The sequence below is a fragment of the Puma concolor genome, chromosome A1, assembly GCF_028749965.1.
Source record: "Puma concolor isolate L17-30 chromosome A1, mPumCon1.1.hap2, whole genome shotgun sequence".
NCBI lineage: Eukaryota > Metazoa > Chordata > Mammalia > Carnivora > Felidae > Puma > Puma concolor.
This window is the reverse complement of record NC_141667.1, coordinates 205100407-205172495: the sequence shown is the minus strand read 5'-3', so window position 1 is coordinate 205172495 and position 72089 is coordinate 205100407.

Below are 72089 nucleotides of genomic sequence, written 5' to 3'. Positions count from 1 at the left end.
GATGGACACATCTCTATAAACTGAGTACGTGCATGCAAGAACTGCAACTGTAAAGAGACGATACTCCTGAATTCCAGATGATTTTTGGAGAGCTTAGTATAGATGATCTTGAGGCTTGTTTTGGGGTATATTAAGAAAACTTGCATTAAGGAGATAAATAATAGAGTTGTGAATTAAAGGGACTGAGAATAATAACAGGAACTCAGCACATAAATCAACACATATTGTTAAATTAACGAATGATATATATCTGATTGCAAACAGTGGAGATCACAAAATTCACATACATGCACTTAAGTAAGAGTGGGACAATTTGGGGAAAGTATAAATTATGAGTAAATGATGATTGAAAAATAAGCTGGATTTCTTTCATGGGAAAGGATCGTATCAAGAGCATTTAGATAAAATGGCTTTTGTTATTGGTTTATTTGTGCTTGGAAAAGAGTCTGGAAACATAGAGTGTAGTTAGATTGGGGGCATCATGAATTTGGACAGATGTTGGTCCAAATCCCAGCTAAGCCATGTACTAGCTAAAGGTGATTTTAGGGGAGAAGGGTGAACAACAACTTCCATGTGTTTCAGTGTCTTATTCCGAAGGTGGAGGATAATGTCTACTTTTCAGGATGAGATTCGAAACTTAATATGTATTAGATGCTCAGTGAATAGTTGCTATTTTATGACTGAAAGCAGCTCATGATTTTGGAAATGATAGAAAGGTAAAGATTTGAGAAAGATAAGGACAACAAAAGAAGTGGTTGAAAAAAAAAAGATACAACACTAGTATTATCCCATGTAAAAGGAGGGACTCTAACAGAAAGCATGCCAGGCAAGTTGGAAGAGGTGGTTTGATGATAAAACAGTGTTTTAAGTTCTATAGACTATGACCTGCATAGTCCAGGAAATATGAGACTAGATATATATAGATTTAGAAACCATGTAATTGAAAGTAAGACTGAAACATAGTTATTCCTGGAGGGTCTCTGAAGGAAGGAGTGTATGTAGTAGAATCATTGACAGATTGGGAATGAATAAATCTATCATCTTCAGACATTTCGACATTTCCAAATCTCTTTCAGGTGTTCAAACTATCTCTATATAAGTTTTTATATTATTTTTTTAAATGTTGTATTTATTTGATATTTAAGATGTATTAGATCTGTGAGTTATGGATGGTTTGTATAATTAACCTGGATTTTATTTTCTGCACTCCTGACTATCAGATATTTACTGAATTCTCTTGCCAAAATGAATTTGTGATTAGGCTCTTTGTGTGTTGTGCTCTTTGTTGTTTTTGCTGAGTCAGTGGGTTGCCTTACCTCTTTTGCTTAGACTAAAAATCACTACCCAGAGATACCATCATTCAACTGTTGTGATGCTTTTTCTAAAAAATATTTTTTAAGTTTATTTATTTTGAGAGAGAGAGAGCACACACAAGCAGGGGGAGGGCAGAGATAGAGGGAGAGAGAGATTCCCAAGCAGGCTCTGCGCTGTCAGCAAAGAGCCTAATGTGGGGCTCAAACTCACAAACCATGAGATTATGACCTAAGCCGAAGTCAAGGGTCCAATGCTTAACTGACTGAACTACCCAGGCACCCCTCAACTGTTGTGATACTCTTAAATAAAGCCCAGACTCAGGAAATTCTTAGTGAATGAAAGTGACTAATAGGATTAAATATCTACTTCACCACCACTAATGGATACTTAATTTCTACTCTGGTGGAAATAATAAAAATGGTTATGGCATACACCCACATTATGGAATTTTAAAATTTAAAACATAGTAGGGGGGCCTGGGTGACTCAATCAGTCGTTGAATCCAGCCCCAAGTTGGGCTCTGAGCTGAGAGTCCGCTTAAGACTCTTTCCCTCTCTCTCTGCCTTTCCCCTGCTTGTGCACTCTCTCATTCGCTCTCAAAAATTAAGATTAAAATAAAATAAAATAAAATAAATTTAAAATATAGTAAAAGACATAATTACTTAAAAATTTTAAACCTTATTTACAAAAATATACAAGAAAAATAGCCAAAAGTTTTTCTGAAGGACAAATAAAGGGAATTTATGTTACTTTGTATTAAAATAAATAATTTAAAAGAGAAAATAAATATAGCAATGCAGTGTTGGCATGAGAATGAATATATTTATGAAACATAATAAAAAAATTAGAAAGACATTCCAACAAGTAAATATTTATAATGAGCATATTTGCACATGCAATTGGATATTTAAATTTTCTGTGCATTGCTTATATTTCATTAGATTGTTTTCATCCTCCTGATTTCCTTGTCCCCTTGTCTCTCTATCTCTCCCTCTCTTTCTTTTCTTGTTTCAATAGGTTTAAAAATTGTAACAGGAATGAATGATTGAGGTAGGGAGAGAGTAAATTTATACTGTAATATTTCTCTGTCATAGACTCAATGGACAGACATTGGTCATAGTTAAATTGTATGAACTGAATAGACTTTTCATTACTGACATTTACAGGAAGTCGATATTTTACCACTTTTTTGACGATCATGGTCAGTAGGATAGTTTCTGACAAATAAGATTAGTCTTTCAGATATTATATGTAGCATATGGTCATCTAAGTAGATACAGAAAAAATAGATTTGATAAAATCCAAGTCCTATTCCTGATAAAAACCTCTGAGAAAATTAGGAGTGAAAGGGACTTTCTAATGTGATAAGTGTCTGTGAAAAACATACAGCTAACATCATAGGTAATGATAAAAGCCTGCTTTTTGAAACTACAAAACATTGCCAAGACAAATTAAAGTAGATCTAAACTAATATAGTGACATCCCTTGTGGCTGACTAGGGAGAAGGAATTTTGCAGGGAGGAGCAGGAGGAATCTTCTGGGGATGATATATTTATTCACTATTTGATTATGGTTATGGTATCATAGATGTATATATATGTCAAAACATCAAATTGTCTTTTTCAATATGTGTAGTTTATCTTATGCCTATTATACTTTAATAAGATTGTTATATTATTAGTATTAGTATTAGTATTATTTTCTATTCTGTAATAGATATCTTTACTGAAAGACTTGCCTTTAATCACAAGAAACCAGAGTTCAAAACCCTGTAATTTACCTGTATTTACCCTGTAAATATCCTCCCTTCACTGCCAGTTTCTGATACTACCAAGACTCTCTCAAGGAAGTATTTTCCTTTGGTGCTATAATTAGTAAACTCAGCTTTGTGTGGTTGACAGCTTTTTTTAGTGGTCAGTTGAAATAGAAATCTTTTGTCTGTCAGGTACGTTACAAATATTTTCTCCTAGATGAAGGATTGGCAACATTTTAGGGGTTGTGGGCTGTATGAGCCTGGTGGCAATACTCAAGTCTGCTCTTGTAGTAGGACAGCAGCCATAGATAATATGTAAATGAGTCGGTGCTGCCGCCTTCCAGTAAAGCTGTATTTACACAAATCAGCAGCCATTTCATGGGCTATAGTTTGCCAAACGGTCCTTGAATAGTATTTGTCTTTTAACTTTATTTATGGTACATTTTAACATATAGTTGTTTAAAATTTTATCAAATCTCATTTTTTTTTTGTTATTCCTAGGCTTTGTATCTTTCCTTTTATAAGATTGTACAAATATTTTTCTATAGCTTTTCCAGTATTTTATACATGTTTTACATTGAAATTTTTGGTATGCTATAATTTACTTGAGTGCATGATGTGAAGTAGAGCTCTCTACTTTCTTTTTTTCCCAAATGATCCAATACTGTTTATTAATTACATGGCCTCACTTTGATTTGAAATTTCATCTTTTTATAGAATATATTCTCCTAATATGTAGATTTGTTTCCGAAATCACTATTTTATTTCATTATCTATTTTTTCCATTCCCAGCTAATAAAATACTCTTTTATTTACTTGAGTTTCATGAAAAATTTTACTTCTAGCAGAAAAGACTATTACTGTTTTCACTCATCTTGAAGGATTATTTTTCATTATTTGTGGGTTTTCTTTGCTTTTGTGGGTTTTTTTCCTTCTCATTTATATATTCTGTTGTCGGTTTATTCTTTTGTGTATAGGAAACTATTAAACTTTTCCTGTCAAATTTTTGTCTTACTAACATACTAAACAATGTTACTAGTTATAATAGTTTTCCAGATGATTCTTGTGGATTTTATAGCAGAACAATCATAACATAGACAAATAGTGACACAAGTTAATCTTTATTTCCAGTGTTTATTTCTCATTTTTGTTCTTCCTGCATTGGCTAGGAGTGACAATAGAGTGTTGGGTAGTAGTAATATTAGCAGGCATTTTTTTTCTTGTTCATGTTTAAAATTAGTTTTTTTCATTTGAAATACAGAAGCCAAACAACACTTTTCTGTCTCAAAAATATCCTGGTCACTCTTCTATATATACCACGTAAGTTTTAGTTTTTGTTAAATGGCTCTTAAATTTTCTCTAAATTATTTTGATGAGAATTATGGTCTTAAAATATTCTATGCTTCTATTCAGGAATAGTATTTCCCTATTCTTTTTTATGTTTCTGATTAATTTTTTTTTGTTAAAGTTACTGCAAATCGTTTTATATGTTATTATGGTGTTATTATTTTGTGACTGATTTTTAAAATGTGTTCTAGTGGACTATTTGAGGTCTATGAAAGATGTACTGATTCCTATATTTAAAAAAAAGTAAACATAGTAAACTCTCATATGTTTTATCAGTTATTTAATGATTTTGTGGGATTTTTTTTTAAGTTAACAATAGTATCATGTACAAATAATGAGAGTTTTGTCTTCTTTTTGGATAATTACAACTTCTATCACATTTCCCCCTTTTTTATATATTGCTTTGGCTAGAGTATTTTTAGTCTTAGTGGTGGTGATAGCAACCTTGCTCTGTTCCATTTGTTATAACTACTTTAATATTTATTTGTTAAGACTACAGTTGGATTTTGCCAGATATGTATGCATCATAATTTTAAAGATTTTTTCCCTTTTTTAATCCTCTTAAGGATTTAAAAAATAACCAGGATCGATATTAAAGCTTAACACTTTATTGAAATATGTATTTGTTTAATAACATTTATTGAGATAATTATATATTTTTAAACTTTTGAAATATCGATAATGTGTTCTCTGAATTGATTTCCTAATTTTGAGGCACATATCTATATTTTTAAATCTCTTCTATTGGATTATGGTGTGCTATCTACTTAGTACATTTTCAGATTAGAGTTGTATGATATTTTGTAAGGCATTCATGTCTGTATTTTTTAATGAAATTACTCCACTATCTTCTTTCTTGTGCTATATTTGTAAAGTTTGGGTATCAAAGCTGTGTTAATTTTATTTGGGAAGTTTCCCATCTTTTATTGAGCAAAATGACTTTAGTATGTTATTTGTAGATTCTGTCTCTGAGTAACATGTATATATTCAGAGGCAGCTTGTTTAGTTTGTACTTTTTCCCCTGAGGCTAAATATCAGTTTTTTAGGTACTGAAATTTAAAATCCATTTGGTTTGGAGAATTCCCAAAAGATTAACATTTTGCCTAGAATTTAAAAAAAAATAATTTTAGGCCTTGAGAAAGAACTGCCATATCTCCTTAGAGTGTAATTTCAGTGTTTAGGAGTCAGGTGAAACATGGCATATTCACTGAAATATCTTTCATAAGCCAGTGGGAATTCTCAGTTTACATGAATGCTTACACAGGTGTTAAGTTTGGTTCTGTCATTTAACTTAAGCCACTTTAAAACATCGATATTTAGATTCAGTTCAGAGATACAGGGCTTGTGTCCTATTTGGAATTGTCATTCCCTATTTTCTTAGAAGATCTGAATGTACCCATACAAGTATTATGTGAATGTGTTTGGATCCATCTACCCTTGTGGTTAAATTATGTTTTGGGAGGTACATTTCAAACCTGCAAACCTAGGTTACCTCATGAGAAAAAAAATCAAATTATTAACTGTTAGATAATATTGTGTGATATGTTATAGATAAGAGAATTAGATTTATAACATTAAAGTTTCACTATACATGTATAAAATTATTAAAGAAATATTAGAAGAAAATAATATTAAAGAACCTAACCAATTTTTCCCTATTACAAATTCTATGTATGTAAGAAATAATGAGAACTTCCTTACTAAAGGACAATGTTTGGATACCACCAGACTTACAAAAGAAACTTTATTTGCAATTTTAAAGGTTCACCTGTCAGTATTTGAAAAACAACTACAATATTGTTGGGGCTCCTGGGTGGCGTAGTGGGTTAAGCGTTCGACTTCAGCCAGGTCACAATATCGCGGTCCGGGAGTTCCAGCCCCGCGTCAGGCTCTGGGCTGATGGCTCAGAGCCTGGAGCCTGTTTCCGATTCTGTGTCTCCCTCTCTCTCTGCCCCTCCCCCGTTCATGCTCTGTCTCTCTCTGTCCCAAAAATAAATAAACGTTGCAATGCAAAATGCTTTGAAAAGTAAGTATCTCAGTATAGTTCTGTGGCTTCTTTTATTTTGTTGTGGTTCCTGAAAAGAAACCAGCAGGAGTTCATCCTGGTCTTAGATTGTTAGATATGAAATTTTGTCACAGAATTGTTGATCTCCAGTATGTATTGTTGGATATGTGCTAGTCATTGAAAATGATTTCAGAATAAAATAGACTTTTCCTTGAAGGCGTTAGGAGTCTCTGTTTCAGTGCCAATTCCCATTCTTCCCTAGAATGATTGCCAAAGTATAAATAGCTGAAAAAAAAAAAAAAAAAGAATTGGGTGCTAAGTACTTCACTACACAATAACTCTATCATCACTTTACAGTAACAACTGACAAATGATCCATTACTGTCAGAGGGAAGGTTTTTAAGTCATTTCTTGACTATATCTATTGAGGATTTTGAAGGCAATCAGTAGAGATACATTTTTTCTAGTGTGTTTATTCCTTAATCTATAGTCTTTAAGGATGTGCCAATTATAATTTATCCACTACCTATTATGAAACCCGGATAACAAGGTAATGCAAGTAATTAACAAGGTTTGTACACGACATAAAGGTACTGTGTTGCCTGACATGTTTAAGCTACTAGAGTGAAGTTACACTGATAACATTCTATTTCTGTTTCATCCCTGAGGACAATAACTATTCCTTCCTAATCCTATTTAGATAAGGGTGAAATCCATGGGTTAGTTCTCCAAAGATCAAGAGTTTAGGTTTTCACGTAGCAAAGAGCTTTGTGAGGAGAACATCTCCATTTGTCTGCCAAATCTTTTTCTTATTTCCCCAACCCCCCTTTTTTCCCCAGTACAATTGCCTTGTATTTCCATTCATCAATCCAACCAGAGTAGAATTAATAACATTTGCTTTCTATTATTCAGTGTTTGAAATAAAACAAGATAGACTTTGTACCTTATAGACCTTGTAGGACCATAAATGAATGCTTCCATGTTCTCTCTTTGATGAATCTGAATCTGGAATAGATATTCATTTAATTTAAGGAACAACTAGTTTTTTTTTTTTTAATTTTTTTAACGTTTATTTTTGAGACATAGAGAGACAGAGCACGAACGGGGGAGGGTCAGAGAGAGGGAGACACAGAATCTGAAACAGGCTCCAGGCTCTGAGCTGTCAGCACAGAGCCTGACGCGGGGCTCAAACTCAACGGACGTGAGATCATGACCTGAGCCGGTTGGCCGCTTAACCGACTGAGCCACCCAGGCGCCCCAGGAGCAACTAGTTTTTAAAGATGAAGAGAAGAAATACAAAATTTCCTTTGAATAAACAGAATTTAGGCTGTCACATAGTCTTTAAGATAACTCTACGCTTCAGTGTAACTAGAACGAGGAGCAATATTCAGAGTAAGTTGGGGTGTGAAGTGAACTTGAGTGTGTTGTAGCCAGTGAGTAGGAGCAATGGTTCCCCTTGGTGTAGGTTTAATGTCCTTTTCCTGTGAGCCTAATATAACATCAATTGTGGATTTATTTTGTCTTCTTTTTCACACTACTTGAATAAAAACACAAAACCATGAAAGACAGCTTGCTAATGAGTTCTTCATCCTCTTAGCTTCTCTTAGATTCTGATTATTGAAAATGAATGGTGCCCCACAGTACACTTCTTCTCTCACCAGTGTGTCCTCAAATAGGGAGGGGAAAAATGATATATTTTTTTACATTAGAAAATAAAATAACCTTCAGCACTTAAAATGAAAGTAATTTACATCTTTACCACTTTAGAATTACTGTATATATTCAATTTCAGCATTTATTTCACTAAGCCTTCTTCCTTTTTAATTTTTATGGAGGTTTTGACTTTGCTTTACTAGATTTTGTACTTAAATAATGTAGGCTTCCCTCCATTCATAGATTTAATACAGGCTTATGAGGTCAATATTTTAACCTTGGTAACATTGCTTCATTCTTCATGACTGTTTTAAAGTCAACATACTTCCTTTTTCCTTTCCAGGTAAATAAAATTAGTAATGTTTAGGCTTTCTGACAATACATCACTTGAATGAACTCAACATGTGCTTTTAAGAAAAAAGTCACCTTGTGAAAACTTGTTTATAAATAGAATTAATGTTAGTTTCTAGGATTTTCAAAAGTTTCTTTATTCATATTCAAAGCTGGCTCAATCCTCAGTTGCTGTTTGCTTATGAACTTGATGCAGTGGTTTCAATATGATTTGACAAAAATCAAGAAAGATTTGGTTGAGTTTTACAAAAGCATGCAGCATGAATTTTGTTCTGTTTATTACTGCTTATTTAAAAGAGCTGATACATATGAACAAAGATACTAGTTTTCTTGATTTGAAGATCAGAAAGAAACAATTTCTCAGAATCAGAGCCAAGATTTATCTGTTGAGTAAACTCAAACCTACTTTACAAATCTTGGTCCATGAAATAAGGAGTCTTTCGTTACTTGATATAATAAATGTTAACAATATATCAATAGCATAAACTGTTAAAAAATTACTACTGTTCATTTCTGTTTACAAATATTTGCTCTTTCCAAAGATAAATTATTATACATAAATGCCTATACACAACCATGAAACACAGGTATATTATATTATTACTTTCATATTAGTATTGTAAGTCCGTGATCTTACATTTCAGTTCATTGCTATGCATGGGAACTCCTCTGTGCAGGAGGACTCTGAAATCAACATTTGAATGGAACTAAAATTGTCAAATTCCAATGGGATAAGGCGCGTTGAGGTAGAGAATAAAATGAGGATGACACAGAGGATCTGATAGGGCCAGGATTTTCATTCCTGTGTAGTCAGTTAAAGGGGGTAGATAGGTGGTTCAGGGATGAGAGTAGCAACTGACCAAAAATATCTTACCATTCCCCTCAGCTTGGCTGAACTTTGACAGACCGCTGACCTCCTCTTTCTTAGAACACTTACTTTAGAAAATTTGTGATGGTAAATTCTTTCTCTGGCCATTTTATATGCAAATATTCTTGAAAGACACACACTAGTTTTACAACCCAGGAATGTCTTTCTCGGGGACCTGGGAGCCATCTCTTTGCAGTGTAATCATCAAGGTAGTTAGTGCCCCTCTCTCTCAGTCTGACTTCATTGGGAGCCAGTTAGAAAACCCTGATGGCCAAAACACAGAGAAAACCATTTGCAAACTGATGAATAACTCAATGTGCTCAACACATCTCATTGATGAACTCCCCCTACCCCACCCGACCCCCAGCATTCTTCAGTACTTTTCCACTAGCTACTCCAGCACTTAAGATCCTTCTCACCTTTTGTGTTAATGGAGTTAAGCATAGTCTGAGTTCTGGTCTCTTCTCTATGGACTATAGCCTTGTGTCTTACTGAGCTCATGCCACTGTAACAAAATGCCATAGACTGGGTGGCTTACACAGTAGGAGTTTATTTTTCATGGTTTTGGAGACCAGGGTGTTAACATGGTCCAGTTTGCATGAGGGATCTTGTACTGGCTTGCAGATGGTTACCTTCTCACTGTGTCCTTCATGACCAGGGGCAGGGGTGGGGAGGTGGGAGGGGAGAGGTCAAGAAGGCTCTCTGATGTTTCTTTTTTTGAAGGGCACTGGTCTCATCATTAGGGCCCCACTCTCATGACCTCATCTAAACTTAATTACTTCCCAAAGAACCCATCTCTAAATACCATCATATTGGGGATTAGAGCTTCAACATAGAAATTTGGGGGAAGACTTTTGTCAGTGCAATTTTTGCTTTGATACAACCCACTGGCAGCAGAGAATGATTTCATAGATGAAAATAGCCTTTTATTCCCTGTTCTTGGTGTCACATTGGGTTGGGGATAGGCAAAGGAAAGGATGTACTATGCTTTTCTCAGGCATTTCATATTTCCCATAGCTAATGCAAATTTTAAGTAAAATTATGAAAAGGAAATTTTTCTTTGGTGCCTATCCATCTCTCCTCTTTCATTCTACCCATCTCTTGTATTTGGTGTAGGGGGAGGGACGAGAAAAGTCAGGGAAGGTGTCCTGGAAATAATGACATTTGAATATAATAATAGTGGGAGAACAAGATACATTATGTGGGCAGCAGTTAGGAGAAAAGCAACAGCTAATATAAGGAAGACGGGTGAGCTAATAATGATAACAGCAATAACAAAGTTAGTTATAACATTTATTTAATTTCTGCTATGTGCCAGGCTCCGTTCTAAACACTTAATGTGCATTAATTCATTTAATCGTTATAGCAACCCCATGAGGTACATACTATAATTATTCCCATTTTGGACATAAAGAAATTGAAATGAAGGGAGTTAACAAATTTGCTCAAGGCCATAAAGCTAACAAATGATAGAGCTGGGATTTAAATCCAGGCATTATTGTCCCAGTACCCATGCATTTAACCTCAAAACAGCACTATCACTGACTATATGTTATTACTCTAGAGATAAGTGTACTTTAATCAGGTAAATGGCCTCTGATGGTGGCATTTTGACCATGAGTTCAAGCTAATGAGGAAAAGGTATTGTTAAAGGGGCAGTGGGGTTGGATCAGTCTTTCAAAAACACTTCTTAAATTGAAGGGGTACGTGGGTGGCTGAGTCGGTTAAGAATCTGATTTCTGATTTTGGCTCAGGTCATGATCTCACAACTCATGAGTTCCAGTCCTGCGGTGGGCTCTGTGCTGATAGCACGAAGCCTGCGTGGGATTCTCTCTCTTCCTCTCTGCTCCTCCCTAACTCGTGATCTGTCTCTCAAAATAAACTTTAAAAAGAGGTGGGGGGAAGCTTCTTAAATTGTAGAATATTATAACTACCTGTTAGTTTTGAAGGAAACATCAGTGCTGAAAACAAAGTTAATAATAAAATATATACTATATGTATGTGTGTGTGTGTGTGTGTATATATATATATATATATATATATATATATATATATATAGTGTTGTATAGCTTACAAAATGCTTTAACCTGTGTATTTTCCTTAAAATTTTATCAATAACTGTAAAGTAAGATTGAAGAAGTTACTATAACTTTTGAGGAAGTAGTACAGCTTTTCAAAGATGACAGCTGATTAGGGGGCAAGATTCAATATTCAAATATAGACTGCCTGATGCCTGATTCCTTAAACTTTTCACTAAGTTCAACAAAGACTGGGTATAAAAGTGATTTCAAAACTGAGATTTGAAAGTTGGAAAAAAAGCAGTTAAAGATACACAAGTATATTACACCTGATATCTTTGAAAACAATTATTACTATTGAGTGTAAGACCTGTAATTGGGAGTCATTGAAGTATTTTTGGAGAAAACTCTAGTCAACAAATTACTTTTAGACAATTGAGAAAAAAACACAAGTGTAATTGCTAATCAAAGGATACTCTGGGGAAAGACCCAGCCACTTACAATTTAATTAGGGACAGTCAGCATGAAATCAGAGAAAAGAGATCATAGCCAACTTTTGAAGAAAACACATTTAAGAGGTAAGAAAGTAGTCATGAACTGGCTCCTATAATTTCAAAGCTCCCTGGAGACTGCTGGCTGAACTGATATCCTTTGATACTGATGAATTCTTTTCTAGTTAAAATTCTGTTTCTTTCTTTGAAAATTTAGAGATTAGAAATATCTAAATTGAAACATTCAATTATAGGAAGCAAATTATAATGGGTGGCCTTTACGATTGCTGTACTAGAAATATGAGACTAGAAGGCAGAATTAAATATTTAGCTAAGGTGAGAGAACTCCATAGCTGAGAAATGTGATGCAGAAAAAACACTTTTTTCTCCACTTTGCATATTAAAGACCTGAAGGAAAGAATGTGCTATTTATTGATAAAGTGTTTGGGGCAAAGTAGTTAAACTCACAACAGGTAACCTAAAGTACTTTTGAAAAGGTCATGGCTGAGAACATTTTGGATTTTGAAAAGGTATGCAAGTTGACAAAATGCAGATTAGTGACAGGAAAAGAAGGATTTGTAAACTTTATGAGATCACATTTGAGGAAAATTGTATAAATATTTAAGAAAAAGCAAACGCAACATTTTCACAGCTTGTGGAATCTTTTAGTATTCTGATTCTTATCCAGTTAAACCATAGAGTGTGAAAATAATAAAATACACAGAAATATACACAGCAAGACAGTGATGATCTGTCTCTTTCCCTTTATTTTTCTGTCTCATAGTCTCCCTTGCTTCCCCACTTGATTTTCCCAAGTCTGTCAGAATGAAGACAACCTCAGGTAATCTTTCTTAGAACAGAAATAAAAGGGGCTTTGGTGTGTTCACTGCCAGAGAGGGATAAGGGGCTTTGAGAAAATTATGTAAGTCAGTGTGTGTGTGTGTGCGTGTGTGTGTGTGTGTGTGTGTGTGTGTGTGTGTGTGTGTACGCACGGTGTGGGAGAGAGAGAGAGAGAGAGATTTTATCTTATACACATACTCATCCTCCCTCTCTCTCCTTTACAGTAAAGCAGTGGTCCTCAACTGTGGCTTCACGAAAATGAGCAGGGGAACTTAAAAAATTCCCAGTCTGTGCTCTAGGCCAATTGCATCAGGAGCTGTAGAGGTAGAAATCAAGCATCCCATCATTCCAGTGAGCAGCTAACTTTGAGATACATCCTACAAAGTAGCCAAATGTGGTGATTGTCTGTCCCTCCCTGCTTTAAGAAAATTCTGGGAATTTTAAGAAAATTCTGGGAAAACATTGGGGGTGTGGTTAACCCACTTCACATCTTTATAATCTTTATCCTTTTGATAAGTAGCAGTAAAGAAAACCCTTGCATTTATTCTTCTGTGTGGCTATTGTAAACCTATTGTCTCCCCTCTAGGAAAATCTCCAGTGGTAAAATAACAACTGTATATTGACTTAAATACTAATTACACCAGTTGTCTGCTTTTAAAAAGTCTTTTGCTTATATAATTGAATACACGAAGCTTATCACATTGCACTTCTGTAGCTTTCTTTATCAGCAAAATTGTTTCTAGTCCCATGTTTTTGCTTTAAGGTTTCATTTATAATCCAACCTTCATCTCTCCCCATTAAAGCCCAGAATTCTTTTTTTTTTTTTTAATTTTTTTAACGTTTATTTATTTTTGAGACAGAGAGAGACAGAGCATGAACGGGGGAGGGTCAGAGAGAGGGAGACACAGAATCTGAAACAGGCTCCAGGCTCTGAGCTGTCAGCACAGAGCCCGACGCGGGGCTCGAACTCACGGACCGCGAGATCATGACCTGAGCCGAAGTCGGCCGCTTAACCCACTGAGCCACCCAGGCGCCCCAAAGCCCAGAATTCTTATCTTTCTCCTTAATGTTTGGCTGAGTATATGTTTTGTGCGTCATTACTTTAGCCAGTGATCACAGAAGAATGTAATGAGTAGGTAAACACAATGCTTTTTTTTTAAATAAATGTTGACAAAACTAATAGATAGTTGTTATAACATTTGTATACATTTTTAAATTTTCATTAGCCGTTTTAAAACCATGGTATATCTATATCCTGTCATCTTACATGTGTGCTATCTCTTTTAATGTTAATATGGAGCATAAAGGCATTTATAAGTAAAATGTATGCTTCTCAGTTGTTTATTTCGTTGAAGAATTTAATGTGTTTTGAGTATTTACTTATCTAGCAAAAGTTTGATAACATGAAGTATAAAAATTGCTGAATCAGGTATAAGAATTGGGAGAATCAGTGAAGAACATTCAAGTAAATTGAGAGGAAAGAGGAAATAGATTTTAACACCATGATTGAACACAGGACAAGATAGTCAAAGGATCCTAGAAAGGAGAAAAATGGTTAGAAATGGAAAAAAGAATGAAATATCTGAGTACTAATCAAATAGCAGTATAGTAAATGAACAGTCAACCAGCTACAATGAATTTGGAAATGCATGACCTAAGAAATATACTTTACAATTGCTAGCACTCTAACGAAAATAATGTATTAATAGAAACTATTAATATTTGCTAGAATAAAAGGTATCTCATCAGGTAGAGCTTACTTTGTATGAATTCATTCCTCTGTACTTATCTTTTCTACAAGAGTTACTGAGTTTGTGATGTGAGGTTGTTGCTATTATTTCTGTTCTGAAACAGACACCATCTTGCTTTTTAATTCTTTATTATAGCTATTTTCTATCCTCCTTGCTTCTGCTAGTCACTTGTTGCTTATCCCTTGTGGTCTTTTTCCTTCTCTTTGGGCAAAGCTTAAACATGTTACATTTTGTTTCAAATTGTGGCATTCCAAATTCTTGAATGGTTTCTGGTGGGAAGTGTCCAACTAGAGAGTTCGCCTCTTTTTATATGAAAACCTCTGCTGTTCCAGATATTCCCCTGTTGGTTACAGGATGATATTGACTTTGAGAAAAAATCAAATTAACAGTCACTGGGTATTCATTATATGCTACGCAGAGGTACTGCTATATATGGGGGTAAGGGAGAAGGTTATAGGTAGAGGGAGCTACACATGCGGTTGTAGCTAGTTTTAGCCTACCACCAAATCATAGAGCATTCAGTACTGTTCGCACATTTTCCCCACAATTAATTATTTTGTTTTGCTTTGTTTTATAGCTTTGGTTTTATTTAAGCTTACATTTGTGTCAGCTGTATAGTTGTATAAGAACTATACACATAGGGGTCTTATATCTACTTATAAGTCTGCATGTATTCAAGTAACATTTTGAGGTGCCTGGTGGCTCACTTGGTTAAGCATCCAGCTCTTGGCTTTGGCTTAGGTCAGGATCTTATGGTTTGTGAGATTGAGCCCAGTGTGGGGCTCCGTGCTGGCAGTGAGGAGCCTACTTGGGATTCTCTCTCTCTCTCTCTCTCTCTCTCTCTCTCTCTCTCTCTCTCTCAACCCCCCCTTCTCAAATAAGTAAGTTTTTTTTAATGTTTATTTATTTTTGAGAGAGCACAAGCAAACATGCAAGTGGGAAGGGGCAAACATGCAAGTGGGAAGGGGCGCCCCAACATTTAAAACATGATTTAAAAAATTCAAGCCAACACTGGAATCTGTGGGACTTTCTTCCTTCAAGTGGCATATGCCCCTCTCTCCCTCACTGCCAAGGCTTCTGGAAGGCTGGCTTGAGCTCTGCAGGAAGTCCCCAGGGGGTTCCACTATTAATCTTTGAAATTTTAGTGTCATGTGGAGGAATTAGAAGGAAATCTCTTATTATTTTTAAAAACAGTGACTACATTAGTATTTACTGCCTGCTCCAGGGTGAAATGAAAGTATCTTAGGGAAAATATACACTACCTTAATTGTTAAGAATAGGATGATATATATATAAACATAAGATTTAGAAAAGATAGGTATTTATAGATTGAAGTCATAATTATTTTTTACAAGTATGAGTGCATTTGAAATTATCAAAGGCAACAGCATTGAACATGTAACTGGAGCAACTGTCGTGTATCCTGGTCTGACCCCTGTCTTTCCTGAGGGTTTTGATTTTCCTAAGAAGTCTCCTTTTTGGCCAGCTCATGCATTTTTCTAGTCAAGCTCATACATGCATTAAGTCTAAGGAGGCAAAGATCAGTCTCAAACTGAAAACTACTATTTTAATATGCACAAATGTAAAAGAGGCTGTTATGTTTTATTTCCTCCGTTTAAAAATGTTCTTGTCCTTCATTTGTGTTCCTGGTCAATAATCGACACTAAGTTAAGAGGAGGGAAGAGGTCAGACAATGTGACAGAAGGAATACTTGCAATAAAACACAGACAGAAAATTGTGCTAATAGGTTAACTCCCTACTAATGTGAATAAATCCCTCTGTGGCCCTTTTCTGTGATTGCTTATGTGAAGTAATTATTGTCTGGCCTAAAACCTTATAGTTAAACTAAAACTGGCAAATTTTTATTGAGTGCTCTGATAACGTCATGTTTCCAGTCACAGTAGCGTGATGTTTTATGGTTGCAAGGCATTTGTTCGTTCACCCCTTCATTGTTTTGACAGCATATGTTGTATGCTCGTTATGTTCCAGTCAGATATATGTATACATAATTGCACTACAGTGGGGTTAGATTCGCAGTTTGGACCAGGACCAAAGGGAGTAAAAAGCGAGTGTCATCAATTCTGCTTGGTTGTGTAAGAAAAGGCTTTAACAGAGGAGAACACATATGAGATTTGGTCTCCCAGGATGAAAGTCTTAGAGTCTATCAGGGGAACAATAAGAGGGAACATTACAGGCAGAATGGAAGTTTGTGCAAGGGATGAAATAATGGGGCTTGTTCAGGGAACTGTAAATAGTTCCACATACTTGGAGAGTCCCAGAAGCCACTGACTTTGGTGCCAGAAAAGCTGGACTTGAACTTAGCTCTGTCTGACATTTATTGTCTATATAAGTTGGATCAAGTCTCTTGACCTTCCAACACCTGAGCTTTACTCATTAAAAATGAGAATAATAGTATTCACCTCAGACTTTTTTTTTTCCTTCATAAGGTTTGGATGAAATATGGCCTTTTATAGAATCTTGTCAGTTTCTGGCCCCTGGAAAGTACCCTCTAATTGCAAGTCGTTGTTGTGGTCCACATGGTCATCAAGATCATTGTTGCTTTTCCGATAGGAGAAGAAGGAGATAAAGTTGAAGAGGTGAGGAAGGATCAAGCCATAGAGGACTGTGGTGTTCTGCTAAGAAATCTCATCAGCGTACTTCTAAGCATTAATTTCACTGACAATAACCTCTTGCAAAATTGTATGAAATCCATCCTTAAAGCTTACTGTCCTTTATCTGCAGAGTTTAACCTTCTAATTGTGTTTCTTTATCAATCTCCCCCTTACTGTTCCCTTCTTTTCACACATTCTTTCACCTGTCATTTTTCTTCTATGTTTAGTCATGTAATATTAAGTGTTTTCAAAAGATGCGCAAATTAATTTTCATTTGCATCTTCACTTGTAGTCATTTCTGTGAATAAGGAATCAAACTTTAACTTGACAATTTTATCATAAAACCTCTTCTTCAATCTTAATTTTTTCATTTATTTTACTTGCTTAAGTGATTAGTAGTTAAGAAAAGGGAAAAATACTCTTGGTTTATTGGAGCTACAGGACTGACGTATCTATATTAATTATGGGATATAAATAGAATTTTCATTATATGTTGTCAAAAACTTGTTTTCTTATTTAAAAAATACCCTGCAATTTAAAAATGAAGACAAATCAGTTGGTTCAGATTTGCTGGTCTGAACAAAAAAAGGAGCTGTGTATGGAAGCTATCAGGAAGATATTTATGCATGAAAATGAATTTGATTCTGAATAGCATCGTGAGAAAGTGTATGGTTTTTGCTATATTTCAAGGTACTTATTTCCATAACTCTCACCAATGATATATTTGCATTGCCAAATCCCTCCTAGTAAACTAGCAAAAACTGAAAAATTCATCCGATGTAAAGATGTTTGAAGAAAAATATATAATCTGGACTTGTTACACTTTGCAAACTGAATATACAAGAATATTGCCTTTAAATTTTTCTCATAACAGAATAGTTTTTAAAAATTGTTTGAAAGATAGTCTTTTTTTAGGCTTATGAGGAATGGACATGTAAATATGAAGGAATTTATAAAGTAGGAACATTTTTAACATTGCTATTTAGATATGTTGTAAAATTCACCCATTTAAAGTATACAATTCAATAGTTTTAGTATATTGAGTTGTGCAACCACTATCAAAATCTAAATTTGGAACATTTTCATCACCCCATTACCCTGTGCCCATTACAGTCACTCCCCATACCTGCCCTAGCCCTAATCTCTAATGCATTATATATGCTTTCCATCTCTTTGAATTTGCCTAATCTGGATAGTTATATAAATGGAATCATACAATATGTGATTTTTTTTTGTAGTTGGCATCATTTGCTTAGCATAATATTTTGAAGGTTCATCTGTTACATAACATGTATCAGTAATTGATTCCTTTTATTGCTGAAAAATGTTCCTTTGTATGGATATAACACAGTTTGTTTATCCATTTATCAAATGATAGACATTTGGATTGTTTCCATATCTTGCTTATTATTGATAATGTTCTAATACTCAAAGATAAATTTTGTGTGGATATATGTTTTTATTTAACTTGGCATATATATAAGAGAGGAATTGCCATGTCATATGATTAAGTATATACTTAACCTTTTGAAAAACTGCTGAAACTGTTTTCTAAACCTAATGTACATTTTACACTCTCCCCACCAATGTGTGAGGATTCAATTTCTTCACCTACTTGTTGTGGTCTTTTAGATTATAGCTATCCCAGTGGGTGTGATGTATTATCTTATTGGTGGCTTTAATTTGCATTTCTCTAATGCCTGATATTGATGAGCATCTTGTCATGTGCTTATTGACCCTTGGTATATCCTCTGTGGAGAAATGTCTATACAGGGCCCTAGCCTGTTTTTAAAAATTGGACTCATTGTTTAGTTGTAAAAGCTCTTTATTCTGAACACCAGTTTCTTCTCAGATGTATGATCTGCAGATATTTTCTCTTATCCTGTGTGTTGTCTGTTTATTTTCTTAATGGTATACTTTGCATCACAAACGTTTTTAATTTTGATGCCGTCCAATTTTTGTATTTTCCTCTTTGTTGCTTGTACTTTAAGGTGTCATTTCTAAGAAACCATTGTCTAATCCAAAATCACAAAGACTGACTCCTATATTTTTTTCTAAGAGTTTGACAGTTTAGCTCTCATATTAGGCCTATTATAGATTTTGAGTTTTTGTTTTATTTGTTGGTATGGTATAAGGAAGAGGTCCAACTTCATTTTTTGTAAGCAGATATACAGTTATCTCAGCCCCATTTGTTGAAAAGACTTCATTCTTCATTGGATTGTCTTGGAAATCTTGGCAAAAATCAATTTATCATAAATGTAAAGGTTAATTTCTGGACTCTCAATTCTATGTCATTGATTTATTTGTCTTAATCCATTACTAGATGACTGTCTCAATTGCTGTGGCTTTGCAGTAGGTCTTGAAACCAGGAATTGTGAACTTTCCAACTTTGTTCTTTTTTTTTTTTTCAAGGTTATTCAGGCTATTCTGGATCTCTTGAATATTCATATGAATTTTAGGATCAGCTTGTCATTTCTGAAAAAAAAAGTACCTAGGATTTTGATAGATGTGGTATTGAATCTCTAGATCAATTTGGAAGTATTGCCATCTTAACAATATTAAGTTTTCTGATCCACGAACGTGGGATATAAGTTTATTTGGAACTTTTGATTTTTTCAGCAATGTAGGTTTTAGCATTCAAGCCTTGTGCTTTATTAAATTTATTCCTAAATATTTTATTACTTTTATTTTGTAAATAAAATTATATTTTAATTTCATTTTCAGATTGCTCATTGCTAGTGTATAGAAATACATTTTTTTGATATCCATCTTATATCCTGTAACATTGCAAAGCTTGTTTATTGTTCAACACGTTTTAGTGATTTTTAAATGATTTTCTGTATATAAGATTGTATTATCTATGAGTACAAATAACTTTAGTTCTTCTTTTACCAACTGGATATCTTTTATTTGTGTTACTTATCTAATTGCCTTGGCAGGATCCTTCAGTATAATGTTTAATAAAAGTGGCTAAAGAGAACATCCTGTCTTTTTTTTTTATTGTTTATTTATGTATTTTAAGACAGAGAGAGAGAAAGAGAACTTGAGCAGGGGGTGGGAGAGCAGAAAGAGGGAGACAGAGGATCCAGTGTGTGCTCTGCACTGACATCAAGAGCCTGATGTGGGGCTTGAACTCATGAACCATGAGATCATGACCTGAGCTAAAGTCAGATGCTTAACTAACTGAACCACCAAGGTGCCCCACATCCCTCTCTTTTACCTGATCTCAGGAAGAAAACATTCAGTCTTTCACCATTAAGTATGATATTAGCTGTGGGTTTTTTTTAGATACTTATTTATCACATTGAGGAAATTTCCTACCACGTCTAGTTCATTATTTTTTTTTTCATAGAAGGATATTGGATTTTGTCAAATTATTATATTGTATGCATTGAGATGGTTGTATTTTTTTCTATTAATATGTTGTATTACACTGACAGATGTTAAAAAATTCTTATATTACTAGTACAAATCTCACTTGTTCATACTGTATTATTATTTATATGTTACTGGATTAGGTCTGCTAGTATTTTGTTTAATGTTTCTGTGTCTATATTCATAACGGATATTGGTTCGGGGTTTCCTATTCTTGCAATGACTTTGCCTGGTTTTGGTGTCAGGGTGATACTGAGCTCATAAAATGAGTTAGGAAAGTTATCCTAATCTAATTCTTGAGTTTCAGTAATTTGTGTTTTTCTACAAATACATCCATTTTATCTAAGTTATCTAATATGTTGGCATATAGTAATAATACTCATAATATCCCCTTATAAAGTATTTTATTTCTGTAAGGCTAATGGTGATGTCCCTTCTTTTATTCCTGATTTTGGTCATTGAAGTCTTCTCTTTTATTTTCTTATTCAGTTCAGCCAGAAGTTTGTCAATAATGTTGAACTTTCAAGGAACCAACTTGATTTTGTTGCTTTTTTCCATTATTTTTATATTCTCTATTTCACCTTAAAAGTGTCTCACTAAAATACTCTGATTAGCATTTGAAGTATATAACAGACATTTAGTGAGAGCCCAGTGATGTAGTAACATAAAGGTGAGAGGAGAGAGAAGTGAGGGAGAGGGACTGAGAAAAAGAGATGTGAGATGTGTTTTCTTTCCTCTCTCTTTGGTAGAGAGCAAAACAGATTTTTGTTTTCTTTGTTTACAATTTTGTGTTCTGTTTTTGTTTTTTGACATTTTTAGAGGTCCTGACACAATCACACTGTGTTGGAGTAGCTAGGTATTATCATAAGAAGACAGCATACTTTCAGTGGAGAAGGTAACAACAGCCTTAATGGACGTTAGTGGACATGGTGGACCTTAAGGTCTGAATGGAATTCAAGATTTCATCATTAGTGGGAGCTAAAACCAGTAGGAATACATGAAAGTTCAGGCTTCATTTTCAGGTGTTAACTAATTTCCTTATGGATCTTTGAAGATGGTAGACAATAATAAAGAAAGTTCAAGCCAAAAAGGGGAAAATGATGTGCTTTTACTATCCCTTTTTAGGGAGTGCCTCTTAAGATGAAGCCTTAAAAAAATAGGATGCCATATGGAAACAGACTAGATTTGTTTATGTGGATTTGTTTTTGCCACAAGCAATTGTAGTGGGGATGAGGAGATGGAAGCCATAATTCAAGTGATTTAGTTGTTTTGACTAGCAGCAGATAACTACTGATGATACCATTAATTGTGGTAAATGAATGTGGGGCTGAAGAAATACCATTTACACATTGCTCTATCCATATTCTGCATTTACTGTTTATTATTTGTTTTCAGAAAGAGATCATATGTCTAGTAATTTTAGCGTAATCTGTAAAATCAAAAGGCCACAGATAGATTTACTGACATCAACATCACCATCATCATCATCGTCAATCTTTGCCATGGTTAATATCTATTTTACATTTATTAATTGTGTCGGCTTTTTTTGGTAGGAATTTTATCTCAGCTGCCCTTTCCTCCACCTTTCCTCCTTCCATACTATTCCTTTTATGCAATATAAAAAAGTAAAATATTAAGAGGTAGGCACTTACTTCACCTCAACATTTTATTCCACTGACTGAGTTCTACTTTGGTGATACATTAAGCTCCAACAGAAACATTATTGTGTCTTTAGGCCTTAGGATCCTAAGTCTGATGAATTTATTATTTACTTGAGTTTAATGAAATAAGTCAAGTTATTAATGTAAATTAGAGGAAAGAATCCCCTTAAAATATGTTCTTCTTCTCTTTTTAGGCAGTAGTAAATCACAGGTAAAAGAAAAATAGATGGCATATCACATTCTTAAGGGTTATGTTGAAGATCAAGTGCTTTCAAGTTACTAAAGCCCAGTGATTTGCTCAGTATTCATTCTGACTTGAAAGCATCTCAAATTAGTAATCTTGGATTATCTGCTCTTTCAAAGGCACTCTCAAAAAGGAATGGTAATGTGAGGTGGGTAGGCATTTCTGTAAAACACTTAATATTGAATTTCAGTATTAGAAGCCGGGTTTGACTAATACCTGAAAATGCTAGTGACAGTAACCCCTTGAGACCACAAGGATAGAAATCATGTGAATTATTTTTTTTATTGTTTTTGGATTAGGTATCTCTGTCTTTACAGCTCATATTCTTCATCATCTTCCTATGTCAAATTTTGTATGTTTTAAAAATTAGTTCAGAAGCATTGTTGACTAAAAGGTAGACTGAAAAGATAAAAAAGCACAATATTTCTTTATTTCATTTATATGTTTTATTGTGTTCTCTATTCTCTTTTAAAAAAAACAGAAATCTACTTTTCCCAGCTGGTTTCATATACATTCCAGATGATTTGGTAACTCTTCAAAAAACACAAGCTCAAACTTTGAGAAAAGTTAAATGTATTGTACAAATAACATTTCCCTAAGCTATCTGAAAGTTGTTGACATTGTTCTCTATCATTCTGAATATATTAGAGTGTATTTCCTAAAAACAAGGACATTTTCCTACATAGCCCCAGTATAACTAACAAATCAGGAAGTTTAACAATGATGTATGTTACTACCACCTGATACCCAGATCTTATTCAGTGTTCACCAATTCTATCAATAATACCCTTTATAGCAAAAAAAAAAAAAAAAAAAAAAAAAAAAAAAAAAAAAAAAAAAAAAAAAAAAAAGTGTTCTAGTTCACATGTTCTGTTTAGTGGTAATGTCTTCTTTTTTTTTAACTTTACTTTTTATTTTTTAAAATTTACATCCAAATTAGCATATAGTGAAGCAATGATTTCAGAAGTAGATTCCTTCATGCCCCCTCCCACAACCCTTCCAGCAACCCTGTTTGTTCTCCATATTTATGAGTCTCTTCTGTTTTGTCCCCCTCCCTGTTTTTATATTATTTTTGTTTCCCTTCCCTTATGTTCATCTGTTTTGTCTCTTAAAGTCCTCATATGAGTGAAGTCATATGATTTTTGTCTTTCTCTGACTAACTTCACTTAGCATAATACCCTCCAGTTCCATCCATGTAGTTGCAAATGGCAAGATTTCATTCTTTTTGATTGCCGAGTAATACTCCATTATATGTATATACCACTTCTTCTTTATCCACTCATCCATCGATGAACATTTGGGCTCTTTCCATTCTTTGGCTATTGCCGATAGTGCTGCTATAAACATGGGGTGCATGTGTCCCTTCAGAACAGCACACCTGTATTCCTTAGAAAAATGCCTAGTAGTGCAATTGCTGGGTCGTAGGGTAGTTCTATTTTTAGTTTTTGAGGAACCTCCATACTCTTTTCCAGAGTGGCTGCACCAGCTTGCATTCCCACCATCAATGCAAACGAGATCCTCTCTCTTTCTCTACATGCTTGCCAACATCTGTTGTTGCCTGAGTTGTTACTGTTAGCCATTCTGACAGGTGTAAGGTGGTATCTCAATGTGGTTTTGATTTGGATTTTCCTGATGATGAGTGATGTTGAGCATTTTTTCATGTGTCGGTTGGCCATCTGGATGTCTTCTTTGGAGAAGTGTCTATTCATGTCTTTTGCCCATTTCTTTGCTGGATTATTATTATTTTTTTGGGTGTTCAGTTTGGTAAATTCTTTGTAGATTTTGGATACTAACCCTTTATCTGATATGTCATTTGCAAATATCTTCTCCCATTCTGTCAGTTGCCTTTTAGTTTTGCTGATTGTTTCCTTCACTGTGCATAAGCTTTTTATTTTGATGAGGTCCCAATAGTTCATTTTGGCTTTTGTTTCCCTTGCCTCTGGAGACATGTTGAGTAAGAAGTTGCTGCTGGCAAGATCAAAGAGATTTTTGCCTGATTTCTCCTTGAGGATTTTGATGGCTTCCTGTCTTACATTGAGGTCTTTCATCCATTTTGAGTTTGTTTTTGTGTATGGTATAAGAAAGTCATCCAGGTTCATTCTATTGCACGTCGCTGTCCAGTTTTCCCAGCACCACTTTCTGAAGAGACTGTCTTTATTCCTTCGGACATTCTTTCCTGCTTTGTCAAAGATTAGTTGGCCATACGTTTGTGGGTCCATTTCTGGGTCCTCTATTCTATTCCATTGATCTGAGTGTCTATTCTTCTGCCAGTACCATACTGTCTTGATGATTACAGCTTTGTAGTATAGCTTGAAGTCTGGGATTGTGATGCCTCCTGCTTTGGTTTTCTTTTTCAAGATTGCTTTGGCTATTCGGGGTCTTTTCTGGTTCCATACAAATTTGAGGATTGTTTGTTCTTGCTCTGTGAAGAATGCTGGTGTTACTTTGATAGGGATTGCATTGAATATGTAGATTGCTTTGGGTAGTATCGACATTTTAACAATATTTGTTCTTCCTATCCAGGAGCATGGAATCTTTTTCCATTTCTTTATGTCTTCTTTAATTTCTTTCATAAGCTTTCTATAGTTTTCAATGTATAGATTTTCACCTCTTTGGTTAGATTTACTTCTAGTTATTTTATGGTTTTTGGTGCAAGTGTAAATGGGATCGGTTCCTTGATTTCTCTTTCTGTCGCTTCATTGTTGGTGTATAGGAATGCAACCAATATCTGTGCGTTGATTTTATATCCTGCAACTTTGATGAGTTCATGAATCAGTTTTAGCAGTTTTTTGGTGGAATCTTTTGGGTTTTCCATATAGAGTATCATGTCATCTGCAAAGAGTGAAAGTTTGACTTCCTCCTGACCGATTTGGATGCCTTTTATTTCTTTGTGTTGTCTTCTTGCAGAGGCTAAGACTTCCAATACTACGTTGAATAACAGTGGTGAGAGTGGACATCCCTGTCTTGTTCCTGACGTTAGGGGGAAAGCTCCCAGTTTTTCCCCATTGAGGATGATATTAGCGTTGGGTCGTTCATATATGGCTTTTATGATCTCGAGGTATGATCCTTCTATCCGTACTTTTTTGAGGGTTTTTATCAAGAAAGGTTGCTGTATTTTGTCAAATGCTTTCTCTGAATCTATTGAGATGATATGGTTCTTGTCCTTTCTTTTATTGATGTGATGAATCACGTTAATTTTTTTGCAGATATTGAACCAGCCCTGCATCCCAGGTATAAATCCTACTTGTTGTGGTGAATAATTTTTTTCATGTATTGTTGGATCCAGTTGGCTAATATCTTGTTGAGGATTTTTGCATTCATGTTCATCAGGGAAATTGGTCTATAGTTCTCCTTTTTAGTGGGGTCTCTGTCTGGTTTTGGAATCAAGGTAATGCTGACTTCATAGAAAGAGTTTGGAAGTTTTCCTTCCATTTCTATTTTTTGGAACAGTTTCAAAAGAATAGGTGTTAACTCTTCCTTAAATGTTTGGTAGAATTCCCCTGAAAGCCATCTGGTCCTGGACTCTTGTGTTTTGGCATATTTTCGATTACTGATTTGATTTCCTTACTGGTTATGGGTCTGTTCAAATTTTCTACTTCTTCCTGTTTCAGATTTGGTAGTGTATATGTTTCTAGGAATTTGTCCATTTCTTCCAGATTGCCCATTTTATTGGCATATAAAATTGCTCATAATATTCTGTTATTATTGTTTTATTTCTTTTGTGTTGGTTGTGATCTCTCCTGTTTCATTCTTGATTTTATTTATTTGGGCCCTTTCCTTTTTCTTTTTGATCAAATTGGCTAGGGGTTTATCAATTTTGTTAATTCTTTCAAAGAACCAGCTTCTGGTTTCATTGATCTCTTCTACTGTTTTTTTGGTTTTGATAGCATCAATTTCTGTTCTAATCTTTATTAATTCCTGTGTTCTGCTGGTTTTGGGTTTTATTTGCTGTTCTTTTTGCAGGTCTTTAAGGTGTAAGGTTAGGTTGTGTATCTGAGATCTTTCTTCCTTCTTTAGGAAGGCCTGGATTGCTATATACTTTCCTCTTATGACTGCCTTTGCTGAATCCCAGAGGTTTTGGGTTGTGGTGTTATCATTTTCATTGGCTTCCATATACTTTTTAATTTCCTCTTTAACTGCTTGGTTAGCCCATTCATTCTTTAGTAGGATATTCTTCAGTCTCCAAGTATTTGTTGCCTTTCCGAATTTTTTCTTGTGGTCGATTTTGAGTTTCATAGTGTTGTGGTCTGAAAATATGCACAGTATGATCTCAATCTTTTTGTACTTGCTGAGGGCTGATTTGTGTCCCAGCATGTGGTCTATTCTGGAGAATGTTCCATGTGCACTGGAGAAGAATGTATATTCAGTTGCTTTAGGATGAAATGTTCTGAATATATCTGTGAAGTCCATCTGGTCCAGTGTGTCATTCAAAGCCATTGTTTCCTTGTTGATTTTTTGATTAGATGATCTGTCCATTGCTGTGAGTAGGTGTTGAAGTCTTCTACTGTTATGGTATTACTATTGATGAGTTTCTTTATGTTTGTGATTAATTGATTTATGTGTTTGGGGGCTCTCACATTTGGCACATAAATGTTTACAATTGTTAGGTCTTCTTGGTGGTAGACCCCTTGATTATGATATAATGCCCTTCTGCATCTCTTGATACAGTCTTTATTTTAAAGTCTAAATTGTCTGATATAAGTATGGCTACTCCAGCTTTCTTTTGTTGACCATTAGCATGACAGATGGTTCTCCATCCCCTTATTTTCAATCTGATGGTGTCTTTAGGTCTAAAGTGGGTCTCTTGTAAACAGCAGATAGATGGATCTTGTTTTCTTATCCATTCTGTTACTCTATGTCTTTTGATTGGAGCATTGAGTCCATTGATGTTTAGAGTGAGTACTGGAAGATATGAATTTATTGTCATTATTATGATTGTAGAGTTGGAGTTTCTGGTGATGTTCTCTGGTCCTTTCTAATCTTTTGTTGCTTTTGGTATATATATATATATATATATATATATATATATATATATATATATATATATATTTTCATCTTTTGTCCCCTCAGAGAGTCCCCCTTAAAATTTCTTACAGGGTTGGTTTAGTAGTCACAAATGCCTTAGTTTTTGTTTGTTTGGGAAACTTTTTGTCTCTCCTTCTATTTTGAATGACAGAATTGCTGGATAAAGAATTCTTGGTTGTGTATTTTTCTGATTCAGCACACTGAATATATCCTGCCACTCCTTTCTGGCCTGCCAAGTTTCTGTGGCTAGGTCTACTGCAAACTTGATCTGTCTTCCCTTGTAAGTTAGGGACTTTTTTTTCCCTTGCTGCTTTCTTGATTCTCTCCTTGCCTGAGTATTTTGTGAATTTGACTATGATATGCCTTGTTGATGGTCGCTTTTTGTTGAATCTAATGGGAGTCCTCTGTGCTTCCTGCATTTTGATGTCTGTGTCTTTCCTGAGGTTAGGAAAGTTTTCTGCTATGATTTGCTCACATAACCCTTCTACCCCTATTTCTCTCTCTTCCTCCTCTGGGACCCCTATGATTCTGATTTGTTCCTGTTTAATGAGTCACTGATTTCTCTAATTCTTAAATCGTGCTGTTTTGCCTTAATCTCCCTTTTTTTTCTGCTTCATTACTCTCTATAAGTTTGTCCTCTATATCGCTGATTCTCTGCTCCATGACAACAGGGATAATGGTTATTTATTATTATTACTTTATTTACCGTTGTGTTTGGCATCTAGCAAGCCTTCAATATATATTTGTTAAAATTGAATGACTAATTCACAGGTACTTTGCTCTTGGGAGTCTGGGAGATTTTTTTTCTCCTTCCTTTCTACAGGTCTCTTCCCCTGAAGTTTTCTGTTCATTATGCTACTGCTTTATTGCTTGTCATTCCTGGACTTCTTGAGGCTAGATGCCTTTTGTAGTATTTTTCAAAGATTAAAGTACATTGTCTCTGTTCTCTTCAACTTGTAAAATTTGCCAAAGATAAAAAGAATTTCATGGCAAAAATAATAAAGATAAATGGTATAATGTTTATAAATATTGTTACTTACCATCAGCCTATCTTCAGTATTTTAGTTGTAAAATGATTTGCAATAGGCAGACTATAAAATCAGTATAACAGTATGCAGCCAGCACTTTTCATTCAGCACAGGGAGAGAAAAGATGGTAAAATAATTGTTAAGAGAAAGCTTTCTTGTATTTTCATTTGGGAAGGATGTCCAAGAGGCAGATAATTCCTGTAACCTCCCAGTATGATCTGCTTCTCTTATAGCAGTGAATAATTGAATGAGGACTATGATTAGCATAGTAAGACCTCAGGATAAAATTTGTGGATGTCACAGTTTGACAGTTAGTAACAAAGTGACTCTTTTTGTCTGTGGGGATGTTTGTTTTTCCTGACAAGTCTATTATCTCAATATTCCCTGGGAGATATTCCCTGAGAGATAGTATGGGTGTGATGTGTCTTGGGGCCTGGGCTGGGCTGGGGCTTATCTTACTTTGCATTTTGTATGGGTAGTTGCCATTTTACTTTAGAAAGAACTGTACATATCTGGCAGGATATTTCTGCTTATTTGATAAGTTATTCATTCTCTGTAATCTCTAAATGCAAAAGGTATAATCTCAATTTATCAGGAGAATCTCTGAGTGCAAAGGAGTTCTTAAATCAGGGAGAATCAAGGGATTTTGTCTTGAGATAAGAATAACCATGTCTCAATATGTTTCCTTGGCTTTGTTTCTATTATAAGAAAAACACATAGTGCCACATTTTGTTATAAAATATTAGAGGAAAATATAATTGATAGGATGCTATATTTTACACATAAACTATTTTTTGGCCAGTGTAGCTGGATGTTATACAAGGAACATGTCACACTCTGAGACTTCTAGCACTTATATGAAAAATTAGCATTTTTGTATTTGCACCATTTTAACAAATTTATTTTTCATATTATATTATTGTTGACACTTCCTTCAAAAATAGCATTTGCTCCATAAATATCTGTTAGACTCCCAATACTTTCTAGGCATTGTTATAATCCCTAGAATATAGGAACACATGAGATATAATATTTGACCTCAATGACTTCACAGTTCTTAGAATATGATAACATTTTGCATTTCAAATTCTGATTCAGCTCTTTACTAGCTAGGGAAAATTATTTAATTTTTCTGAACTCTAATTATCTACAAAATGGAAAGACTAATAATATCTACTTTATAGGGCTCTTGTGAGAATTAAAAGGGATAATTTGTGTTAAGTATTTTTTATGCCATTTGAAATATAGTAAGTACTCAGTAGATACCAGCCTCATTGTGGCTGTCATTATTTTTTCACCTATAATTTGAGAAATGTCCTAAGGAGTACAACTATAAAGGTCCATTTCATGAGAAGGTTTCTTAACACTGCCTTTTGTTTATAGAGTTGTTTTAAAAAGTGAGTTGAAGGAACTCTAGCATCATACCACAAAATGGGTATGACTTTAGGGATTCTAGAAAGGCCAGTTTTCCAAAACCTCACCTAAAAGGAGGCATATTGAAATATGATTTAACTGTAAATACTTATGGGAAAAATAATAACTTCTTAATTATTCAATAAATGTTGGCTGTTATCTTTTATCAGTTTGCTATTGACACCATATGGTTACCAAAAAAAAAAAAAAATCTCAGTGGCATGGAACTATAGGCATTTATTTAGCTCAATTGGTTGGAGGTGCACATGTAGGCTGGGCTTGGGTGAATAGCTCTGCTGCTCTCAGATGGGTCTCCTCAAGCATTGTGGATTGATTCTGCTCTGTGTGTTTCTTATTTTCCTTCAGGAATCAGAAGGTCTGCCTGGATTTGGTGTTCTCATGGGGATGGCAGAAGTATAAGAGGGCTAGCCCAGCTGCTTGAATGATTCTCAACATTTTGGTGCCATTACCCTTGCTAATATTCCATTGATTAAGGTAAGTCATATGGGTGAAACAAAAATCGACAGTGGTCAAATACACTCCACCACTTTAGTGGAGGAGGAACTGAAAAGCTACCTGGCAAAAGGCACAGATACAGAGAATGTTAAAGGATTGGGGTGATCAGGACACATGTGTCTCCAATGGCAATAATACAAACCACTCTGGTGCTGTGTGCTCCCATAGCTTCACTCCTACTCCACCCAGCCGGCCCTCCTCCTATATCTACTGCCTGTAAAGGCCTCCATAACCTCTTCCATTGTACCGTATTGACCATTTCATCATATTCACAGTGCTTAACAGCTTTCAACCAGTTCCTCTTACCTGATTCCCTTTAACTGAAACTTGGCTTTCTCCTAATATTGCAAATTCCTTTCCAACTGTTTCATGGTCTTCCTTTGAAATCGTTTGGTGGCAAGTTCATGCAGAATATTCTTTATATTGTTCATACCTCTTTTCAGGTAATTGTTCTTTTGCTATGGCTCAATAGCTTTTTTATGAGCTGACATTTTCCACTGCTGTTTATCTCTTTTCAACCTAGCATCTCAAATTCACCTTGTTCTCTGCCAACTTCAGAGTTCAAATCCACTCCCTTTCATTATGTCACTTTTGCCTTTACAATTTTTTTAGAACTCTTTCTAGGCTTCCATAATTGGGCATTATTCTATTTCCCACTTCATAGGTTCTTCCTTTGCCTCACATGCTGGAAATTTTCTCCCTCTCACCCCATAAATAGAGGAATTCTTTAAAGATTTGTCCTTAACTTTCAACTCATTATTTTTCCCTTGGGAATCTAATTTTTCCCACAGGTTAAATTATCATCTCTAGTGGATGAGTCTTGACTTTGTTTTTACATTGGCTTCCTTCCCAAGAAGTGAACTTTCAGCAGCTTGCCATACTTCTTTACTGTCCACAGACAATCTGTATCTGTTTTCATGACCCCTATTTTCTTTATTACTACCTCAGTCCTTCCAGGACATCAGATCAAAATTTCATATATTCAATTTATTTTAATGTATTTAGTTCTTTCTATTCTAATCTAATTAAACCTTTCCACACTCTTGTGTATCATAGAGACCTCAAATCATTGTAACAAGCATCTGTTATCTGACTCTTTCCCCGCCCCCCCCCAATCTTGCAAGGCCCTGGAGATAAAAATATGACCAAGATATGGCCCCAGACTTTAAAGAATTCTATTGGAAGAGGCATAAAATAAATATTTGGCCATAAAAAGACAAGTAAGGGCCATTCTGGTGGCATAAACGAATGCTATGGGAACACTAAGAAGCAAGAAATTAATTCTATTATGGAGATCTGTCAGAGTAGCCTGCACAGAGGAGGTAACATTTGAGCTGTCTTTAAAAGATGAGTCAGAAATGTAGCATTCTTGACATTTAAACGTTTACAGTCTGCAAAATGTGTGACCCGTATCAGTGTCCATAACAGATGCTTGCCTGCCCTTGGGAACATCAGCAACACTCTATAAAAGGTTTCTCTCCAGTGCACCAATGTCTCAGGAAATCTTGCCTGGTTCTGCCTTCTGAGTTTACCTCTTTTTTGTTCTTAGTCTTGATATAAACCTCCAGATGTGGTTCTTTGGACCTTTCCTTACTTCTTGTGCCCACTCTTACTAAATCAATTTCAATTCCCTTTTGCTTAGTTTTCTAAAGCTTCTGATAAGAACTTGCTCAGGAAATCCAGTCACTTTTAGAATATGAAACTCCTTCTTAATTGGGTAGGTATGCAGATAATTTGGGGAGTTAGATAAGTAGCTAAATAACTATAAGTCAAAACAAAAGGTAGATGCCATTGAAGAGTTCCAATGTTATGCAGATTTAAAAGGAGAGTTCCCCACAAGTATTTAAACTTCTCCTCTGATAACTCTGGACCATCCCATCATGACTGAAAATTACTTTTTTCCCCATAAATATTGCTTTCTTGCCTCCATCTTTTGGTATCCTAGAAGAGATTTGTGTGAGTATATAAAAGAGAATGTCTGAATGTTTATCTCTGAAAATTTGCAAGCGTATCCTTACTGTAGTCTGTCTGTCTTTTGAACAAGATATGTGGCCAGAGATAACAGTGGCTTACCTCAGATTTCCTGGGCACTGGAGCACTGAGCATGAGTCACTCCTAATATTGGCTGGAGCACTGTGCAACACCTGTGTGTGTCAGCTGTTCCATGGGATCTGAGTGCATGGATGGTATTCACACTTCTGTTACTGGGTTGGGGTAATCTGAATCAGGACTTGCTTCTGTCTGTAAGTAGATCTGGTCAGATGCTAAAAGAAGGAGAATAACAAATACCTCAGATCCTAGGATCCTGTAATGGAAAATAAAATTGAACCAGGTCCGGTGGTAACAAATAGTGCACGTTGGTGAAATGGTTGGGTAGGACGGCCTAGAGAAGTTTTGAGTTCACAAGTTAATGGATTACGTAATAGAATTCCTCATTGTTCAGGAGCAACAGCAGCAGAGTTAGGCTGGGGTTGAAATGGATTATTTTTTTTTCTCTTTGTTACAGGTTTTCTTATAGATTCAGTATTAAAACAAGTAATTAGGTTTTTTGGTGAGATCTCAAAAGAGTTGCTTTCACTTGAATTTGCTAATGTGTTTGTTTTCTGTAAATGCATTTCCATTTCTATTTTGTAGTAAGACTACACTAAATAGTCTATGAGTATGTATTTTATCTAGAAATTGCAATGTTAAGTGCCTGGTCAAAATATATATTCAAAACTTACAGGTCTAAATATAGTTTGCAAATGTAAAAAGAATTGGGTTAACTTGCTATGACCACAGGTATATAAATAAGAAGGATAAAAGAAAAACACAAATATTGTCACATCAATCACAAATATGAAAAATTTATGACACATAAACTACAGCTCTCCCAAAATATAATACATAAGGAATTAGAATTACTAGAGCCAAGTCTGTTATTTTTGCTGAAAGTAGTCCTTACGTAATTGTCAAAGCTTTAAACGTACATCTCAATCTCCATATTTTTGTCAATTTAAAAGAGCAGCAGGATCACAAGGTGCCATGCTACAAGGACAATTTCCTCTTTTTAATTTTTTAAATAATTATGAGCTATTTAGTGAGAGAAGCATTTTTGGAATATAATTAGTAGGGCAGAATTGACAAGGAGGATGTGGTGAAAACACAAACAAATTCACATCTGCCAAAATGTGTAAGAAAGTGTAGTTTTTCTTTTTTCTTTAACGTTTATTTATTTTTGGGACAGAGAGAGACAGAGCATGAACGGGGGAGGGTCAGAGAGAGGGAGACACAGAATCTGAAACAGGCTCCAGGCTCTGAGCTGTCAGCACAGAGCCCGACGCGGGGCTCGAACTCACGGACCGCGAGATCATGACCTGAGCCGAAGTCGGCCGCTTAACCCACTGAGCCACCCAGGCGCCCCTAGTTTTTCTTAATGAAGCGATTTAATACGGCAATGGAATTATATAACAAAAGAAATTTTAATTGCATGCACCACCATAATTCTGCACATTTATTAGAGAAATCAAAATATTAAAGCTCTGTTTAACAAATAAAATTAATATTTTCTTTCATCCTTCAGTGTGTTTTAAGAATCTGAGAGGGTAGTTGTTAAAAACTTTAAAGTCAATGTACATGATAAAAGTGTTTGCAGAAATGGAGGTATTACCTTCTGATATCCATATGTATTCAGCACTAGACATGCTTTTCTAAGAATACAGCCTTAACTTTGAACTTCTGGGAGGCAATAGATTGTAATTGAACATGAGGAGCTTTGGAATTGAACATAACTCGGTTTGAGCTGTGAGCCTTTGGCAAATTATAAAACCTGCTCGAGTGTCCGTTTCTTCACTTACAACATGGGGAAACTAATATCTAATTCTTAGTGATAAGGTATTCCATGTGATATCAAGTATAGTGTGTCCTGTACTCAGGTGCTCAATAAATCTTTTGTTCCTACTCTTTCTCCTGTAAATAAAGGAAAAATATAATTGAGTAGTGGCATTACTACTATGTTTAATACTACTATTAGCAATAATTTCTGTTTATTGAACGTCTGTTATATAATGTGTATTGGGACAGTGGCTTTACATAAACTTAATTGAGTATCTACTATGTACTGGCTATTGAGCTGGCTACGTTATAGTATATTCTCTACATAAAATTGTAAAAATCAACTTTGTAAGGAAGAAACTTGGAATACAGTTATGTAGATGAGAAATTCGTGTTTGGCTGGAATAGTACTGATTTCTAAACTGAAATACTAAAAGTGTTCTAGACCTTTAGAAGCTTTATCATTTTCACTACCTCATTTGAAACTCTATCTATGTGTAGTAACTAATAGAGATTTCAGTAGCCCCAAGTAACAGCTGAGACAACAAAGGTTTAATTAAGTTGTGACTTCCATTTTCTCTTAGTTACTTTTGGAGCTGTGACTTAAATTCAGCTTTTTAAGCTCATTTCCAGCTTTCTTTGCCATATGCCATTCTTTCTCAGTGTGTTTATGATAACTTAGTTACATTTATTACTGTAGAAATATAGTTTAAGGATAATGTTGAATGGTTTTTCTCTGGTTCTCTGGAGGTCAGGACAAGAGGGAATGCTTATAAAGTAGTAGAGAAGGATTTTAGAGTTTGGGGTAAAAAATTTGCTTTTTACCAGCTCCGAAACGCTGTAATGGGACCACTGAAGGTGATTTTCTGAAGATTTGAAAGTATGGAAAAGATATAACTACGTTTGGAAGAAGATGTGATGAGAATGGGCTAAATGATTTATCTAAGATATTTTCCTGGCTTAAGATGATAAGATTTTTCACCATATATATTTGTACTTTCCTATAAACTTCTCCCCATACTCATGAAAACAGATTTTATTCGCCCCCCGTACACCACCCAGACTCAAGCCCCTGCACACTACACCACACACACACACACACACACACACACACACACACACACACACACACACACAGAACCTTGTTTTAGTGAATAATGGTAAGCCATAGTGCCCCTTGACTTTCGGTCCTGGGTTAGTTCTGTTTGCCCACTACTCAGAACAATATTCTCTGATGGAAAGATGCAAAACAAATCCACAAAGTGGACAGAAACAAATTTGACTCCTTAGGTACTTAGAGAATGAATTTAACAAGCCTAATACTTTTGCTGTGATTCTACATGCTATACTAGCGGCTGAAGCAGGAGTTTCCCAGTTTGTTTTTCTCTTCAATACAATGAGGTAGAGATTTTAACTTCTTGGCAAACATATAATAGGTAATTGAACCCCTTGAGATTGTCCCAGGTGAAATGGAATGGAAGCATCCATCAATGTCATCCGTAGGTTGTCCTTTTCTCTACATCTTGTGGACCGAAGCCAATAATTTTCTAAAAGAATTGCGAGTATAGTTACTTTTCTCTTAATAACTTGTCTTGGCTCTGGAATCAGTTACTAACTTACCTGCCTTAAGTGTGATTGTTAAATATTACTATACCAATCAGTTTATTTGGAAGATAACTGTTTGGGAGTTTGAAAAGGGCTGTGGGCATTTTTTCTGTAAATAAACTCTACTCCCGATGTGGGATTTGAACTCACAACTCCAAGATCAAGGGTTGCATGCTCTATCAACTGAGCCCCCCCCAGGTACCCCCATGGCTGGGGGCATTTTATTTTTAAAAAAAATTTTTTTTTCAACGTTTTTATTTATTTTTGGGACAGAGAGAGACAGAGCATGAATGGGGGAGGGGCAGAGAGAGAGGGAGACACAGAATCGGAAACAGGCTCCAGGCTCTGAGCCATCAGCCCAGAGCCCGACGCGGGGCTCGAACTCCCGGACCGCGAGATCGTGACCTGGTTGAAGTCGGACGCTCAACCGACTGCGCCACCCAGGCGCCCCTGGGGGCATTTTAAAGTTGTTGTTTGATTACCTAGAAAGAATTTCCATGTATTGGCATAATAGTGTATTTATAATAACAAATGGAAACTATAAAATGTAAAGAGTGAATTATTTTGGCAATATTTTATGTTAAATACTATTTTCTGTTCAGATGGCCATTGGTGATAATCTGGGGTTGTGGTATTTCCAGTGCCTATAGGATCTGCTCAGAGTCTCTACTGAGTAGAAACTTATGGCATTTAACTATTACATTCCAAAAGAGAGCTTTTGCAAAAATAAAAACTGAACATCTTGTGTTTCATAGATGTGTCTGTTCTTGAGCTGTGACTTTTCACAGGAGGGATTGTTCACATTACCTTTAGTTATCTCTATCTTTGAAATTTACTTAGAATTCGGGGCATAATGCCTGGCAATGATTATGGCCAGAGTTTCCTGGAGCTTAATATGATTTTAAAAATGCTCCCTCCTACTCTTAATCTGAAGTATTTAACTGATTACTCATCCCTCCTTGTCAAACCTTATACAAGTCCTATCTGATAGAGAACAATCTGCATAATAATGATCTCAATAGACTTTAAAGAATACAAATATCTTTCTGGTTATTTTTTCCCTGGCAGTGTCTGCTCTGTACATTATAACTTAAATATGACAATTAGTTTGTTTATTACTATTACGTTTTGTTGAGCTAAATGTATACATATGCCCTTTAGATGTTCTTTTAGCCTTTGTTTTCAGTTGCTTTTTGTTTATTGAACATTTAATGCAGTGCAGGTCAACATGATTTGTTTCCTTTCTGAAATTTTGGTCCTGATGAGATCTGTACTTATATAAGGGAACACAATCTATGAAAAGGTTTGAGAGATTCTAACTTACTCAGAGAAGACCTTAGATGTTAACCACAAGGCTCTCAGCTACCATAAATGACTTCAACTCAAGTCAACCTTAATTCACTCACTTAATTCACTTAAAGTAATTCAAGACATCGTTCAATTCTATTGGTTCCCATAGAAGAAGTCTATAATATCTTAATTTTTAAGAAGGAATAACTGTCTTTAGATTAGATACCATTTTTAATGAATTATAGTGCATTTCCAAAGAGCTCCATCATTCAGAAATTATTCACCCTGTGGTGTCTTACCAAAATCATATGTCTGTGTCATAGGGGTAACTTGGCATTAAAATGACAGCACTGCAGTTACCGCTGTGTAGATGTACGCAGAATGAGCATAACCAGGAAATATGCACTCTAAGTGATGTTCTCAAATGCAGAACTAACAAATAGTGTCCTGTAACCTTGTCAGCAGTGGTCAAGATGGAGTCTCATTTTTCTGATTTATAATGCTGATCTACAGCTTCCATTGGAGTTGACAGTATATATTTAAGAGAGTAAAACATACAACAGTAAGCTCTTTCTCTTTACAGAAACAATTTTACCCTGACTTTTTAGGTGGTATTAAGTACTGAAAAGTCAGATTTCTGAGCAGGACCAGGACAAAGGTACAAATAGTCAAACTGTGAAGAATCTAGGATTCTTAGCCTGCCATAGTTTCATGGATACTGACAGAAGACACAAGAGTCCTCAGCCAGAGACAAAGGACTTCATTACTCACAGTAATAACAGTAGTCAGTGTCAGCTTTTTTTGTTTTTTTGTTTTTTGTTTTTTGTTTTTGTGCCAGTCTGCTGAGACCCAGTTTGCACAAGGAGATATGAAGTGGGGCAGGTGACACCTGTACAGGTAGTGTGTCGTATAGTAGGAGGAGATAAACCTCAAACTTAGGAAGCCCAAATATAATGGTCAATAAGCATGCCTTTTGCTGTGCAAAGAGATAGTTTTTCTATTTTCCCAGACTCATATACACACATCCTTGAAAAAGTCTGAAACATGGGGCAGTCAGTGCCTCTGCTTTTAAGGCATGTAGAGGGGCACTTGGGTGACTCAGTTGGTTAAGCGTCCAACTCTTAGTTTTGGCTCAGGTCATGATCCCGTGGTTCGTGAGATTGAGCCCCACATTTGGCTCTGGGCTGGCAGCTCAGAGCCTGCTTGAGATTATCTGTCTCCCTCTCTCTATGCCCCTCCCCTCTCAAAATAGATAAACAAACATTAAAAAAAAAGACATGTAGAAATGCTGGAGCACCTGTCTGGCTCAGAGCATGTGACTCTTGATTTTGGGGTTGTGAGTTCAAGTCCCATCTTGGGCATAGAGATTACTTAAAACTAAAATCTTAAAAAAATACATGTAGAAATGCAAGAGACCCAGGGTGCCTGAGTGGTCCAGTCGGTTAAATGTCTGACTCTTGATTTCAGCTCAGGTCATGATCTCTTTGTTCATGAGTTCGAGGCCCCCATCAGGCTCTGTGCTGACAGTGTCCAGCCTGCTTGAGATTCTCTCTCTCCTTCTCTCTATCCCCCCTCCTTTATGCTCTCTCTCTCTCAAAATAAATAAATAAACTTAAAAAAAAAAAAGAAATGCAAGAGACCCATGACACCTAAGATAAGACCATGAGTTCTTGTCCCGAAGAGTATCCAATTCTTGCCTACGTTTGTTTATCAGTTCCATTATCTTATCTGAGAAATATGTATTTTCTTCTAAACAGCTTTCAGTAAAAGAACCCAGTCTCATTTCCCCCTCTCCAGCTTACTCCTTAACCTATTTCTAAACTAATTTCACTTACACCAAAATTACCTCCTTGAGGATGGACATACTCAGTCTCATCTTTCTTGGTCTCTCAGTACCAATTGATAATAAAAATTACTTCTTTCTTTTTGAAATGAAGTCTTTGGGGCGCCTGGGTGGCTCAGTCGGTTGAGCTTCCGACTTCGGCTCAAGTCACGATCTCACGGTCCGTGAGTTCGAGCCCCGCATCGGGCTCTGTGCTGACAGCTCAGAGCCTGGAACCTGTTTTGGATTCTGTGTCTCCCTCTCTCTCTGACCCTCCCCCGTTCATGCTTTGTCTCTCTCTGTCTCAAAAATAAATAAATGTTGAAATGAAGTCTTTTTTTGGCTTTTGTAAAACTATACCTACCCTTCCACTGCCACTTCTCAATTGTGCTGTGGCTGTTTCTTCCCTTAAAAAATTGATATCCTCTGAAGTTCTGTTCTTTTGTTTACAGTCTCCTTATGTGATATCACAAACTCAATAGTGTTGGTTGCTCTCAGATTTATGTCCTAAACTTAGACCTTTTCTGACCTCCAGACCCACATCGCCAGCTGCTTTTTGGATATCTCTATTTTGATGTCTTACTGGCATCTTCTTTCACTGAGTTTAAAACACAACCTATCATTTTTCCTGGTCCTCTAAAAGTACATCTCCTCTTGTGCTACTGTCTCCTCAGTTGGTCCCACCATTTTCCCAGTTTCCCAATTCAGGTGGGTGCTGCTTTTGACTCTGCTTTTTCTGTGTCTTCCGTGTGTGTATTTGTTTATGTCCCGCTGATCTTGCCACCCAGTTAACTCCATATATATTTTTTATCATCCTCACCCTAACTATAGTAGTTCAAGCCACCCTCATTTACTGATGCTAATTGAATATGTTAAGATTCTTCACACCTGGTCTTTTTGGTTCCAGAGTCACCTTATTTAATCTTTAGCCAGAAGGAAAAAATACCAATTTGATCTTGTCAGGACCCTGATTAGAACACTCTTTTGAGGGGCGCCTGGGTGGCGCAGTCGGTTAAGCGTCCGACTTCAGCCAGGTCACGATCTCGCGCTCCGTGAGTTCGAGCCCCGCGTCAGGCTCTGGGCTGATGGCTCGGAGCCTGGAGCCTGTTTCCGATTCTGAGTCTCCCTCTCTCTCTGCCCCTCCCCCGTTCATGCTCTGTCTCTCTCTGTCCCAAAAATAAATTAAAAAAAAAAAAAAAAAGAACACTCTTTTGAGTCCATTAGCCCTTGAGAGAAAAGTGGAACCTCCTATCATGGGATAAAAGAATTTCACATTTGACCTCCTGATCTAGTCTGCCTTGTTTCTGGCCATGTTTTAGTCTAGCCATATCTACATTTTCTCTCTGTTCCTAGAAGCCGCTTCCTGTTTTACCTTCAGACTTTCACAATTCTGGTCCCTTTTGCTAGAAACTGTCCCACTTGCCTGTTCAACCAGATATCAGGTCCCTGGGGAAATATTTTCAAATTCATCTTTATTTTGACCAAGCTGTTCCCACGGCACTCCCTCTACTGCTCCCTCTACTCCCTCTCTCCTAGCACTCATCCCCATGAATAGCAGTTGCTGATTTAATACTGACTGTCCCTTTGTACTCTTCTATGAAAGCAGGGAATGTTTTTCATCTTGTATATTGTGTTCTCTAGGACTTCAAGCACCTCTGTGCTGATCAAAGGTTTTCAATAACTATTTTTGAATATATGAACAAATGAAAGTAAGATCTAGGTCTCTTCATGGTGAATTATATCTGTATCTTACAGGCACAGATATCTCTATTTTTAATATAATGAAATAATGTTACCATTTATATAACAGGAATAACGCACATATAATAATGGATGGAAATTTTTTGTTTCCAAGTTTTATATGTTTGTAAGTGTCAGGGTTTTATTTTTTTTAAATTTTTTTTTTCAACGTTTTTTATTTATTTTTCGGACAGAGACAGAGCATGAACGGGGGAGGGGCAGAGAGAGAGGGAGACACAGAATCGGAAACAGGCTCCAGGCTCTGAGCCATCAGCCCAGAGCCCGACGCGGGGCTCGAACTCACGGACCGCGAGATCGTGACCTGGCTGAAGTCGGACGCTCAACCGACTGCGCCACCCAGGCGCCCCAGTGTCAGGGTTTTAGAGCTGAACAAGAACAGTAATATATTCTGGCACATGGAAGTTTCTCAATACATGTAGTTTTTAATGAATGAATGAAAATGGGAACTAGGTCCTATCACAGTGAATTTTGTCTGTTTTTAAATGACAAAGCCAAGGGGCGCCTAGGTGGCTTAGTTGGTTAAGCGTCCCACTTAGGCTCAGGTCATAATCTCATGGTTTGTGAGTTTGAGTCCGGGTCAGGCTCTCTGCTGACAGCTCGGAGCCTGGATCCTGCTTCAGATTCTGTGACTTCCTCTGTCTCTGTTCCTGACCTGCTCGCACTCTGTCTCTCTCACTTTATCTCTCAAAAAAAAAAAAAAAAAAAAAAAAAGATTAAAAAGAATTTTTGTTTAAATTGACAGAGCCAATTGTATCTATTACATATATAATGCAATAATGATAGTGTTTCTAGAATAGGAATTTTATACATATTACAATGGGGGTCATTTTCTCACAGGATTTTGTGCATGTGCCTGTGCTTTTCTCAGAGCTGTACAGGCCAGAGATAGAATTAGGAATCATATAGATAGATAACTGGATATTGTCCATTGTATACCATGTTGAAAGCAGGTGGCATCTTCTCTTTGATGATATTCTTATACATTCTTCATGGAGATTTATTTCTTCAGGATAGAGTCTGCTAGTGTAGGTGCGTTCCTAGGTAGAAGCCACATCTTCCCCTTTGGATACATCTCAGTTCCTCACAGAACGGAGTGTCAGTCAGAGGCATTAGGAATCTGATTTTACTGCTGCCAGTGCCTTCTCTCTGTGATGGCCCTGTTGCTCTTGCAGCTTCCTTATGAGTAGGGTAGAGAAGTAGCAAGCTTTTGTCAAAACTAACACCTCTTTTTCTTCTCATTGGTAAAGAGCAGCTGTAGCTGGATAGTACACTTTGGAGGGGAGGCAGCCGGACAGCAAAGCCTGTACGAGTGGGGAGTGAGGTGTTCTCTGAGAGGCCACTCTCACACTCCTAAGAAATTGCCCTACAGTAAATGAAATATTGATATAACAGGTTATCACTGTGTCCACGGCACACCGGAGAGGAAGTCCCTTGAGATTACAGCAATTAAGTGAGCCCTTTGCTAGTCTCATTGATTGGACTATATATGGTCTCTTTGTCTGTTGTCTTGTGTATATCGTATATTTTCTCCTGTATGTTGAGTGCTATGAATTTCTTGGGAAGTGTGCCTTGCAATTTCAGAGAATTTGTTTATTTGTTTGGTGCTGTTCCACAGCACATGCTGTGCTTCCCTTTCTAGAGACAGTGGCAGTGCTTGTTACATTTGATTATTATTGCTTTGTAGATGTGCTTGGTTCAAGCTCTAAGAAGTATATATGCTATTATTCCCTCCCAACTTTATTTTTAGCTTCTTAACAATGTGCTTGCATGTTGCCTAAAGCTGCCTTTCAGTGCACAGGCTTGCATAATGTTAAAAGGCAAATAAAGCCAAGAAACTCCTCACAATATTCTCAGAATAATATACCTGCTATTAAAAGAACATAACTGCTATTAAAAGAGTAAAGTACCTTTTGATAATGTGCATACAAGAAAACTATTGGTTATTTGAGTGGGCTATCACAAATAAGGTTTCTGTTGTCATTAAACAAATTTGTAGAGACTACATAAGTAAAAATATTCTTCTTCATCCCTAGAACAGTTCTTGCTCTTTTGGTTATAAAAATTGTGTTTTACCAAAAAAATTGACTTAGTAAATTTTGCTTTTCATTTTTCATTTTTTATTTTTTTGTACCAGATTTCAAGCTAACTTTGTAGCTTGAAATGACTTGCTACTGTCCCTGCAGATTAGAAATTTTCTATTTTGGCTTTAGAACCTGGAATAGACTGGTACAGAGGACTGATTTTATCCATCCATAGCTCCTGTGTGGAATCACTTCAGCAGACTGTTTCTCTGGGAGGATATTGACTTAAATTTTTACTTATTTTTAAGGTATCAGAGACTACCAGTGTTGATTAAGAAGTGGCTTCTTTCTCATTTTGTTTTTCTCTGAATTTTTCAATAAATTTATAATTTATGAGGAGCTTGCCTTTTGAGCTCTGGTTTGTAATCATACGTACTCAGCATGGTATCCTCCAGAGTGGTGGAGAGGAGTCAGGCCCTCCTGACGACAAACGAGAAGAGTGATGAAGCAGCAAACAAATAGGAACATTCATAATAGCAATGCTTATGCACGCCGTTTCCCTGGCTTACATATATTATCTCAAACTGAGAAAGGCACGCATTATCTCCACTTCATAGACAAAGATACTGAGGTGCAGTGAAGCTAAGTAACATTCATAAGTGCACAGAGCTACTGAGTGGGCTTATGAAGGATGGTGAGGACACCAGCTAGAGCATCACACTCACCAAAGCATGAGAGCTTGTCCAGAGTTGAATGATAGTCTAGATTTTTTTCTAAGAAGCAGAAATTACATACTATTTATTTATTTATTTATTTATTTATTTATTTATTTATTTATTTTAGAAAGAGAGTGTGCGAGTGGGGAAGAGGGGCTGAGGGAGAGAGATTTTTTTTTAATGTTTAATGTTTATTTTATAGTGTTTATTTTTTACAATGTTTATTTTTGAGAGAGAGACAGAGTGTGATCGGTGGAGGGGCAGAGAGAGAGAAGGAGACACAGAATCTGAAGCAGGCTCCAGGCTCCGAGCTGTCAGCACAGAGCCTGACACGGGGCTCGAACTCACAAACCATGAGATCATGACCTGAGCCGAAGTCAGATGGCTAACTGACTGGGCCACCCAGGCACCCTGAGAGAGAGAGAATCTTAAGCATGCCCTGATGCGGGGCTCAGTCCCATGACCCCGGGATTGTGACCTGAGCTGAAATCAAGAGTCAGATGCTCTACTGATTGAGCCACCTGGGTGCTTGCTCATACCATTTTCTTTTTAAATAATATGTAACTGAAAAACTTTCAGTTTTTAAGTTAATAGAAATAAATATGACCAGTAGTAAGTAGTACGAAATTGAGCAAAATATCTTTGAATGACAGTGACACATGTCATGAACTAAACCATGAAGCAATCTTTTTGAGGCCAATTAAATGTGACATGCTGGCTTTCCTAAACAATGCTCAAAGCATCTTTCTGTTTGCCTTAAACACGCAGAAATGTTAATGTGTTGAACCCTCGTGTGTGTTTTTCAGTCTAGACCATTCTGCATTCATCACTAGCCTCAATTCGTCCTTATCCTTCACCACTCTCGTCTTTATTTCTCCTTCATTTACTTTGGTAACAAGAAGCCCAGTTTATTTATTTTTTTTTTCAACGTTTATTTTTTATTTTTGGGACAGAGAGAGACAGAGCATGAACGGGGGAGGGGCAGAGAGAGAGAGGGAGACACAGAATCGGAAACAGGCTCCAGGCTCCGAGCCATCAGCCCAGAGCCCGACGCGGGGCTCGAACTCATGGACCGCGAGATCGTGACCTGGCTGAAGTCGGACGCTTAACCGACTGCGCCACCCAGGCGCCCCAAGAAGCCCAGTTTAAAAGATGCTGCCCGACATCCCAGTATTCACATGAAGCTCTTTCCTTTATGCATTATGGACAAACTTTGATACTGGGGAAATAAAGGACACAATAACAAAGCCAGTTTGGATACCTTTGTAGTTACTTATTATAATGATGTTTGTCTTATGAATCGGAAGACTAATTGCTAATTACTAATAAAATGAAAGGAACTACATAAATTACAACTCTTGCAAATTTTAGCTCTTTAAATAACTGGAAAAAGAGGGGATTGGGAAGGAAGTTTGTTGTTATAATGGGGAACTAATATATTAGCTACTAGAGTGACTTGGCTAGTCAATTTCTGATCAAAAGCAATTAGAGTAACAATGTTGCATTAGAAAACAACATAAACACTTGCATTAAACTGATCAAATAGGCGAATTTTGGTGAGACACTTAGAGCTAGCTATAGAAAGAAGGATCAAAAAATACCTAATCATATCTTACTCTACATAATATTTAGTCTTATGTGCATTTATTTCCCTAAGTGAATCATAACCCCCTTGAAGATAGGAATTACCTTTCAGTGTGTATCAAGTATAGGTCTTTCATACAATATTCTTCCAATACAGGTACACTGAATAAATGAATTCATTAATCTAGCCAGAAAATCTTCAACTCCAAAGCTATTGTAATGATAGGATTAACCCTAAAAAATTCTGTTTGAAAAGATTTCTCAAGTACCTAATAAACACCAGGCATAACATTAGGTGCAGGCAGGATTTTCTATTTATTATCTCCTTTGAATCTCATAGTAATCCTACAATAAAAGCACTGTTATCCTCATTTTATATATTGGAATACTGAGACTCAGAGAGGTTAAACATTCTTCCTAGGACCAACAGTTGAAAGGAAAAAAGCTGACATTTTTCCATAGGCCTTTGATTCCAAAGCTTTGTCCTTTCAGTTAGTTAGTGAAAAGAAAGTACCACACTAACAATATAGAATGCTTCAGTCCTCTGGAGGCATTCTATGTGTGTGTGTGTGTGTGTGTGTGTGTGTGTGTGTGTGTGTGTGTGTGTGTTCTAACAAATGCTAATGACAAATTCACATTGGCAGGTCAACAAAATCTAATTTAGTGGAGTCAATCAAGTATTATTCTCACTTGCTAATTAACAGTTCCTTTGCTTTTTAGACAGCAGAGCCAAAGCAGTGACTAGAAAGTTATTGGTCTAGAATAGACCTGGGCATGGTTGTCAACAGCCTCCACGTTGAACACAAAGGACAATTATGGTGAATTCTTCCCAGTCTAATTAACAAAGTTTTACAAAATGCATCCCCCCCAGTACTGCAGCATCAACAATCACTTCACAGAAGAATGAAAACATTTCAAGCACATTTTAAAAATTCTGAGTAGGTAAACAAGGTTTAATTTTTAACTGCCTTAGGTATTCATTTACTGCTAGACATTCGTTCACTCATTGATTTATTCAGCATTATTATTGTGTGCACACAGCACACAGCAATATTATTGTGTGCTTACTAAATATGTATTTAATCTGCTACTTATTTTTTCAGATGGTTGATTAGATAGAAAAAGAAAACAAATAAAGTATAATAGTGAGGCAGATATAGTAAAAATTGCTTCTCTAGAAAGGACTAGAATACTTTGATGAAGATTACTAACTCCAGAACAGAATTTGAGGAAACAGAATAGTCATCAATCTTTTCTTGATTTTAAATTGTCCTATGGGAGTTCATTCCTTTGTTCTATATGAGTTCTATGTGAATTCTTTCCAACATACATACATAGATACACACACACACACACACACACACACACACACACACACACACACACTTACAATATCAAATTCTGATTCAGGCTATTTTTATGTGATTTTTCTTTTCTTCCTTTCCCCTGTCACTTTTTTTTTTACTTCTTCTGTGTCTCTTTTTTACTCTTTCCTCACATTATTAATATTCCTTCAGTGCTGTTATTTTCTAGGCACTGTGGTAAGTATTGGGGCCATACAAATGAGTAGTAATGCTCCTTCCCATTGGAAATCCCATTGGAAAGACTGGTAGGTGAGCAGATAATTACAATGTAAAGTAGAAAGTAGGTAATAGTGATGCAAAAATATATGAATAGTTTTCTGTGGGGGAACAGAGAAGATAACCTACTGAACTTTGGGGAGATGGAAGCCAGAGAAGTGATGCTTATGGTGAGTCTTGAAGCTGAGTGATAATTCCTTAGGAAAAGAAAGATGATAATGCCCATCTGCACTAAGAAAGATGTGCCATCAGAAAACAAGCCTGTCATTAAAACCTTATCTTGTCATTATCATTAGTAATTGCAGTGATGCCTTAAAGAGAAGTTTGAAAATTCTGTTTTTAGGTCAACTCATTCCCATTGTGCTTCACAAATAAAGGGTGATAACAAGCAGTGACACCTCATCCAACTGTAGACATTTTTTTTCACAGATCAAATTAAAATGAGTTTTCCAATTTTCATAGGTAATAACATGCTTGTGGAAGCTGTTGATAATAACGTGATTGTGAAAGCTGATAACATAGTATTCTAACTGACGTGTGCTTATGAGCGAATAGATGCATTCATTGAGGCCTTAATAGCATAACAATTCCATGTATAGGAAGTAACATCCAATCCAATCTGGATTTCAGGTTAAAGCAGGGTTAGTCTAGGGGAGCCTGGGTGGCTCCATTGGTTAGGCCTCTGACTTTGTCTCAGGTCACAATCTCATGGTTGCTGAGTTTGAACCCTGCGTTTGGCTCTGCACTAACAGCTCATAGCCTGGAGCCTACTTTGGATTCTGTGTGTGTCTCTTTCTCTGCCAGTCCCCCACTTGTGTTTCCTCCCTCTTTCTCTCTCTAGCTCGCTCTCTCTCAAAAATAAATAAGCATTAAAAAAACACAAAAAAACAAAACAGGGTTAAGCAAAGAATCCTGAATGCATAGTCTCTAAACATTTTACCACGGCCTCCTGAAAATTGACGAAATTAATGAAAACCTAAACATAAGATTTTTTAAAGATTTGCAACATGACCCACTACAATAGGTTCCTCATTGCCATTCTTGGAAGGTTTACAGACTAGATACTAGAGACTATAAATGTAGAGAGAGCAACAAACCAAATGTCATCATCATCAATACCACACACAGTGAAAACAGGCAAACAAAAAATCAATCCATGATCTATGCACAATTTGTTCTGTGAAATGAAATGGTGCATCCAGTCAGGAAATTGGTAGAAGACACTGCAACTTTCTGCCTTCTTTCCTTATCTTGTCTGAACCAAGCAGAAGACAAGCAATACCAATAGCTCTCACTTAAGGCTGATATTGACTTTTGCCTCATGACAGCCTCTTGTGTGCTTACTTTAATCATGGCACTTTTCATTACTGTCCACCCTCACCACCCTCACCCTCTGACTGTCCCTTGAATGTTTCCCTCACTTCTTTCATTCCCCAGATAAAAACATAGGTAGGTACTGGGAATAGAATGATGAACAAAGTAGACATCCTGATTTCTATCCTTATAGACCAGTGTGAGAGAGACACAATAAGCAAGTGGGCATGTTAAGAAATATGTAATTACTGGGGCACCTGGGTGACTCAGTCAGTTAAGCATCCGACTTCAGTTCAGGTCATGATCTTGTGGTTCATGGGTCTGAGCCCTGCGTTGGGCTCTGTTTTGACAGCTCACAGCCTGGAGTCTACTTCAGAGTGTGTGCTCCCTGTTTTTCTGCCCCTCCCCTGCTTGTGCTCTTTTTTTTCTCTCTCTCAAAAATAAATAAACATTAAAAATTAAAAAAAAAAAGAAATACGTAGTTACTAACAGTGGTAAATGTTCTGAAGTCAAAACATTTGGTGAGAGGAAGTGGGATTGGCTGTATTTACGGTGATAAGGAGTTGACCTGTAATAGCCCTGAAATATTTATATAATTGATCGACAAAAATTATACAGGCCATGTTTTATTACCAGAGCGTAATAAAATAGAGATAAATGAAAGTCAAATTAGCAATACCTAAATTATAAAAATTAAAAAAAAAGTTCTCAAATCAAAGCATATGATCAAATATATAATAAATATTAACATGAAATCAAAGCATCTCATAGCCAAACAGTTCTTAAAAGTAAATTATTTATTATAAAAGACTTGTTTTTTAGAATGACAGAAAACTTATAAATTTTACTTTGAAACTAAGGATTTAGAAAAAAAATAACTACAGAGGGCTCAAAGAAAAAGTGAAGGATGAAACTATAAAATTAGAGCTGAAATGAATGAATTAGAAAATAGAAAAAATGAATAGGTTGAATAAATATATATCAGACCAGGTCCTATGGAGGATTAATCAAATAGGGACTACTAATAATACAAAATTTAAAAAAATTTCTTACCAGGGGTAACAAAATATATTTCAGTTTTATAAAAAGAGATACCATGTTCACTCACCAGATCAGGAAAATAAAAATAGTTTAAAGTTGATGCTTTGGTAGATGGTGTTGGGGAAGAAAAATTATCCTTTGTCTTTCAAGATTCTTCTGACTAGTCTGAGAATCAAATTGACATGAGACCAATTAATTGGAGAAAATAAAATTTAATTTTGTACATATGGGGAATTCACATAAACATGAGATTCCAAAGACATCCAGGCAAAATGAGGTATATGTCTTCCTGAACTAAGGATAAGGGGATAGGGATCTGGGACTTCAAAGGAAAAGTAGGCACTTCACAGGAAGAATGGAAAGAGTAAATGTTTGGTAACTAAATGTTTGCTGGGTCATCCAGAAATAGGACATAAAGAAGACTTTGATCAAAGGAGTCTTGCTAGGTTTCTCCTGCCTACTGCACCTAGTTCATATAATGTAGTTGTCTATAGTGATAGTGCTCTACCTGCAGCTGGTCCTCTCTCTAAATTCTTTTGGTCTAAATTCTTGTTCTGAACCCTACTGCGAGTGTGTTTTAGATTCCCAACAAGAGTGTTCATGGCACACACCCTTTTTTTAGAACGTATGTTAGAAATAGGAAACAAGAGACTTAAAAAGGTAAAAAATGAGTTGCTTGGGTTATTAATTCCACACTTTAAAGACAAATAATATATCCAAGATGTCCACTGCAGTTTTATTTACACCAATGAAAAATTATCAAGAACATTAGAAAAGCTAAATATAAAATATACTATATTCCTACAATGGAATTTGATGATGGTGTTAACATTATTTTTACAGAAAGGTTTAATCATCTGAAAAATATATTTGTAGTGAAGAATGTAGAAAAGTAGGGAGACCATCAGTTCAAGTATATGTAGTAGTCTTAAAAGAAAGTTATATAAAATAATTTCTTATTGGTGAGATCATTAATGATGGCTTTAAAAGATTTAAAAATCTTTTCACTTTTTCAGTATTTTTTCAAAAATTTTTTATTAAGTTTTATTGACAGCTTTATTGTGGGGAAGTAATACTCAATGAGTTTGTATCCCGCCATAATTCAGAGAGGACTCAAAGTTTTACTCCATCTGGATAAGAACCTAGCAAATGCCAGGTGTTTAATGTATTAGATTTAGTGACAAGAAGGTCAGAAGAAATGGTCCAGGCTGCGTCTGAGCAGTGGTCAAACCACGACTACTTGTCACATAGTCTTATCTGGACAAGAACTGGCAAGGGCTCGCCAGGAATTAGTTTGGCATTTATAAATCTTCTGGAGAAGTGAGGGGAATAGTTTTAAGACAACAGGGGAAAATGATATGTCAGGCTAAAATATCCTATCTTCCACTCTATCCTCTGTCCTGGACTGAGTAACTCAGTCTTACAATGAGGGATCTACTATTAAAGTGAGAAAAGTCAAACAAGTTTTTGTATTTTCTTTAATATCCACGAGGGAGGAAGATAAAGTCGCTGGGACAGACTTCAGTGATAGTATTGGCGATAGAATTTGTGGTGGTAGCAGCATCATTGACTAATGAAAGATGGCCGTTGTTTAATTTCAGTCAAATCTCTGAACAATTTTGCTATCCAGCCTCATAATTATGTTTTTACTCTATGCTAGCTCTATGAATTTAGATGCATTCTTCCCTGGTAAGATGTGTGCATATAAGATAGAAAAAATATGGTATTCTGTGTTTTTCTGTTTTGATAATGATACTAATAAGGATTAACACCAAGAATCATTATTTAATCTGTGACTAATCGTTCCATAGATTGGAGGACTTCAAATTGATACTTATTGCTGTTTAATAACATGGCAACAGCAACTGCAAATATTGCCATTTCAGACCAGTCATGCTCTGATCATTTCCTTTTCTTTAGATGTTTTTGTATTATTAGTATTAATATTATTATTATTATTATTATTAATTTCAGAGAGAGAAAGTGGGGGAGAAGGGCAGAGGGAGAGAGAGAGAAATCCTAAGCAGACTCTATGCTCAGTGTGGAGCCCAACACTGGGCTCGATCCCACGACCTTAGGATCATGAAACAAGCCAAAATCAAGAGTTGGACACTCAACCAACTGAGCCATCCAGGCATCCCTAGATGTTTTTAGATGTTTTTCTTTTAAAGGAATTTTCCTGAAATATCTACGACCCAGTTGTGTATTGGTCATAGATATTAAATAGTCATTTTGCAAAGTGCAGAAATAGTAATACTGTAATTTCTATAAATGTCAATCCTTCTCTTTCATCTTTTGGAAATTCATGGTCCTAATATTTTGGAAACCATATTGCATGTTGTTTAGGATCACAGACTCTAGATCTCGATTGCCTCGAGTCTTAATTCAGATGCTACCAATAGCTTACTGTGGAACTTTAATAAGCCCCTTGAATCACTGTCCTTCAGTTCCCTTATCTGTATAAAGGGAATTTAGTTATTTGTACTACAGAATTTTTGTAAGGATTACATGAATTAAGCTATGAAGAGCATCTGGAAACCTGATATATATTTATTATTATTATTATAGTTAATTATTATTATTATAGTTATTATTATTATCCAATGAAATAAAATTGTTGTGGTGTTGCCAGTTGAATTTTTAAATGTATATCATCTGAACCTTGAAGATTTTTTTCTAAATAATATATATTCTCTGCTTTCCTGACAAGTATGTTTGACCTTCATGTGCTCTTTCTATTCCACGTATACTTGGGACATTGGCAGAAATCTTGAGAGTATCAGATGGATTTGAATATTCATTCATAAGCACTTTGGCCTTGCCTTGAATTAAAGCAGCTTCTCTGTATTGATCTACTGACTTGGCTGTCCCTGACCAAACTACATCTTTCCCAGTGGATCTATCCGTGTGCACTCTATCCAGTTCTCAAGCCACTAAATTTTTGTGTGATGCATGCATGTGTGATGCATGTAAACTCTTGGGAAGTGCATGCTCATGTGGGACCACATGCCTCTGTAACCATATCGTCAATGCTAGTAACAGTGCTTCAGTTAACAAAGAATAACTCAAAATGTCAAGTCCCTGGAATTGGAGTAGGAACTGAAGAGAGAGAGAGGAAGCCATACAAAACTCTTGAGTCATAAGATTCCTGATCCTTTATTAAGTAACAGTATACATGTCAGGAAACTCTTCATTGAAGTGTTATATAAGAAGTAAGCTTTTGTTTTATTTACTGTAATTTGGGGGTTTGCAACAGTAGTTGGTATTACTCTAAATTACGACTCACAATATTTAGAGCCATGGAGTTGGATGTACACATGTATAGAATGAGTGTAGGTACAGAAGAGAAGAGATCTAAGGACTGAGTCCAGGGAACTCTGGCTTTAAGAAATAGAGAAAAGGAAGACAATTCAATAGATGAGGCCAAGAAGGAGCTGCCAGTACCTGAAAATAAGTGTCTTAGTTGTCAGGGAAGTCAAATGAAGGAAGTGTTTATGGATGAATCACCTGTATTCAATTCTGCTGAGCAGGCAAGGAAGAAGAGGACAGGGAAGTGTCCATTAGGTTTGGCAAATTGGTGGTCACTGGTGACATGGGCAAAAGAAGTGATGGGGGTTAAAACTTTCACTGGAGTGGACTCAAGAGAAAACAAGAAGTAAGGGAGAAGAAGAAAAATGAACAGAAAAATGAAGTGATCACTGGTGGGATTTGAGAGCAAGAGAAGCTGTTTCATATACATGGTATACAATTTGTCATGTTAGGATGCTAATGGAAAAAGTATGTTAGAGAGAAAAAAGCTGATACAGAGAGAAAAATTTTCTCATTAACTAGAGCCTACACTCCTGTGGAGTCATATGGTTTTTTTTCATAGGGAAAGTATTGGGTAGCATTTATTAATATTCCTAGCTCAGCTTAACTAAAGGAAAATATATCCATGTATGGTAGTATGTTTTTAATTTTTGTCAACTGCCCTCTCTAACAAAAGCACATAAAGGAAAAAAGTGTAAGTCTATCTGAGTTCTCTAAACACTAAATATTACTTTTCAAAGATAACATCTGTTGGCAATGTATTGTGTGTTCTTCCCTGTTTTTTTCCTATGCATGTATGTAAACATATATTTTATTTATATACTTATGCACATACACAAATACACACACACCTCATGTAATTAAAAATGCAACTCCAAGGGCCTCTGGGTGGCTCAGTCGGTTGAGCATCTGACTCTTGATTTTGACTTAGGTCATGATTTCAGGGTTTGTAAGATAGAGCCCTGCGTTGGGCTCTGTGCTGACAGCATGGAGCCTGCTTTGGATTCTCTCTCTCTCTCTCTCTCTCTCTCTCTCTCTCTCTCTCTGCCCCTCCCCCACTTGCTTTCACAGGCAAAAATATGTAACTCCAATCTTTTATACATTGTGTTCTACACATTGCTTTTCACTTACATTGTGAGCATCTTTCCACATTAGTACATACAGATATGACATTTTTTTGTTTATAAACTAATATCCCATATTATGTATAGTCTGTGTTAATTTATGCATTGACCTACTGACGGATTATTCATACTTTTGAACCAGTGCTTTCTATTGATTTAAGTATATTTCCCCATTGTTAATTTTCTTTATAACAATTTTTTTTTCTCAATTCCAAAACCAAGGTAATTATGAGCTGTATTATTTTAGTAATTTTGAAAGTTTTCTCCCCTCTTCTGCCATTAAAAATTATTGAATGCTTTGATAGTGTGGTAAATCCTCTAGTTTATTATTTTATATGAAACAAGAGACTTTATTTTATTCACCATCTTTACTCAACATATCTCTTTAATGTGTTACTTTTCTCCTGTTACATCTTCATAAACCTCAGATTGAATTTCCTGACACAAGCACATGAAATATAGTAAACAGAGACCCTCCTACTGGAAGAAGGTACTTACAGGAAAATCAGAATAAGGTAGTATATTCAAGGTGCAGGTGAGGACACAATAAAGACTCAGTAGAATCTTAGCCGCTGCTGTGCCTTCTCTACTGGGAGTATGTTTTCTTAGGCACCCTCAAGGGTAGAGGCACCAGAAATACTAGGATGATAAATGCTTTGAGGTGCCAATATCGCTTTCCTTTATTTGATTACCACCAAGGATGGGAGTTAGGGTTATCCACATTAGGTCATGGAGAGACGGAATTTTCTAATCCCAGGGCCTGATGCATGTTGCCCAAAGACAGCAGTGCACAGGATGAATTAACATATTATTGGGGCTGTACATTATTGCCCATAATAAAAGTTTATGCTGGTAAAAAGTTCTAAGAGATGGGTCTGGAATTAGACTCACTTAGGGTCTTTAGGAACTCAGAGCTAGTCATTTATCTTATAATACACAGGGGCTAGTGATTTACTTAGTCACTTGCTTTATTATTTTATTAATTTCCATAATTCTTAGGAGTCCACCAGAGATAAATGAAGGCCTTATGTTTGGGAGATGTGTCTGCCTTCTGCTCAGCTCTCATGCTGCTAACATGGGCCATATCTCTGAAGAGTTACAAAGATGGTGAACAGCACTGAGAGGGGCTTCCCATGCCTCTCACCAGTTTCCATCAGTTAATTAACCAGTACTTACTGAGCACCTATCACATGCAAGGGGCAGTTTCCATCAGGCAAACCAAACATGTGCAAGATGCTGTGTGGCCCTACTCTCAGTGCCTTGTAGGCGTGTAAGGTACAGGCATCAAGAACTAGAACGTGCATGCTGCAAGCGATAATGAGATTGTCCACGTGAGTTTATAGATATGTGCTTAGGGCTTCTAGACATGGCAGGGTTCCTGACAACTGAGCAGAACATAAACAGTTTTCAGAGGAGGTAGAATTGGTGTTGGCTTGAAGGAAACCTCAGTTTCCTTAGGTGGAGACTGTGTTTTCTGGAACATTTACTTAAACTCCTTTCTTTTTGGTATCTATATATATTAAACCTTCCAAAGGTTTTAAAAAATTAAATGCACATTTAAGAAATTAAATTACACAAAAGTATATGTAACAAAAAGGGGAAACTGTATTCATCCCACACTTTCATAAGGAAACCATTTGCAGTTGAAAGTGTAGTCTTCTAAAAATTTCTGTATGTATGTAAAAAAAGATGAAATCCTTTCCCCCAGCCTCCTCTATTTCTCTCCCCTTCCTTCCCCCATCACTCCCACAATACCATGCTTTTTAGAAATAATATGCTTGAGGTTAAGAGGTGAATTTTTAGTCTCATCTGCTCTTTAGTCCAGTTATATCTGAGAACTCAAGGAGACAAATTAGCATAGGTTTTCTCCAGGGGTTCTGCTTCTCAAAACCAACTTTTTTAGGGCCCTTGACTTTTCACCTAAACTAACTTTACCCAACTAGTGTGGACCACCTTCTTGCTCTGTGGATATTCTGCAGAATCTGCTTAGGCAGAAAACCATGACAATAAATCCTGGCTAAGCTTGAGCCGGGCACATAGAATAAAGTTAACAGCTGACCCCATTAGCTGGTGATGAGGTAAATCAAAGTCTCTCCCCCATTTCACCAGACAGTTACACCATTTCTAAAGAAGCATAGCAAGGAAAGAAGGGAGACGGTGGAAGAAGCGTTTACTCCTGTATTGCTCCCTCGAGGATGGAAAGAAGCTTCCTGTCTTCTGTGTGGATATAGGAAGAGAATAGAGAATGAGGGTTTCACCATAACCCTGCATGGGGAGGACAAGTGAAGGCAGCTGGCCAGTGAACCGTTCCCTCCCTTCTCTTGGGGATGTGGTCGAACCCACTTGTCAGCTGGACCTCCAGATGAACAGACTGATGATATTTACTAGGAGGAAGAGGCTTTATCTAGAGAATGCTCCCACTGGGATATCTCTAGCGGAAGGATTTCTTATAATAAATCCAGAATGCTTGGGTTTATAAGACATTGCTCCCTGGAGAATATCATCTAAACTATGAAACTGTCTTGAGAGTAAAGTAGAGATGTTTCACAATTTAAATGTTCTCAACAGAGAGATAATAACCCACAAATTCCATCTTAGAGGATTCATTCTTCTGGTCCAGAGAGCATGTGTTCAACGTGGTAAAGAAGGACATAAAGGGTCATGAGGTATGTCTCAGACTTCAGTATGCTTTTTTCACTTGTGTAGTTTTGAAGTTGACAGTAAAGCTTGACACTAGGAAATAGTTTTGATTCTTATTGGTCTGGTTTGCCAATTTTATCCTGCATACCTCGCCTGGTCATATACTTCTGCAACTTTTCCTCCTTCACAAAACAGTACACAGTCATGCTACTTACATGTGTAGACCTGTATCATGAGTCTTGCTGGAGAACTTCTTAGACATGCAGAATGTCAGAGATCCGGAAGCCTAAGCTGAAGTATGGCGGGAGTCCCAGGTGATTTGTATGCACACCAAAGTAGAAGAAGCATTGGCACAGTGAGTCTCACCCTCCTGCTATTGTTCAGTGTTTGGTGGCAAAACTTCTTGACAGTATTACTTATACTATCGGTATCTAACCACTTTCTTATCTTCCATTTTCTCTCCAGCACAGTACAATCTGGATGTGGTTTCTTCTTGTAAAAGTCACATAGCTCAAATTTTTAGCATAATTTGGCCCAATTGAGTGCCTTTTTTTATATATCACTTTCTTCTCTTGTGTGTGTGTGTGTGTGTGTGTGTGTGCCATTTCATTTGTCTGCTTCCCCTCCTACTTTTTTGTCTTCTTTCTCTCGCCTTTTTATCTGCAAGGTACACAGATATTGCAGTATCTCTAGGATTAGGCTTGGATCCTCTTTTCTATTTTCCCTCTGTATCTCTGTGATTTCATTTTTCTGTATAGCTTTTTAAACCACTTAAATATTGATTTTTTCCAAATCCATATCTCTAGCCTAAACCTTTCCTCTGAACTCCAGATAATTTTTTCAGCTGTCAAATTTGACATATCCACTTGAATTTCTAAGTGGCTCCTCAGGCTAGCACACCCAAAATGAATCTCATCACCCCCACAACATCCTTTTAGCCCATTGTCCCTTCTCCCAGTTTCTTGGCAACAATAGCATCCATCCAGTTAGTTGCTCATTGTATCACTGAAAGCCCCTCCACCTGACATCCTACATTCATTCCACTCACATGTTTAGTCAATTACACTTCCAAAATATATCTCACATCTGTCTACTTTTCTCCATTAGCTCAGCCACCATATCTCTCACAAGAGAACCACAAGAAGCTTCCTAAACAGTTTCCCTGATTCCAGAACAATAGTTAAATTACCTGCCCAGTTGTCATGGCAATATTCTAAAAATGTAAATTGGATGTGTCACTCTCCTGCTAATAATTCATCAGAGGCTTCACTTTGAACAAAATCCAGACTCCTTTCATGCTTTACAAGATTCTACATGACTGGCCTCTACTTGCCTCTCAGACGCCATGTTCTACTAATTCCCTGGATCATTAACCTCCAACTTCCCAGGGCCTGCTCTGTTCTCCAGGAACACCCAATTTTTCCCCTATCCCAAGACCTTTGAGTTTCTTCTTCCTTCTTGCAGGGAACGTTTCCTACTCTATCCACCAACACACACACACACACACACACACACACACACACACAATCACGGACACAGATACCTATCTATATAAACATATCTATATATGTATATATGTACATGTACACAGACACATACAGCAATATAGACATACATATACACACAAACTCATATACACACACACAAGCATGCACACCTCCACCCCCAAACCCCCGCCCCTTCAGCTTCTTACTCTTCAGGTCTCATTTCCAATGTCAAATCCCTAGAGATGTTATTTTTGACAGCCTAGTTCTAACAATTTTTCAGTTGATTTGCTTAGCTTTTCTAGGGAGAAAATGATTCATCAGCAAATAAGGACAATAAAATCTTTCTTCCAATATTCATATTGCATTTCAGTTTTAAAAATCCAAATCCTGCAGCTGAGATCTCCAGAAAAATATTGAGTAATGGTAGTGATAATATATCTCTGTTCCTGATTTTAAAGAAAATGTCTCTTCTGTTTTTGCAAAATATGGTATTTTGATATTGCTTTCTGACAAATACACTTTCTCAAAGACCAGAAAGTTTTTTTTAGTGCTGTTTTACTAAGAGTTTTATTTGGAATAAAAATTGATTTTTATTAAACACTTTCTAGACATCTGTGCAGGTTATGATAAAGTTTCCCCCTTTCAAATTTTTTCTTCTAATTTTAGAGCATTTTTACGTTCTTGAAGTGTATTCTAGCTTCCGTTGGTAATATTTTCTTTAGGGTTTTTTATCTATAATTATTAGTGAGATTAAATTTCATTACTACTAACACTTCCATTGCTACTGCTGCTACCATTGCTATCCTCTTATAGTTGAGATTCTGACAATTTTGTGGATTTAAAGGGGAATCCTTCCAATTTTCACCATATGCTGGAGCAGATTAATTCCTCTATTCCTTGAGATGTCTTGGAACCCATTTGGAATTTTTTTGCAGTGGGTTTTTAGCTATCTTTAATTTCTTCTATTGTTATCAATACAGTAAAATCTTTCATTTCTTTGTGTCAATATTGATCATTTTTTCCTGAAGATTATCCACTATCTCTGTATTTCCTCATTTACTGAAATAAAGTTGTATAGAGAATTTTTCTAAAATATGTTGTGCTCCTTTGTATCTATGGTTATTTTCCCATTTTCTTCCCTACTGTCTATTCTATTGTATTTTCCCACTAATTTTCTTTATCATACTCTCCAGAGTGTTGCAGTTTTTATTGGTCTTTTTAGAGAACTTACTTTTGGTTTTATCGAGTCACTTGGTTTTGTTGTTCTCTATTTTATTAATTTCTAATTTTATCCCAATTCCTTCATGCATTTGCTTCTTTTATGTTTATTCTACTGTTCTTTAACTTTTATGGGTTGAATTTGCACTTTATTTATATTCATTCATGTTTTCTGACAAACAAAATGCTATAACATTTACATTGGGCATTCTTTTGGCTGAATCCTGTAACTTTTGTTATGAGGTATTCTTATTATTCTTTTTGAATGGTCTATAATTTCAATTTTTGGTAGGGAAACACTTCGTTGCTGCTACATCATCACATTTATTAAGTGAGTTACTTATTCTCCAAGTTCATATTTGTCAATTTGCCTTAAGCCCCAGGATATATTCCATTTCTTAAATAGAAAACTTCTTGACTGTGGTCTGGGCAGAGGACATAGCTCCCGGTCACTGGGCAAGAGTACCTTGTGCAGGACATCGTTCACGAGTTACCTATAACTTAACTCTTTTTTCTGTTCTCAAATCCTGCTGACTCTGATTCCCCACCCTCCATTATCTTTTAGGGAAATTACTACTCATTTCATTATCCACATTGGGTTGTGAGAGCCTCAAATCTTTATTCTACCATCTGCTTTAGATGTTTTAGAACTTTGGCAATGTTTCTATTTTGTTTACTAACATTTCCCAGTTTATAATAATTGTCTTCCTTACTCTCCCATTCTCTATTTCTGTGTCCTCTTTCTGTCTTTCAGCTAAAGGGGACTTCTCCTTTTGCATTTTTTAACTTGACTAAATTTTATTTGAAAATATTGAAAACTATGAATAGTGAAAATTACTTATGAAAAAGAAGTAAAACTATCCATTCTACGTTTCCAAGCCAACTTTCTGAAAGCGATCACTACTAATATATTGGTGAGAATCTTTTCCAAATTTTCCTTGTATGTATTGGCATAGATGTATATATGAATAGCTTAATGTCGGACTTTTTTTTTTTTTTCCGAAATGCACACCTGGTGGTTTGCTCTTTTTACTTAATCAGTAATGCTGTGCTTTTACTTCTAATTTCATCTTTCTTTTGTCATTTGGAAATTGTGCAGCAGGCAGAAATAACAACCATGAGCTCACTCACTACAAGAAACTCTCCTCACTTCCCTCCAGGCTATTTTTGTCTTTTATTAAATGAAAACATTTTCCAAGACCTTCCAGGAGTTGGTAAATACAGTCACACAAAATCTACAAAACAAACAAACAAACAAACAAAAAACCCAAAACAGCTTTCAACCTGAAAATGAAACATAGCTTGTATGTAATTAAGAGTAAAGAGCTAAAGGCAAAGGGCTTTTTATCATCCCTCAAATCTAAAGAAGAACAGTTGTGTTACACATGCCTGGGAATTCTTTAAAGTGAGATTTCAGAAAATGACAAATACTCTGATTATTTTATCTTGTGATGAATCTTTCCTTAGAGAAATCTGTCAAACTTTCGTAGTGAAAGTTAATTTAAGAGTTTTTCACTTAATTGCATAAATGAGATTGACTTACAATTTTGTTTCCAAATTTTTGTCTTGTTTTTGTCTTAACTAGGAATCAGGGTTTAAATGACCCACTAAATGAAATAAGGTTTTTATTTTTCCAGTTTCTAGAATATTTACTGAAGTTTATGCATTCTTTTTTGCTTTAGATTTAGAGGTTGTTAAAAGTCAACTATAAAGGCATCTGGCCTCAGCAATTTTGTGGGGGTAGGGGATTTCTGACTTGGATGTCCACTTATTATTAAATGATACTTACCTGATTTGGCCTTTTATATTCATTGTTCTTTTCATTTACATTTTCAAATTTTATTATAAAATTGTTTAAAGTACTTAATTTTTTAAAAATCTCTACTCTGTCTGAGGTCTATGCTTTTTTTTCATTGCTAATATTGTTTATCCTTGGCTTTCCTCTTAATCAGTCTTGCCTAAAGCTAATTATGTTTTATTAATTCATGCAGAGAAAAAACTTATTTCCTCATTAATCTTTATTTGCTTTAAATTTATCGCTTTTTTTATTTTAGTTTTCAAATCAAGTCATTGAATATATCCTTTTAAATATTAAAAACTTATTTGGGTGATAACTTTTACTCCTTAGCCATAGTCCATCTTTTAATACATAATTACCCTTGTGATTATTGGTCAGACCTGTACTTTTAATTTTCATTTCTAAATGAAGTGAAAAGATAGGTATCTTTTAGCTATAATTTTGTTATTTACTTTTAATTGTATTGCATTGTGATCAGAGAATGTGGAATTTGTTGAGACTAACTGTGGCCTAATTAACACATGGACCATTTTTTAAAAATATCCTCATACATATTTCAAAAGAATGTGTATTCTCTTTATTGATTACAATTTTACTGGCTATTAGATTGACCTCTTGCCCCCCCCCCTTTTTTTATTGAAATATAATTGACATAACATTGAATTAGTTTTGGGTATACAACATAATGATTTAATATATGTACATAGTGTCATGTTTTTTAAAAAATATGCTTTAATATTCTTATTTAATTTTTATTTTTATGATCTATAAATTTCAAATTCTCCCATGATCTAAATTTCTTCCTCTATGTATGTTTTAGCTTTCTATATGTAATACAATGTTATGATTTAAGTGTTGATTAGGCACAAAAATAGTTATAAAATTTCAATTCTAAATTACAATATAAGGATTTTGAAAGAATTTCAGAATCTGTCTTAGGATTTTTGAGCCTCCTTATCCACTTCTAAGATCTAAGAGGACTGAGAAAGTGGAGAAGAGGGGATTTTATGAGCAGATCCCTTTGGAGAAAACTCAGAGTACTCTCCTACCTCTGATGGTGCTGTTGGGGTTTGGGTGGGGAGTTTCTTGTCCTTTTATGTCAGAGCTGGTGAGGGCTTCCAGTGGCCGCACTCAGTAATTTTGAATCGTGTTCTCAACTGGTGAGTGATAGTCAAGACAGATGCCTGAGGAAGCTCAAGCAAACTGTTGTGCTGAGATCTGCCCTCTGTCCAGAATATGTGAAGGGCAGGAGGATGCTCCTGTTGGGAGCAAGACCAGGAGAGTGGCATCATGTATAGGATTGGCCAGCTCTCCCAAAGGATGCAGGAGAGGTTATTGAGGACCAATGTGGCATGATGAAAAAAAGGCTGAGTTAGAGAGGAGGATGTTCATCAGATCCAGTAAACTGAATGAAAGTGAGGTAAAGTACCAGACACCTAGAAGCTGGGAGAATATAAAGTAGCCAAGTGACAACTTTTCTATGCCTTTAACTCACTTCTTTCCCTAGACCTCCACAGCCTTTTTAGAAGCAACAGTAGCTACTAGAAAAAGAGGGAAAAATTGAACAAAATCAGGATGAATGGCAGTAAACAGATTAGACAATGTTAAAATAATTATTTGTAAAGCCATGTAGTTGAAAGAGTAGTAATAATCTAGAGAAATTTCAGAGGTAAGAAGAGGAAGATCAATATGAAGGAAGAAAGAGGAGAAAAAAAGAGCTAATATTGATTAAAACCCAAGTTCATTACACATACCAAATATTGTTGTACCCATATTCCTTCATTTAATTGTCAGTTTTGCTATCCCCATTATTATAGATAGAAAACTGAAGCTTATGGACTTTGGAAACAGAAAGTTGTCCAGGGCTAACGACAGCAATTTTTTGTGAATATCCCAAAGGATGTACATGGTAGAAAAGAAAAAAAAAATTGCAAGAGATTGAGTAAGGGGACTTATAAATATACACCAAGTAAGTTTCAAAAGTGGACTGGAAAGGAGCTGTTCTATTTTTGTTTTTATTCTTATTTTATCAAAAATATAGAATTGAGTTAACTGTGTTCCTCAGTCATGATACTCTAGGATTTCCTTTCTCAATTCTCCATGTATAATCTATTTTATGTTTTATCTTTGGCTTTCATGCCCATCTTCCTTCACACCTTCCTTCCCATAGACATCACTGTTAAGCTTTCAGTTAGCCTTTTCTGTTCCCCTTTCACACAATCATTTGCATTGGTGTCTAGCCATGTAAATTTTGTAGTATTGTGTTTTAAAAATAAGTTAATGACATCATGCTATAAATCTCATTCTGTTTCTTGCAGTTTTTAATCAAGACTAATTTTAGAGGTCTATCCACATTGCTCTAGAAATACCTCACTCAGTCCTTCTGGCTGGTAGTTTAAACCTTCAACAGGTTTTTGTCTCCATTTGACAAGTGATGGGTATCTAGGCTGCTTTACTTCCGTGAACCCATTCTTTGCTAGTCCTTGAATATGTTTTCTCATGTATCTGTGAATCTTTTTTTTTTTTTTTAATTTTTTTTTTCAACGTTTTATTTATTTTTGGGACAGAGAGAGACAGAGCATGAACGGGCGAGGGGCAGAGAGAGAGGGAGACACAGAATCGGAAACAGGCTCCAGGCTCTGAGCCATCAGCCCAGAGCCCGACGCGGGGCTCGAACTCACGGACCGCGAGATCGTGACCTGGCTGAAGTCGGACGCTTAACCGACTGCGCCACCCAGGCGCCCCATCTGTGAATCTTTATCCAATACTAGAATTGATGATTGGTCATAGGTCACACTGTATACACATACTAGAATTTTATAAAATACTTTCAGATTTCTCTCTATAATGGCTGTTATAGTTTATCATCTCACTCCTAGATCATGAGGGGTCCACTTTCCTTACATCCTCACCTGCTCTTGCTGCTACCTGAATTTCTAATTTTTTTAATCTGATGAAAATAGTGTGTTTTATTTTAGTTGACATTCCTTAATTACCAATAAGATTGAACATTTGTTGTTATATTGTCATTTCCTTTTATGATATTTGCTTAATTACATTTTTATTCATTTTTCTACTGACTTGCTTGTCTTTTTCTTATTAATTGTTAGAAATTCCTTGTGGTTTCAGATGTTTATCAGAGGATATAAAATTTAATGATGAGCTTCCAAATGTCTCCTCCAGATAACTTCAAAATGACATGAACAACTGCCTAATTTATTTTGTTCGAATATAATATTATTAAACGTTTCATTTTTCTGTATATTCTCTGAAGTTTCCCTTTAGCTCATAGTACTCAATGATGGAGTTTAACCTTGTCTTGGATAACTTTTCCCAGATATTCCATGGAACATATTTTTTGGGGGGGGGGTACACTCTAAACTTAGCACTGAAAATCCAACCGCTGGGTGTCCATATTTTTGAAATTGTCCTTTCCAAGGTCATTAACACAAAAAGAAAATACGAAAAAGGAGAATCCACTTTGCCCCAAGTTTTTGTCTTATATTACTTTCCCCAATATCCTGTTAGAACAGTCCTACCATGCAAATTCCAATCCTCTATTCTACCTCTTGCTAATTAATGCACTTTGACTAGAGTCTCCCAAAGCTGTTTTTAGTTTATTTTCCTAAGCATACTAGGTTCAACCTCTATCTAGCATTGCTGTTACCTGTGAAGTATGTGGCCTCTTGGCTCCCTGTTGGTAACTAGAAGTCACTGTATTTCCAATCTGGCTGCTTTGAAGGCATGCATTTTATAGCTAGCGTTCCAGGAAACCTCTTTGGAGGACTTGACGTGTGTGGTTTGCTCTCTTCTTCCATAGATGATTTGCAAAAGCCCAATATGGAGATTCTAGTTTTTGTGATGGTTCAGCAGAATGAACAATTAAGCTCAGAATTTCAGTTATTTCAAATTTATTTCTAGTAAATTTGAAGATGTGATCTTTTCATGATATCGCTTACTTTGTTTGGTTTTATATCCTGTACTCTACATCTTAATGCCTCATAAAATGTCTGTAATGCATTAAAATTCTTGGGGTGCCTGGGTGGCTCAGTCGGTTAAGTGTTCGACTTCAGTTCAGGTCATGCTGACTGCTCATAAGTTCATGCCCCACATCAGGTTCTGTTCTAACAGCTCAGAGCCTGGAGCCTGTCTCTAATTCTGTGTCTCCCTCTCTCTCTGACCCTCTCCCGGTCACACTCTTTCTCTCTCTTTCTCTCTCTCAAAAATTAATAAACATTAAAAAAATTGACAATGTATTAAAATTCTAGACAATAGAAATTATCTTTTAGTGACTCATTTATTTGTGTATGTCATATTAAATATCTCTCATATATTGTACCACGTCATATATCAAATGAACCATATGCAATTGATGCTTTGGGGTCAAATATGTTCAGATATAAGCAGTTCTATTCCATATGGGTCCATCTAATATCTAATATTAAATTCACTATACTTGAGAATATATTTGAGTGTGCTAGAGGACTCGAATGCCTTACCTGTGTCCAGTTAGTAAATAGTGAACAAGCACTTGCTTGATACCAGATTTCTGATTCAAGTGTGGAACAGGAGCACCTCAGCACAACTATAGTTAGAATTAATTAGTATAATTATTTAAGACAGTCTAAACTTCATTTGTAACTACAAGCATGGGATGTTGAGGTGCTTAGCTAGTCATAATTATTAATTTATGCTATTTTAAGATAAATAATATATGATATGTTGAAAGAGACAAACTAAATACAACTAACTCTTTAATTTAGAATTTATACTTAAATTATACTCTTCTTTTGAAGAACCTTTTCCAATAAAGATAACTGAGTTTTAATTACTATTTGTAAAAGGTCCATATCAATGTCTGGTATTCTAGATATAAGGCGGCACAATTGGAGGATTAATTCTGAGTTAATGAGCTCATTTTTTTCTCCTAACTTGCAGAAAGAGCAATAAATAACAGCTCTATAATGGAAATTGGGAAACTCTTGCCCATTCAATTTGAGAATTGCAAGGGAGTTTCAAAGACTATCTAGGTCAGTTTTACCACAGCTTTCACTATGTCCCAAATGTTTTGGACATTTTCATTTGTCTCCATATATTTCTTTTTATTTCTTCGTTGATTTCTTCATTGATCCATTGGTGGTTTACTAGCAAGTTGTTTAGCCTCCACACATTTCTGTTTTTTCTAGTTTTTGTTTTTCTTCTTTTCTTGTGATTGATTTCTAGTTTTATATCATCGTGGTTGTAAAAGATGCAGGTATGATTTCAATCCTTTTAAATCCATGACTTACTTTATGGGCTAACATCTGATATTCCAGGAGAATATTCCATATGCCCTTGAAAATAGTGTATATTCTGTTGGTTTTGGATAGAATGTTCTGTATATATCTGTTATGTCCATCTGGTCTATGTGTCATTCAAAGACTGTTTCCTTATTATTTTTCTGCCCAGACAATCTATCCATTGATGTAAGTAAGGTGTTAAAGTACCCTACTATTCTTGAATTACCATCACATTTCTCCCTTCATATTTATTAATATTAGCTTTATGTATTTAGGTGCATTCTAGTTGGGTCCACAGATATTTACAATTGTTGTATCCTCTTGTGGATTGATCCCTTTATCATTATGCAATGCCCCTCTATGTTTCTTGTTACAGTCTTTGTTTTAAGTCTATTTTGTCTGAATTAGTATTGCTACCCCAGCTTTATTATTTTTTTCACTTCCTTTTACATAATAAATGTTTTCCCAGTATCTTCACTTTTAGTCTGTATGTGTCCTTAGGTATTAGGTGAGTCTCTTGTAGGGAACCTATAGATGGGTCTTGTTTTATTTTTTTAATCCATTCTGCTACCTTATGTCTTTTGATTGGAGCATTTAGTCCATTTACATTTAAAGTAATTATTGATAAGTTTGTGCTTATTGCTATTTTGTTTTCTGATTGTTTTTGTAGTTCTTCTCTATTCCTTTCTTCTCTTGTGCTCTTTGTGATTGGTGAGTTTCTGTAGTGTTATGTTTGACTTCCTTTTTATTTTTTGTGTATCTAATACAGGTTTTTGACTTTGTGGTCACCATCAGGTTCATATATAACATCCTAAGGATACAGCAATTTACTTTAAATTGATGGTCATTTAAGTTCAAACACATTCTAAAAAAGCTTTTTTCTAACTCTCTTGTCCACATTTTATGTATATGCTATCATATTTTGCATCTTTTGATTCATAATTGTTTTATGTTAATTATGGCCTTTCTTTTCCACTTAAAGAAGTCCCTTTTTTGGTGTGTACCTTGGAGGAGTTGAGTTTAGGATCTTCCTATGTTGTTGTCTTGGACCATAATGCTCTGTACTTTCAACAGTATGTTATCTCCTCATTTCTTAAATGTGTTGGTTTATGCTAATATACTTTTTATATTTTTTGCCTTGTCTGTAAAAATAAGAGAATGATATTGTGTCTTTGTCATACTGCAAATCAATTATGTTAATAAAATTCTTAATTACAAGAGTGGAACGATTTTGGAGCTCATTACAATTTTGTCTAGATGATTGTGGGTTGGAGACCCAGCTTAACAAGTGATTGTCACTGAAATGTGGTTTTAAGGCACTTCCCTTGGAATCACTGTGGCTGGGCCCTTAGTGTCATAAGGAATGTAGGGAAGGCAGAGAACTGATTTGCATGCATTTATTTGCACATTTATCATATATCATAAATATATGAAATCACATAATATGTGTCAATTACTAGTTACTTGAAGCCTAAACTCAAATAAGGGACAACAATTAATCAAGCAAATGGGTTCAGATCGAGATATCAGTGATGATGGGAGAAACAAGTACAAATGGTATCATTCAGGGCATTGAAGGGCATAGTTTAGAGGACATTTTTGTTCAGTTGCAATAGAAAACTTTGGAGGATTTTAGTCAGAGGACTCATGAGTTGTGATTTTTTTAAAGACAGATTCATCTACTTTGATGAAAATATTTCATTGTGCCCAAGAGGAGAGTATATAAAACTTGCTAATGCTGAACCGGTGAGAAAATGAGGATCTGGATTAGGGTGTTGACAATGGAGACAGAAAAAAGAAAATAGATTTGAGATATATTTTAAAGTAGAACTTTAAAAAAAATTTTTTGACATTTATTCATTTCTGAGAGACAGAGAGACAGAGCTTGAGTGGGGGAGGGGCAGAAAGAGAGGGAGACACAGAATCTGAAGCAGGCTCCAGGTTCTGAGCTTTCAGCACAGAGACTGATGCGGGGCTTAAACTCACCAACCATGAGATCATGACCTGAGCTGAAGTCGGACGCTTAACCAACTGAGCCACCCAGGCGCCCCTAAAATAGAACTTTAACAGACTTCGGTAATGGATTAGATATTAGGATTGATGTAAAGACAGAAATCAACTGTGATTTTTTTTTATTTGAAAGATGACGCCATTTCTGAGATGAGAAAACATTGAATAGGAGAAATATTAAGACTTGGGTGAGAGTAAAGCAGGTAATGCCTTGTACCAAGTGTGACTCAAGCTGGCAAACTTTCAAAACATTTTATAAAGCCAACAAGCATGATAGTTTTTCCAGTTTACTCTCAATTGAACCTACTCCCCACATACCATATGAAATATCCAGAAGGGTGGCTTTTAATGATTCTTTCTCCCGTTTACTTCATTGTCTTTTTAGATACTAAGTCGTATACTCTGCTATAATTCAGCTGCAATATTTGGCCACTCCACAATCTGTGTATTCTCTTACCATAGTTTAAGTTCAACATTGTGTCTTGCTGATTCCAAGTTGTCTAATTTATGCATGAGATAAGTGAAATTGGATTCCTGTAACAGACAAAGAATACTATTGATAGGGAAGTAGGAGATAGATTCCAAAGCAATTAGGTATGTACCATTATGTAAAATATCCAAGATTTTATCTTTGAGGTATAGCTAATTCTTCATACCAAATATTAGCACATAGAAATATTTAAAACTCCTGTCCCTCACTAAGTATAGATATTTGTAGTATAACACATTTGCAAATGCACTCAGAGCTGTTTATTTATGTCGTTCCGTGTAATACTATTCTGATACTTCGATATTATACAATAATCTACATATACTACAAAAATATGAAATTATTGCTTGTTATAAAGTATTGTGATAATGATAAAGGCACTGTGATATGTTAATGATGATGTTGCTGCTGCTGATTCAACAAAATGTTCCATTTCCCTGATCATATTTTCCTACTTGAGCTTTAGCACTCTTTGACAGCCCCCTTTGGTGCCAATAGCATTAATTCTGACACAGAGAAGACAAGGAAAGAAAATGAGAAAGGCAATAGGAAAAAAAGAAAGAGAAAAAGGGTTATAAGAGATTAAGTTGCTATCTTTTCAAAACTGAAATGTGGTGTGATAGATTAGGGTCTCCCAAGAGAGTATTGGGTTGTCCTCCCATTTTATAACTTTCTGCTTATCCCTTCAGAAGATTCTGTCTTTCTATATCTCTCTTGAATCTTTAAGGCATTCAAATTTATTTATGCAGGATGTTACAAAGGAGGCATAAAGTTGAAAACAGATTGTAGAATGTAGATTTTTTCAGTATTGACTGCTAGCTTTACCACTTTGGTTTGAGTCTGACCATGAGTGTAATTTAAGTAGAAATCCCAGCTTTTGCTCTGTTCTATCAATCTAGGACACTATTATCTTCTAGTAATTATTTTTGGTTTATATTAGGCAAACAGCAAGATAATGGTTTTCTTGGAAAGATTCCTATAATTTTTTTGTCCATGCATTTCTAAGTGTTTAATCCAAAATGAGACAAAGCTGTTCTTTCCAAACCTTGAATCCTATTTTATTTGAATACTGGAGCAGGAAAGATGCAGATAAATTAAGTCGCCATTAGCCAACTTGCCAATGTTTCTTCCTTTTACTAAACTCACCACAACTTGTTATTCACTTGGCTTACAACTTTACTGACTTATTTATTTATCTCATACTTATTTTAGGAAGATTTTAGAAAATCAGACATAAAGTTGACATGTCGAATTAAAATTATACTTTTATGGGATGCTCAGTCGGTTAAGTGTCCGACTTCAGCTCAGGTCATGATCTCACGGTTCATGGGTTCAAGCTCTGCGTCGGGCTCTGTGCAGACAGCTCAGAGCCTGAAGCCTGCTTTGGATTCTGTGTCTCCCTCTCTGTCTATCCTACCCCACTCACAACTCTGTCTCTCTTGCTCAAAAATAAACATTAAAATTGTTTTTAAAAAAGAATTATACTTTTTATTTTCAACTTATTTTAAATATAGGGAAATAATCTTAATTCTATAAATCGTGGCATTTTAAATTCCTAAATTCCTCCTCTAGTATATGAAGGGAAAGTACACGTTAAAAATATACAGCATATTGCTGTGCCTAGGTGACTCAGTGGTTTAAGTGTCAGACTTCGGCTTAGGTCTTGATCTTACAGTTTGTGAGTTCGAGTCCCGCTTCGGACTCTCTTCTGTCAGCTTGGAGACTAGAGCCTGCATCAGATTCTGTGGCTCCCTCTCTCTTTGTCTCTTTCTTTCAAAAATGAATAAATATAAAAAAAATTTTAAATATACAACATATTTAGTGAGGGCAGTCCCATTTAGCTCTTTTAGATTTCTCCCCTGATATCTGATATCTACCATATTATTTTTCCTCCACTTTTTCCTCAGGCAGCTTATCCTGAGAGTAGGCTGTTTCTTACTATAAGGAGTCGGGACCTAAACCAAAAAAATCCAGATTCCATTGTTCTTGCATTAGATTTTGTACAAATTTTCTGTGCCTTAAAGGCAAACCATCCACTTGTGACTCATTCTTAGTAATGCACCTTTTAGTGGTATCCTTATCAAATGAAGCAGATAAAATTTTGGTAGTGACTGCCAGAATGCTCTGGAAAGGGTAAAAATAGACCATACTCTTCTCCAAAAGAAAGCAGTTGTGCAACTATAGAATCATGTTCCTATTTGTGAAATAATTGTAAAGAATATTGTTCAAATATATATTCAAATAGCATGTTTCATTTAATACCAAGTTTATATATATTCTGTTTTTCATTTCCATTTTTATATACATCAAAGTGAAAAGAAATGGATTATGTTTTTGAGGATCTCTACTCTTATGTAATGTTACTATTTATATTTCACTAAGATTTGGGGTGTCTGTGTAGAACTTAAAGTAAGTGATCTACTTTGCCGAAGAAGATCAACAACTGACTTCAAATACATCCCAAATCAGCCAAATAATGCAGTGTTTTTGCAGAAGGAGATGAAACAATAAAATGCTACTTCCAATAAAAAAAATCTGGGGTGCCTGGGTGGCTCAGTTGGTTGAGTGTCTGACTTTGTCTCAGGTCATGATCTCACAGTTCATGAGTTTGAGCCCCGCCATCGGGCTCTGTGGTGACAGCTCAGAGCCTGGAGCCTGCTTCAGATTCTGTGTCTCCCTCCCTCTGCCACTTCCCCGCTCATGCTCTGTCTCTCTCTGTCTCTCAAAAATGAATAAACGTTAAAAAAAAATTTTTTTAAATCTTCCAAATCTTAACTGTTATTCATTGGCACCTCTGCTTAATAAACAAGAAAGAGGAATTTTTAAAACCATTTGGCTCTACAATTTGGAGATACTATAGGAACACATTTTTAAGCCTCGTTTTTTTTTATAGTTTATGATTTTGGCATTGAATACCGTTGACTTCCCCTGCTCCTCACTCCTTTACTGGCCAAAGGTTTCTGCACGGTTCATCTTGATGTTTAAAAATTTTTAACCAAACACAGAAGGGGTCAGGCAATTCACTTAGCTCAATGACTACCTAGCATAGCTTACTATTAAAGGAATTCTACGTTATTTGTTTTTAATTGAAGATGAAAAGTCAAGAAAGATTGAAGCAACAGAGAAATGATTTTATATGAAACAGAGAAGGCTACTAGCAGCATAGACTGTTATTCAGGAGATGCTAGTAAGTAAAGGAAAGATCGTGTAGCTCTACTCAGCCTCAGCCAACCCTAAAGAGACATGGGCTTAATGTTAGCCCTGGATGTACAGAAGAGACTAGAAAACATACAGATTGAGGGTTTTTGTTTTCAACCCGGTCGATGCCCGTTATTTTGATAGCCATAAGACCGACAGTCACTGCACATTCATTCTAGTGTTGCCTCCATTTCCTCCTACTTCCTACCACACTGGATACCTTAAAAGGATGACAGAGGATGGACTTCAATAAACTAAGGTAAAATTGAGCACCAGGAATAGGAAAAAAAAAAAAAAAGAAAAGAAAAAGACCCAAATTCTTCAGTACTTTAATACAGAACTGAGGTCCAGAGGGGTACTTGTTGGCTGCCTCTTCTTTCTTCTAGGCATTCTGGTATAAATCTGGGCCAATTAGTATATGAAAAGAAGGTTCCATTTAATGTCTTGGGTGGATAAGTCTTGCCCTGATAGAGGGTGTCACTGTGTTGATTGCAAGGAAAATAGATGTAACATAATAGATGTGGGGCTATATCCAAGAGTAGATAGATTTGCAGTCATTATGCACATGATGCACATGATTATGCATGTGCACATGCTGGTCATCTCTCATAAGCCTTCCATGGTTATTTTAGAGGTGGTAAAGTTTGGGATCATTGTATGAGGCCCAGTACCGATGGAAAATTAGTCTTACTCTTGGGCTTACTAAGCTTACTAAGCTTACTAA